This window comes from Homalodisca vitripennis, chromosome 1 (genome assembly GCF_021130785.1).
Source record: "Homalodisca vitripennis isolate AUS2020 chromosome 1, UT_GWSS_2.1, whole genome shotgun sequence".
Classification (NCBI taxonomy): Eukaryota; Metazoa; Arthropoda; class Insecta; order Hemiptera; family Cicadellidae; genus Homalodisca; species Homalodisca vitripennis.
Window position 1 is genome coordinate 128,484,697 of NC_060207.1, and position 72,089 is coordinate 128,556,785.

At 32.2% G+C, this 72,089-nt stretch overlaps 1 protein-coding gene across 1 annotated transcript; it reads right to left on the minus strand.

Annotated features, from left to right (window-relative positions):
- Positions 1-29,487: 29,487 nt before the first annotated feature.
- Positions 29,488-30,120, minus strand: LOC124353109 (tigger transposable element-derived protein 6-like). The gene has a single exon (XM_046802941.1). It carries the CDS (start codon positions 30,118-30,120, stop codon positions 29,488-29,490), a length of 633 nt encoding a protein of 210 aa, XP_046658897.1.
- Positions 30,121-72,089: the final 41,969 nt, after the last annotated feature.

Consider the following 72,089-nt stretch of genomic DNA (forward strand, 5'->3'; position numbering starts at 1 on the left):
ATTTCGAAGGCCTTTCCATTGATTTTCCAAAAAACCAGAATTATTCATTAATTTATTAAAAATCTTTTTTAAAGTCACTTGTAGCTTTTAGTTCTCATATTTGTATTAAAAATCTATGTATTCTTTTATGAAAGGCTTTCTGATCAAATGCAATAACTCTGTTCACATGTTTTTAAAATCATTCCTTGTTCTAAATAATATTTTTTAATTTCTGGAAATGAATAACATATTTCAGTTTTATTAATAAGAGTAGTACATAATTTATTTTTATAATGTTCTGGAGCAAGAGGGCAAATCCTTATGATATTCATGTAAATACTCAGGATATTCCAGATTAAACTTCTAAAAATATATCCATAATCTTCTTCTCCTGTTAATTCTAAAATTGTTTCCTTCCATTCATTAGTTGACATTATGTTTTTGGATCCATACCATTTGATTTCATTATTAAGGTAATTTTTTAGATATGTGCCCAACCATATAAATTATTTGCATCAACATATAATAAGAAGTTTTCAGGTTTCGATTCATCAAAATTCTTTTAAATATTTGCTTTCACATATCTTTTAATACATTGAGAAATGCCTCCACGAATACCTTTTTCAATCATCAAATACATATCATATTCGTGGATTAATTTGAAGCTCTATTTTTGTTATTTTTAACATAGCATCCCAAGCAAGACTTGGAGCAGTTAGATAATGAGCAGGGTCTAACTTATAACAATTTAAGCATATTTTTCCGAAAGTTTTCAAATATATCAGCGAGTAATAAAACATCTTGAATATTATATAAATCTGAATAATTTCCGAGATTTTTAACTTTTAATTTATTCCAAACTTTTAAATAATGTTGATAATCTTTATCAGAAATGTTCTCATCTGTTAATAATGTATAAGAAATCTTGAATTTTTAATTCTTCTGTATAATCAAGTTTTTCAATATTATCAATGAATTCATATGGAAAATATAACCTTTTCCTGATAGAATTTCAAATATTTCGTCTTCATCATTTGAATGTCTTTCTAAAAATTTCATTCAATATTTTTACCATCTTTTATAAAATTATTAGTATGTTTGAAATCGTCTTTTTTAAGATTTTTTTGCTAATTTTTCAATAGAAGAAACCATAATCTAAATGTATCAAACAAATGAGAATTTTATGAATTTTCTAGGTTTATTATCATTGTCAAATTCAAATCCATACCAGAATTTACAGAATAATTTATATATTTTTCATCAGTATTTGTCAAATTAAATCTACATTCCCATATTGTTTTAGCTAATTCTTTTTATATAAATTAGTATTTTCTTAAATTAATCATATTATGACAGAAAACTGGAATATTTTGAGGAAATTTAAGATTTAGAGTTACAAGTACTATGAGCTGCTCCTCTATATTTTCCTGTTAAATGACAGTGTGATCTCTTACTTTTATTCTTTTTTTTTCATCATCAAAACCCTCAGTTTCCAAATATGACAAATGTTTTGTTGTTTGAAAAGAATTTTCTTCTTCTTCGGTTAAATTCATTTTGTTTTTGTTTTTTAGAATTTTATTTTTTAGCTATATATTTGAACAATTTATTAAGTTCTTCGAACAATTTCATAGGAACATTTACTAAATCATCGTCATTTTTGGCTCTATAACATATTGGGTTTATATTTTTTATTTGTTACATTTGAAACTAGATATAATGTGAATCCACATGGAATATATTTTTGAATCTTCGTAGTTGTTGATTTTAAAGGGACTATTTTTACATGTCGGAATTTGTTTTTCTAAAATTGACTCAAAAATCCATATAGATTACATAAGGATGTAAAATTTTTATTTTTTATGATTAAAGAATTTTGTAGTTTGACCTGGAAAAGGCATTGTGGTTTACATACTTCATGTTGTTTACAAATTTTTAAGTGATCTTTTAAATCTCCAGATTTGTAGAAATGGCTTAAACATCTCCTACACAAAAATGTCCTTTCTTTGTGTTTAGATAGATAACTGAGAGCATACTAATCTATTTTAAATATGTTATTAAAACATAATGAGATCTATCGTCATTCTTAACATACATAAATCAATATTTAATTCAGCATCATAAATTTCTGATATTTGTAACGCGAAACTATATTTATTTGTTCATCATAACTAAAGATATGTATTGACATTTTTGGATACCTGAACTTAGGATTTTTAAAACTTCTTTTTTCAAAAGCTTTTATATCTTTTAGTGACATTGGATAGTCCAAATCCATAAAAAATATTTCATCTCTTAAATAAATCTGATATTGTTTAATTCTTTCAGGGATGAGCTTTAGGTCTTTCTACAGCACATCTAATTGCATTTATAAATGATCATATTTATAAAAACAAAATTGATCATTATCATTTTTAAAATTAACACAAGCTCTTTTTTTATTTTGTATTTCTCTAGGTAACTCAATATAAGAACCAGCATTTAAAGAATTATTTAAAGATTGTTGAGTTGTGTTAGTGTTGTTATTAGTCTTAAAATAGTTTGTTTACATTTTTAAAGTCCATCCAGATCCTGCATTTGGTTGATTATTCTGTTCACACGTAATGTAATTTTTTCGAATTGCTTTGAAATAAAATCGTCATACATTAAGAATATCTTCTGTCTTTAATTGAAAATTACATTGATGGTGATTGATGGATTACCGTTCTACTAATTCTCTTTCATATTCACATTCTAAACATATTTGCCTTTAATATTTTTATTTTCTCTGCAACATATTTTCAATTAATCTCGTCAATTCGTCTCTTTGGGATTCTAAATATGGAGAAAGATCAACAATGTTTTCATCTGAATTAGAAAGAATAAATTCTTTAAAATGTCCTTTCTTAGATGATATTGTTTGAATATCAATAATATTTTTCTTTTGAATCTGGAAAATGTTTTTTGTAATTCAAAGTGTCATTTAATTCTTTAATTAATTCTCTTCTAGTTTTTGTACTAAATCATTAATCCATTCTTCCTTGCTAAATCATGAAGATATCTAGTATTTTCTTAAACCTAATCGATTTGGACGTTTTTGAACTTTTTTTAATATTATGTAATTAAAGTTTCTCGTGATAGATCATCAATCTTTTCTAAGAGATAATTTTATTGGGTATACCTTTTAATTTCTCAATATTAAAGAGATTTAGATTATCCTTATTTTCTTTATATGAATTCTTTTAATTCATTTTAATTTATCTGGAATTTAGTTTTTTCATAATTATAAATTTTATTATCTTTTGCCCATTCTTTCAAATAAATTAAATTCATTATCTTTTATATTTTTTTATTTTTTAAAGTGATTCTTAGAGTTATAATGTCTATCAAAATGTTTTTCTGAAAAGAGCTCTTTGTTGCAATTATGGACAGTTAATCTTTTCGTTAGCCCAATTTAATACTAAAAAAAATTTCTAAGTCAAATTTTTACTATTTAGTAAAACACCTTTTTTATTTTAGTTAAATAAGAATTTGCTAAATTCATATTATTCTCTTTCATTCCTTCTAATACTTCATAAAAATATACTCTTTTGAAATTGGAAAAATCTCGATTTCTTACATAATAAAACTTTATAATCATAAACATAATATCCTAAAAAAATTATACAATAATATAAATTTTCTATAATCATGAAACATCGGGCATTGGGTTTTTGGTTATCATCAGGGTTGTTTGAAATATAAACAAACACATTAATGCCAAAGTACATTTCTTGGAATAAATAATTCTTTAAATAAACTCCCCATTTAAATGGAAGGAATAATTATTTCAAATGTTATCAAATGTGGTAATAGAGGAGAAATTCTTGATAAAATATTTCTAGTTTGTAAATATTGTAACTTAATAGTATATGAGAAAAAGATTAAGAAATGTCAAAATAAATTAACACGTTTGAATAAATCTGCTTAGAACATTGCAATATGGATATAAAAAAGAAACAAAATTTATTAAGGACTTTAGATCTATGAATAAATCTTTTACATTATCTTATGTAAGAAAATGAGAATATCAATGCATTATTTAAAGAAATATGTTAGGTTTTGTTAGGTAGTAAATAAACATATTTTATTATGATAAGATATTACCATTACTCCTTCATTACTTGGGTATTGAATTTGGATTTTAGTTTTAAACCTGAAACTTTTGATGACTTTTATTACATTTGGGAGAAAAGAAATAATGAAATTGGTGTTAAAAAAAATTATCTGTTCCCTTTAAATTAAATTCTCAAGATAAATTTTGTAAATTTTCATTTTTTTTCTTTTTCATTTAATTAAAATATGATATTAATTCTTACATAAAATCATAATTATACATAATACATTATGTATAAATCATGATTTTTACGTTTTTAGGTTTTACTTTATATTATTTTTCCTGAATTAGTTTTGTTAGTTTAAAATTTGTTCTTATTAAATGGAGTACTTGAAAGATTTAAATGAATATTGGAGAATGTTAATATTTAAAGAGTATAAGAAGTTAATTGAATTGAAAGAAAATAAGAAATATAGAATTTTGAATTTGGAAAGAATGAAAAGATAAAATATGGTTGGATTATTATTGCAGATTTAGAAGATTATAAAGTACATTTGCCTAATAGATTTTTAAATGTTTTCGATGATAAAAAGATAAAATAAAATGAAATAAAAGAGATAATATATATTTAATGGTTATTGGTAAAAAAATTATAAAAGATAAAGAATGTGTTATGATTAAATTTGTTGAATAAGTTAAGAAATAATATTACAAAAGATTAAACATATTCACATATTTTCTTCTTTTTTTTTTCTTACAAATTAAGAATTTTATTCCATCCATGGAAGTTATACTATAATGATATTATTCCATCATGGAAGTTTATATTTAATGATTCTAAAATTTGCATTTAGAAATGTATATTTTCATTTGATTTGTAAAAGTCCCCAAACTGATTTTCTGTTTATTTTTCATAGATTTTATTTGAAAATTGTATTGTCCGAAAAAAAGTGTTCTAGGAGGATTATTATCTACTTATATCACATATCAGAAAATCCTACTCGTATCAAAAGACAAGTAAGATGCGTTTTATGGCAGTAAAGTAAGATAGTTACTTTACCTTTACCTTTATGTCTAATATTTAATATTTTCTAAAAATGGTCGTGTTTATTCCTTTATAAACTTAAAAAGATTGCTAATGTTTCAAAACATTCAGATCTGGAATAGGGACTTTAGTTAAAAAGTACAGCCCAGCATACCTTCATCCAGCATAGTTCTTGCCGACTGCTTCAAAAAAAGCAGTCTTTGGAATCAAATTCTAACCATCTTATGTTTTAGGACATTTTCTAAAGTAGATGAGTAGTTAGTTACCTAATCTTTGAAATCAAATAACGGCGCAAGAACTAATGGTTACTCCTTAGATAATTTACACACTTTAAATGTAAACAAACTGAAAACATTGGTTAAATTAATGAAACAAATGGTTGTGTGTCTTAAAACAACGTTTACACACATTTGATTACAGGCTCAAATAATATTTCATCACTTTTAGATCAATATGGGATTTTTTTCGCTACTTTAAAGACCAGTGGGATGTAGTCCAGAGGGATTTTCGAACTAAAAATAAGTCTATATATGAATATTGATGATCCAGGAACGATCCAGAAATCATAAAAATGTCCATGTAAAATGTCTGTGCAAAATTAATTGAATAGTTATACGCGTGACAGCAAAGCAAACAATAAAGGCCCTTCTAATTTATAATAATATTTAGGATGTATGCTATTATTAGCATAAATTTTTATTACTTTACATATCTTCAATTAATATTTCGAATAACACATTTTATTTTGTCAATGGTTTGTATATATAATTAACCAAATACAATTTGTAAAGTTAAAAATAAATACAAAAAAAATTTGCAAGTTCAACTATATAATATATGGTTTTAAATGAAAGGAACCGATGAAAACAGGCTTGTGATAATAAATAACGATTAGATTTACCTTGACACATGCAGTAACGATTAAATCTCAATGTGTCCCAAAAGCTGTTAAGCCACTGTGTCTTAAATTAATTAAAGTTTTGCACAAATAGTGGTAACGTAGTTAATATCTAGTAAAACCAATTTTTAACAACACAAAGAAACTTTTGCTAGGAATGGAATTGACTTTTATTATATTTCAAAATATAAAATCGGATATCAGACTTTAAATATGAAAAAATCTTGTAATTCGAAAGTAAGGAAATGCGTGAGCCGGAACTAACCGACGAATGTAACTATTTCTTAGCTGTAGTAACAACACTTATTTGTTTAATTTATATAATCTTTCTCCTTTTAAATAAACTAAGAAAAACAGCCATAGATACTTTTTGGTAAAATAAAATTTAAAAAAAAAATGGTTTTTATGTAAATAAAAAATATTTTATTAGTTGCATTTATTCTGAAATGAAAAAGATGTGATTTAACTTTAAGCCTGTATAAGCATTTGGTAACAAAACAAATTTTACTTACAACTCCAACTTACATTATTGAGAAAAACTGAGTCTAGAAATCACCTGCATGTTAAATAAATAATGTCTTTACTAATTTTGAAGTAGATAACCAAATGTTTCTCGAACTGATACCAACTCTAATTTATTATCATGATACTCTAGGATCTATAAGAGAGGACACAACATTGAATTATGAGGTCCAAGTATGAAAAACTATTCTTGCTCACTTCAGCCCTATGTTCCGAGTCTTTTTATGACAGAAAGATAATTTAATTCTCCTTTTGCATATTAGTAAAACCCTATGTTCATAACTGCCAATGGATGATCCTAAATGAGGAAAGTCTATGAATATTTACCATCTATAAGTGTTGTTGTTTAAAAAACACACATGATAAATGTCCGTAATCATGATATCATTCCAATAGTAAAATCATATTTCATGTATGAATAAGTCTTCATTCTAAGCTAATATTTGGCGAATAACATCAATATGTGATAGGAAATCCATTTTTTATTTACTCTTGATTTTACAAGAAATTCATTACAAGTCTGGTGTGATCTGGATATACAACATTTTTGTAAGTCACGTGTTTTTAAAACAACTTGTTTAAGGAAATATGATCATTTTATCAGAATAACCAATTATCTCCTTAGTTAACTGCTTTTGCATTGACCTTTCCCATGGTTTCTGAGTGTTTCCGAGGATCTACTTTTTATTAGGTTTGAAAATAAAATAACCAAGGTCAAACCACACACTCGGTGACTTGTCAGTGATTTCGAATATGTAAAATGAGTCATGGTGGCCTCGGGATGACCCAAGCCTTTGACGACGTAGCGTCTTGTGTAGAACGCGTAATAACGTGAACGTTCTATGAATGTTTATATACACTTTTAGGGGGGTTGTCTTCAAAGAATGAAACCCTTCTTTAATTATATTGAATTAAATGTTCAGTTTTACAGAAATAAACTCTTAGTATGTAATTGTATACACTCTTTATTTTATAATATTTAAAAACACAAAATAGCCACCATTCTTCAGGATTGGTGAAATTACGTTTTCATGATTGTTTTTATTCACATGAACTTATCAAATTTTGTTATAACATAACCCTTTGTTTACATGATAGTTCACGAGTTTCTCATTCATTTCCCTTTAGAGAGGCAAAAAATCCCCTATACTGAAAGCCTTACTGAAACCTTTAATTCCATAAAATATGTTCGATATTTTGAAAAGATGTCATGTTAAAAGTATTACGTTATATCGGCATAGGAGTTGGATTATAGTTTATTTTAAATTAACTAACGTGTCTGAAATACGTTTTAAATGTAGTAACTCTGTTGGAATAACTGAGATATATAGTGTTGACGGTACTAAGAGCAACCATCTGGAAACTATGTATGATACTAGTAGTAGCCTATTCATGCTGGTTAACGAACTCGCCCAAGGCATGTTTATTTGCTTTTGTAATCAAGTTTTTTTAGCGTCAGTTATAAATTACATAAGTGATCGCATCTTCTGTATTATTGCTCATGTATTATTCTCATTAGTATACTTCTTTAAGTAGAACTAGATTTTCATCTTAAAACCATACGGAATATAAAAAAACTCATAAAAACAAAAACTTTTGTAAATTTGACCAGTGAACTATAATTTTTTAAAACTTTTATTCCTTTAAAGTACGCATGATAACCGAGATAAGAGTTATCCTGCGTAATTTTAAACAACTCAAATCTTTAAACAACTACCATCTTCAAAAGATAAAATGCATTGAAAAATGTGGAACAGCAATATTATTAACTGTTCACAGTTTCACAATATTTTTTATTTTTGAATCTAATTTTCCAGTAACCAAAAACAGATGTTCTTCAATTCGAGTGACCATTATCTTAAAACATTTCTTAGACCAGACTAATAAATTTATCAATGTATGGATACCATTACCACATGAAGTTCGTCCACATCGCATCGGTAAGAGATTAAGACAGTTATTCGTGCTAAACAAGAATAGAGTAGAATAGAAACACTTCTTTATTGAGGCGAAATTAGGACCAAACACATTTTGAAAGGCAACAACACTGATAATAGCAGTTTGGTTGTAGCTATTATATTTTTCTACTATTTTTAAAAGCTATTTTTACTTCATTGACTGACGATAACTTACTTACGTATCTAATGGTTGGTTTTAAATATATAAAGCTAAAATAATATGATCTTTGAAAACTACGTATGTCTACCAACCCCTTTTACTACTCATCCTATTCCACTAAGAGTTTGGAGTTTTGAAACCTTGAACGACCACCATCTTGAAATCATGTGGGACGTCTAGTTAGATGCAAAAGCTATAATTTTGAGATACTCTTGCTGTTTAATACGTTTTTTTTTTTTTAAGTAAACTAAATAATTTTCATTTCATTAAGAACTTTAAATGCTCATGTCTGATATTGTCTGAATGCTATGGTAAATTACATAAGACTAGACGTTCACGGTGAACGTTTAAATTCTTTCTATAAAAAGAAATATCTTAAAACTATCACAGTGTTTTGGTGTATATTATTTAGTTGTTTCAAATTTAACATTAGAAGTGTAAAGGCATACTCTATCAGACTAACTTAGTGCTAAAACTGCCTTCAATATTTAACATGGAGACCAAAGATAACACACCAAACCACTAATATTGTTGCTTACACTTAACGGCAACACATCCATCCCGATGTTAAACTGAAAATTCCAGTGGTTATATATCCACTTTCTCATCTGAGCTGAAGGGTATGTATAAAGAATAAACGTATTAATTAATTATTGCAGTTTCGGTGTAACAGCTGTTGACTAAAAATGGCTCTCTATAAAGGAGCCGAATATTCTAAATATTAATTCTTTCAAAATGTTTCTACGCATGGTGAAGCAGAAAACCTTGGTTATATTTATGGCACAGGCCGCTTAATTTGAAAATGGTGACCCTATCGTATGGAAGCCACGATTCCTTTAACATTTAATAACAATTTTCTTTATGGCTATTTCATAAATTATAAATACTCTTCAGCGTTTAAACATGTATTGGTTTTCTTTAAATGCAGATAAAAGACACATTTTAAAACTCTAAAATCGAAAACTTTTCTTGCAGACCTCAATATCTCTTTATTAACCACTAAGTACTGAATGAACTTATATAAACTGAGTCAGAATGTAAGTTGGCACATAATCTGTCCTGATGAGGTCTCGCAGGTCGCTAATTTGAGAATTGTATGAAGATAAACAATAGATTCAGACTGATAAACTACTTTTACTTTTTACCGTTATTTGTTTGAGTTTAACTCAAGAACTCGTATATTGCTAAAGTCATTATATGCTATCTTGTATAATGCATGCTACTTTTGGATTCAAACGACAATTGATCTAATTTTCCTTCCTCCGTCAAACTATAAAAAATACGTTATTTTAATTCGACTAATATTTTTATGTATAGTGATACTTCAGATACCATACATAATTGTGCATACCTTATTTTCAATAAATGTATTATTTAAAAGTTTAAGGGGTTTTAATTGATAAGCATTATACGACCTATTCAAAATAAAATAATTTAAAGTAAAAACCTATATATTGAAATGAATTCAAGAGAGCTTGAAATACAAATATATTATACAGAACTGAAAAAATCAATAGCTCTGAGCATGCTGGAACCTGCCCGATTACTCAACAATTATGTCATTCATCACGACGCCACAGTAGTCAAAGTGTCGTAATGAGCATCACCTTAACATTGAATGATAGGTACAAGGCAAACCGCTTCAGACCGTAGATGCAAGTGAAAACTCTCCTGAGCGTTGTTGTAACTTGGTCAGTCCATGAGACTTGTCTTCATAGTGAGTTCGAGATTTTTCAGTTTGTTTTGGTAATTCAGGTTAAGCTTAGGTTTCGGTGCGGTGTGAAGGTTAATTTGGTTTATAACTCTCCAGTTACCTATTATCATTTTTTGCCTTTTGATTTAATTTATTTTCAGATCTTATTGTATTACCTAAAAGTAAATGGCTTCAATATAAACCAAAAAACTATACAAGGTTCAACGTCATTATATTCATAAGATATGCATGGCGAGATATTTAGTGGCCTCAGGCATAAGGAACGACGAAATCTCCTCATGTATCCAGCACTCACCGATCTTCCCACCATTGTGTGTGACGCGTCCCTCTCGCGTTCTCTCCCTCTGTTCATCGTCTTTAGACTCGTAATATATGCAGAGCGAGATTATAGTGGCATCACGTCTAAAGGACGACGATATCTTCTCATGTACCCAGCACTCACCGACCTTCCCGCCATTGTGTGTGACGCGTCCCTCTCGCGTTCTCTCCCTCTGTTCATCGTCTTTAGACTCGTTATATATGCAGAGCGAGCGAGATTATAGTGGCATCACGTCTAAAGGACGACGATATCTTCTCATGTACCCAGCACTCACCGACCTTCCCGCCATTGTGTGTGACGCGTCCCTCTCGCGTTCTCTCCCTCTGTTCATCGTCTTTAGACTCGTAATATATGCAGAGCGAGATTATAGTGGCATCACGTCTAAAGGACGACGATATCTCCTCATGTTCCCAGCACTCATCGACCATCCCGCCATTTTGTGAGACGTGTCCGTCTCGCGTTCTTTCCCTCAATTCAAACGAGGCGTTTATGGTGTGTAATAAAGTTAAAGATTGCTTTGGCGCGATTCTGGTTGTAATAAACCTGCGGAACGACCCATCCTATACCGGACGTACACAAACCCGACCAAGGTCAATATACAGAGGTGCTAAAGTGTGGTTCCGCGCAGAGCGTGAAGGCACAGTAAACACACTGAAAGGCCACGTTCTCCGTAAATTCATTATTTTTAATGACTGATCCTCGAAATAATGGATTCCTAGAATTGAAGTAATTTATATTTGCGAGAAAGAATTATTAAACTTTAAAATCATGCTAACATTAATGAATCTTCATTTGGATGTCTCCCTAGGTAAACAATAAACAATACTGATGTTCTGGGTGTTTTACTTTCAGCTCTGAATGTGGTTGGGAAGAGGCTCTGATGTAATTTGCATTATCCCAGTATTCATCTGGCTAACTCCCTTGAAGTGGAACCTATGTACGTCCTTCAACCTTGCTTCGTTTGGCGTTTGTGTATTTGTATTTTACTTCGAAGTTCACAAAATCATAAATGTCTTGATATATAGATACTGATAATTTGCATGATCATTTTATTTATTTGTGCTTACCATTATTGGTAATAATAAAAACATAATATCGATTTTGTTAATATTCGCATCATGAAATAAATATTGTTACATCAACTTCAAAAAGCATCCACCAAAGAACAATGATACAACTAAAACAATTTAGAAATTAGCTAAAATATTACCAGGAAGTAATAAAATTAACTTATACACCTAATCTTATATTACCCTATTAAAAGAGTTTATATTCTAGTTATTGAACATATATATTACCTCTGCTGTATGATGGGTTTCGTCCTTTTGCAGTTTTACATTTGACTTTACATTAACTTAGTATTAAACAATACTACCCGGACTGTTTAACTGAAAGCATATTTGTTTAATCTTTGTTCAACCCCAAAATATTAAGACTTAAACGCTCCGTATATTAAACACCAACATAACTAACGTTAACCTCCATATAAATTTGAAAATCGGGTGACCCGTTTAATTCACAAGCTACTTGACATGAAATCATTGTGATTTGTTAGTCGTTTAATAACTTCGTGTATTATTAGTTGAATTGACCATTTATCAAACTCGTTATCCAGTTTGAGCATTTATTAAACTCGTTATCTAGTTTGAGCATTTATCAAAGTTGTTATCTAGTTTGAACATTTATCAAACTAGTTCTGATAACATTTTCCTCAATCGTGAGGCGTTCAGCTTTAATGGTAAGCTCCATCGCTTGCTGTAGATTCTAGATCCACCTCCTGAATCAAAATAGAGGCATGGTAGACTAAAATGACTCGTCAAACCATATTTGTATTATATCTTGTTTTTGTTGGACATTTGTCTTTGGAATAAATCTAACTGTACCATACCGGCTATACCCTAGACTCGTGTTATACGATTGAGAAAACTTACCAAGGCCATGGTTGTTTCCATCCTGAATTGATCGATGATCTTATAGGTTATTGCTCTGCGTCTGCATAGCTGCGTCGCTTGAACAACTTCAATGTTTTAAAACTGCGCGCTTTCAGCTTTCAGATCTTTTATGCGAATCCCTGATAGACGAGTAATTTCTCTTTTATAGATTTGTAAAAATAAAGCCTAATTGTGAAATGTCTTCTTTTTTTGTTGAGAAATATTTATCAAACTTTGACACAACTTAGTCAAAATACGTGTTCTAGTCATTTCTTCGCAATACAGTACATCCTCGCTTCTTGGCTTATACAGTACAACAAACCCATCTTGAAACGTATAATCAATTTGTCTATGTGGCTGGATCTTGAAAACAAACAGGTTTGACCTGAAATGCGGGCTCTTACCTCTATTGAGTTTCTTGGGCATTTGTTTCTTTAATTCAAAATTCAAAATGTCTTTAAGCAATCCAGTTGTTAATTCCATTATATTCATTGTATATAGTTCCATTATATTGTATAGAAATCTTCCAGTAGTTTATTTTAATTCCGTTGACTCAAATATACAAACCTGCAAAATATCAAATCATATGGCATATATTTCCTTGACAAGTTTATATTACATACTTATGTGTTATTTGATTCTGATAATCGAAAATACTCTGCACGGCTTTGTGTTTTGCAGGAAGTGAGTGACGATAAATCAGTGTGAAAGATTTAATTCGGCCTCATCTTTTATTTTATAATTGATACCAGATACCAGATCGACAGCCAAATTACAGTTTAAATCCGTCCACTATTACGATTGCTTGAGGCCTAAACCAGATTATAACAGAATGGCTGTTATAACGGCAAATGGCATAATTCATTGGTAGCCCACGTTCAAGGTTCTCGCTGCCCATTAGGTTTCAATGCCACACTATAGTCGAATCAAGCTTCCATGTTTAAATGTGCATTACAAAATTTAGTACTGTTTGTGGTTATTAAGTAACGGCTCTAATTACACTTAACGCATTCAAACATTTATTTTATTTTATTCAATCCTACTATTGACCTCAACAAAAATTATTCAATTCAGTAAGACTGATTAAAAATATCATTGTAAAAAGAGGGCAAGTAAAAACTTGTTTAGTTTATTTGTGTTTGCAATATGCCAATTTTACGTTTTTATGTTGAACATATTATAGATCGCTACCGTATTCTCTGTTATACATATATTTGAATAGTTTTTCTATAACATTTATTTTAGTAATGCTGTAGATGGAGCTTATACTGGTTACTGTTAACTTACATTAAAAACATAAAACGTGTGATGTGTCTGAAGAAGATAGCCTCGCTATCGAAAGGCCTTACAAAACAATAAAAGTCTTAAATATTGGTTTTATATTTTTAATGTAAGTTATTGGTTTTAGAGTTTGAAAATTATTGTTTTGGATCTGGAAGTATTTTGGAAAATCTAGAAAAAATTCCTATCAATTATATCGCGTTTGAATGTTGACTCTATGAATTTGCAATCATGGATTTTACAGAATTGTATTATTCTGTAAATGTATATATCCATAAGGCATTTAACATAGTACCATAGTGTATTTAACATTGAACATAATCGCATTACAAAAGTTTTACAATGTTTCTTTTTTGTTCAATTCTAGATACAATTCTATGTTTGAAGGTTATTTTTGACGATGGAAGGATTGTGAAGGAAACAGGATTTTTTCCGGACATTTGCCATCGTTCAGTGAAACCAGAAATCAGTAACACAATTTCTTGTTTCACTGAACGATGGCAAATGTCCGGAAAAATCCTGTTTCCTTATACAATTCTAGTTACAAAAACACACATACGGATGAAAAATTAAACATTTTGTACATACTACTAGTAAACTATGATCTATATTTAAAGACAAAAACATAATCCTCTAAAATTTATTAAACGAAATTTCCAAAATATCATTTATATGTGTAAACAAATCGATATAAATTCGTGCTTCAAAGTAGTATTACACTGTACGCTACGTGATTGATTAAAACATTCCAGATAATTTTCTAGATTGATTACATTAATAGTTATAAATAGTTATAATTGTCAAACTGGTATTATTACTACGCCTGTATATTTTATATCCTCCTTCGCTATTACGCTGTAAGGTCAATGTTCTCAAGTCTGCTAATTGTATTACCTCCAACAGGTTTAACCGCTCTCCGATCGGACCTGCTCACTTTAATGACTGAAGCCGTGACCTTCGAAGAACACACGAACATCTGGTTTCCTTATTCATATCAGTTGTAACTATCATTCCGTTCTCCAGGGCCCCAAACTACGCAGCTAGTGAATGAATCACAGTTTGGCACATCCTGCTACACATAAGGGGAGTATTTGCACATGCAGAAAAATATTTCAATATTTCTGTTTCAGAGAACCTGTAAATACTAGAGACTCCGTATTTTCTGTCCGTTTTTGTCTACAATTGGCACACACTTTTCATTTGTATATACAGCACTTTTAATTTCCTTATCTATCCCAATTGAACTCAGGTAAGCAGAGCTCCAGGATAAAAAAATATGTTCAGCTACTATTATGCCAGAAGCCTAATCAGTATATTAATTAAACTTGTCCAATGCGATTTTATGAGCTAAAGGGTTGATTTTAATCAAATATGGATAGACGGGCCAAAGCCAAGGTTGGCGGCAGTCAATCCAGAGACAGTTCTGAGTTTCTTCTTAATATTGGAAATATGCCACTCAAACATTGAATAGGTATTTTATAGCTTATGTCTTAATCCAAGTTTAACACTGAACACAGATTCAATAGCAGGGTGAACAACATTGAGAGCTGTATAGTGAGGCGATACCTTATAAAACTTAACAGTCCGTTTTTCGTAAAGATACTTCTTTCTTACGTCTCAAGCTTTAATTTGTACAAACCTCTTTTGAAGCACCTCAGTTACAACACGCTTTTTGTCTGTTTAGAAGGTATACCTAATCTATAAGTGATTAGATCTTGACGTGGTGATTCCAAATGAAGTTATTCCAATATCAAGATTTAGTTTTTTAAATTGTTATCAAAGTGGTAAATCGTACACAGTTTTAGAAATTATTACTAGGTAAACAACCTACAATATAAATATTCCAGTGGTATTTATAAACTTAATGTGAACTAAATTCGAGCATTAATGTACAATAGTATGATAAAGCTTTAGGGTCCGTTAACAAATGCGTGAAGAATAAGGAACGTGGGGGGGGGATCGGATCATTTCGCTCTCGAACCATTTCTGTGTCACTGCTACGATTTATATTTCTAAGGAGTGCAGCCTATCACCTGCGCCTTGAAGTGGCGAGGTGTTGATGGACATTCAGGCCCTGGTGCACGTCGAGGCCGGCAGCAAGAGTCAAGGCCCTACGTACTATGTGTTCATATCGTCTGGTGTGTTCATACAAGTATATATTTCCAATACAAATCTCTACGTCTATTTACTTAAAGCAGTCGCGGGACTTGTGGTTGGTTTTGCTTTATACTAAATGTAACATGTAATAAGAATACTCTGATTGTATTTTTACACAACCCTACAAAGCACATCACCGAGACTAACCTGATTCAGGGAACTGAACCTGATTGGATGAATGTAAATGATTTTAAAATTTTTTTTAAGACAATTGTTTTTTCACAATAAAAAACGGAACTAGTCAATAAAATTTGGGTTTCTTTGACATTCAATAGCATTAACGTTTTATTAAATATTCCATCCAGGTTTTGTTATAGATTTCAAGCAACTCCCGTTCCAAAACAGTATCACACGTGTTGTTTTAAGTTTAAAATAATTTTTAAACAGCTAAGCTGATCACTTCAATGATTTACTCTACAAAAAATAACTATTGCTCGAAAAAGAGTCCATTATAAAGCTTACCTCGTGTTGAAATTCTCTGTTTACGTTCCTTACAAAATTGAAATCTCACTTTCGTTAATCCAATCAACATAAATATAGTAGCTATAGATGGTCCTTTCATTAAAAAAATTTGAATGTTAAAATTAACCTGCAAATAAGTCAAATCATATTTATTTTCTACAGGAAAATTAATAAATACAGCAGTAATTTACGAGTAAATAAAAGAAAACAATTTATCATTAGACTTCAAAACATTTACATAGTGATTATGTACAAAGTAAAGAAATTAAACCGCTTATCACATAAAACCTCATTATATCATAACAATAAATAACCAACAAGCTTCAAAGAGAAACTTTTTATCTCTCCTTTAATCCACCTCCAGGCTAAGAAATTACATTTTTTAGAGTATGATGAGTATGATAACTTATAAACTACATCAAGGTAATCAATTAATTTATAAAATGCTACAGCTCAGGCAACTTCAGGGCCTGATACTAGGCCCTGAGACAACTCAGCCTGGTTTTCAATATACGGAATAAACTTACATTATTGTTAAATGGACTTGATTTACTAATACTACTTTTGAGTGCGGAACACGAAACAAGAAAACGTGAACTCTTTAGAGTAAAAACTGCCAAGCTACTAGACGGCATACCATTCGCACCACTCAAAAACCAATGTTTTGTCACTAATTCATTTATTTTTATAGTTATAATTAAGTTCTACAGTTCTTATTACTATACATTAATTATTATTATTTTTACTGCATAATCCAAACTGCTATGAGTATGTTCGTTCACATGTTTAATATTAACTATGCAGAAACATGTACATGCCTTATCATAATACAAACGAATACAATTACTTAACTTTAATAATACAGAACTTGTTTACAGAAATAGTAGATGTAATTTTTGTACATACTCCTTGATATTTTTTCAATTGTTTTTCTTAATTTTATTTGACGTTCAAACTCGAACAATGGCTATTGTGCTCACATGTTTCGGAAATGTTCCGTTAACAAGCAGCGTAGTAATGCAATGTGTAAATGTTATTGTTGAGGAAAATTAGCATCGAGTTTATTACTTGAATTCATATTTTTCAATTACACGGCTGCTAGGATTATCTCTGGGGTGTTCTCATAGTTAAATGTAAACAAATTTCAAAATTTCAAACAGTCTAATTGCCCTTCGCATGTGAAACAAACTGGAGTGCTCAATTACTAGCAGTAATTAAATATTAATTGCTACCAAGCCCACCTAAATATAATTACCCTCTCATGGCTCACTTTGCTACACGCGTTTATAATATTCATGCTAGTACACTACATACGTGACTCAAATTCTTTTCTGGTTTATTCTGAAATCAAGGTCACTGCGATTATGTTCAAACCTATAATCAGCTGTTTTTCTGGTGTTATCAGGGCGCTCAGGGTGTCGTAATAGCACTTAAAATTCCATCTAATACGTCATAGAATCGTCATCCGGGTGAAGCGAACAATCAATGAGGCAGAGGGGTCTTTAGGCAGGTTCAAGAGCGGACGTGTTGGTGTAGCAGTGCTAACGTAATCGCCTTCCCACGCTACAGCCGCAGGCTATTTAAAATTCTTATAGGTCCGGTTTATTGTCTGATACGGGTTAGGCTGATATTTGGTTAATTAACTTCTTTCTGAGTCGATTGAGGAAAATGAACACCAAAATTTCGTTCAGTTAAGGACCGGTTAAGGATATCCGGTATATTCGGTTTATAGATTCTCAAGGTCACATGGTCCCACGTAAGATCCCTTAATAATCTTTTTTAATGTCTTTTGTAAAACTGGATTAAAAGTAGTGTTTAACTTACAAAAAATATACAACACACAGATCTCTGTGAAAATCTGCATAATATCTTATGCCCATTTTACAGAGATCTGTGCGTTGTGATATTTTTTATAAGTTAAACACTACTTTTAATCCAGTCTTAAAAAAGATGCAAGTAGTTATACAAAACAAGGCAATTGGTACACTGGTCACAGGACCAAAGTAGATTTATGACATAGTTCATGAGAAACGTGGTGTTTTTAATATTTCTGGTAACTATAAATCATCCCGTAGTATCTGGGCTCTGAGAATACAATACATCACTAGGTCATCATAATTAATAGAAAAAAATACTTACGTTCTGGTTACCCAGCTATCAATTCTAAAAGCCGATGAAGCCTATCACCCAGGCTTTGTATTTATTCCCCAGTCTCTGAGAGCTATTAATCTCGGGCTCTCGGATTCTGAGAGCTCAAAACCTCTGAAAATTAATAATACATAGAAGCTTTCAGCCTTTAGAAGTTCCAGTGAATTCCAATTTGGTTTAAAAGACATGACTACTTGTCCGTTGTAACTATTCTTTGGGCTCAAATCCCTTGACTCCAAAGGTGATTACAGAGACTACATTAACTTTTGTTACACTGAGTTAAAATGTGTTACATATAACGTATGTGCTACTTTTTACTGAAGTTAGTGCGGCCAAAATGTGTAAAGGAATTTAACTACAGTGTAAGAAAAACTGGCCACTCTAGAAATGATAAACAAACCTCCCACCAAGGCAGAATTTAAACCTACACTAACTCACTATCCTACGCTTTAGAACATGCAACAGCGCGCAGCGTTAATATACCTACATCTTGGGTATATATAACTCGGGTGTGCCCACTGAACAGTAACATGTAACATGTAAACACATTTGTCATCCCCTCCAGCTTCTTGATCTTGGTAGTGTTTTAGTGATAGTGCAATATATAGCCTACTCATGGTTTAATGTATTTTCTTTACATGATGAACATAAAATTCTGTTAAACATCAGCTGCGATCCAATTCTAATCTACTGATGAAACATCTATACAAACAGTATTGATGTTACAAGAGTCGTTGTTTGTCTAAACAGGAAAACTTGTGGAGGCGAATATTCGTGAGATATTGTGACTTGAACGCGGTGACGTACTAGCTGTGTTACATACTATCTGTCAATATATTACCGTCCTTGCTCTCGTCCTCACTGGACAGTCAACTGTATACTACTGACACTGATAATCTTGACGCTATCCCAACCTTACACAAACAGAAACCAAACAATTTACAGAAAAACTCGCTTCTTCAGGTTGGGAATCTGTTATGAAACGTCTATACTTAATCAATGATATTCAAGTTTCAGTAGAATTGTTTAAAAAAAGACTATAGAACTTTCCAGAAAACTAGTCAATATACGCTCAAACCGACAAATTCCAATTAAGTCGACTTTAATTGTGAGTGCACGAAGTAAATGAATTATGAGCGTTGGGAAAAGTGTTGTCTATGTGTGCGTGGGCATTACACAGAGTAAAGTTATATATATAACTGTAACAAAAACCTGGCCATGGTCACCGTATGTTAAGTTAACTAGACCTGCTTTGCAAAGTCACTTTACTGCTACTTGCAGTCTAGCCCTGACAATAATTTGGTCGATGACAATAATTTGGTTGTGTCAAATAAACATTACAAAGATCTTCAAATTTGTTATAGTTATACGTTAGAAAAAAATGAACATTTAACGGTGGGTTATATCCGAAATCCTACTACCATCAATCGTCAATAACAAACTTTGAAGAATGAATCTTCAAGATCGATTAAGGCCACTTAAATGTTAGCAGCAATTATTTATTTTACAGCAATAAAAACCAACTTATGGACTTCATGAGACATGCAAGACATGACTTGACTTGAGTCTGTATTCTGAGTGAAACAAGTCGTCTACAATTTTCTTGCTCGAACATATTGTGACATGAGTAGACTTATTTAATGCTTCCCTTATGTAGGCTCAGCTCGACTTATTTCGTAGCAAAACAGTGTTATCATCATTTAATTAAGAACAATACTCAAATCCGTTATTATGTATATGCAGACTCGCAACTTATAATATGGTCTGGTATTCGTGAAATATCGTTCAACTCAACATTTTTTCTAATAGGTAAAAACCAAAGTAAAGTAGAACTTTTTAATTCTTAATCTATATATTAAAATAATTTATGAAACTCTAATGGCAGTCAGCACAATAGTTCTATCCGGCCAATTTCCTCTATTTTTGTTTTAAACTATGTATATTTGTTTACAGATCAGCCAAAGATTATTAAAAATCACTTAACTTTGGCATTTTATACGTTTTACTCAAAAATGCTTTCCTCATATACATTTCTTATGGAGATCTTAAACGTGCCGTTGCCATTTCTTTTTAAATTTTTCCTGTGTGTTTCCAACGTACTTCGTTTTTATTTAAGAACACTCGTAGAAATGTGTCGTGAAATAATTGTCAGCTGTACATTAGGCATCTCAGGGGAGATTTGTTTACATTTAGTGCCAGCTGTAGAATTTTTACATTCAGATTACTGCTCATGCAAGTTTAATGTGGCTGTTAGTCTCGCCACTTTATACATTTTTTAGTTGCTTTATAAGCTTTGTGATTATTTTGTACTTTGAATTATGGGTCTTGGAAAGAAAACAAAATACGCACGCAGAAATAGTGAAAAACGGAAATTGCAGAGTGAAGGAACTAATTTAATGACATGTGGTTCTTTAACTGCAAGAAAAAGGCAAGTCCCTGATGATGCTGATTTGATGACATTTGATCTTTCTTCCTCTAAAAGAAGACGACTGGTACCTCCACCAGCTAATCCGAATTTAATGACGTGTGGTTCTTCAACCATCAACAATTTTGAAGTGATTCCCATTATGGGTGATAGTAACTGTTTATTTTAAAATCTGATAACGAATGAGCTCGTGTGAATGAGCTATTTCCAAGTTGCTTGTTTAGAGTATACGGGGAAAGATGACATAATTGCTAATTATGGTTCTGGAGCGACTATTCATGACTCACTCTTTTCTGGAAACCGAGATAATGGGCATTATAGTGTCCTGAAGGATAGTTCTAGAACACCTATAAGGGATACATTTGATATAAGTTCTGTAGTTGTTGATCCTGACATTAAGAGGACTAAAGTCAAGGCCACTCTGACTAGCCGCTGTGAGGCAAAGGCTAAAGCCCAAAAAGAGCGAGTATTTAGGAGTAGTAAGAAGTTTAAATTTACTTCAAGGTGTGCGGTTTCTGACGCTACTCCAGATACACACACAGAGTAAGTCTTTACTCTGTATGTGGTCTTGAGGGGGTTTGTCAGTATTGCTCAGCATTGTTTAGAGAAGGTTTGTATTACATCAGGAAGGTTCACTCTCTGTTGCTATGATTGAAAATCAAACTTCCACCTCCTACTACAAGAAATGAAAGAGTTTTTTTCTGGTAATAATGAAAGATCTAAAAATTTCATACACTATATTCGCTAATGCAATGTCATTTGTTTTAATTAGTCCAAAAGTTGATTTACCACCTAACTATGGTAATTATTCTTTTATAATTGATGTCATGGTTTTTCACCGAATTTCTCCATTACATCCTGAGGATTCCTAAAGTAATTCATATGGTCAGTTATATATTCTGATTTTGTCAAAGCTGATTAAAAAGTGTCACAAGATTCTAACAAAGGGTTGGCCAAACAGACACAAACTTGAGTGATATGCTTAGTGGATTTAATTCTTATAACCCTTCATACAAACCCATACATCAGAAACTTTTTTTATTATTATCTAAATGCCTTACGGCTGACTTGGAATTACACCATGAAGTCAGTTTTCACTTAAAAAAATGTTTGCACTGATTTCATCAGCGATTGGCTTCGATAATTATTCCTCGATTAGGCTATATGATTCTTTTTATGGTTGTCAGAAATCAGCTTATTTCCTTGTGTAATGTTGCGTCAAAACTGGATAATTTTTTTTAAGTTTTTCTGGGGTTTCATCATCTGGTATTCTTCTAATTTGTTGGAAACGTGAGTTCCTTGCATATTCAAATTGTGGACATTTCATTAGTAGATGATCCGCAGTCTCACCCACTCCTGCAGTGCAATTTAAGCACAGAGGAGTGAAATAAAGTTTCATTAGATGAAGAGTCTTGTGACATGTCCTAATCTTAGTCTGATTATATTTACTATTTCCCTTCTGCTAAGTCTCATATCTTGGTACCATGGCAGTAAAGGACTGATAGGTATACCACCTGGCCTTTGTTGTATTTAGCAACAAGTTTTTTTTTCTTTAAACGGCGTTGTAATGATCCTACTATTAAATTGCTGTAGTGTTTGAAACAGCTGATGAAGCACCCCCTTCTCATAGACATAAAACTTTATGAAGGAGCAGCTGCTTAACAAAAGATAGATTATTATAGTATACATTGTGATCCTATGTGCTACACTTTGATTTGGCCATGTGATGAAACTGATTGGCACATATATATATATATATATATATATATATATATATATATATATATATATATATATATATATATATATATATATACCAATTCAAGGTGCACGTCAAACTAAAATACGAAGTACTGTTACTATGCGAGAATAAGTTTTATATGGAATTGCAGTATGAGAAAATGACCCTGCAGGTGAGTTCAATGCAGTAATAAATGCTGGAAAACTTACTCAGCAAGTTTTTTGTGTACTATTACTGGCGTATTGAAGGAGATAGCTTGAAGGATATCCGAGTGAAACAAACTAAATAGCGTGTAGAAAAATACACAGGCTTAACAGATGGTTTACGCGTGAGATCTGGGCATGAAAAAATGAGAGTTTGTTAATGTTACTTATCAGTTTATTGTACCTTATAATCAATTCCTCTTGCTATATTTCCTTGTTTGTATCAATGTAGAGATCTGTTCGAGTGTTCGCTCTATAAAGTATATCCACAAGTTATGACCGATTGTTGTAATATAGAATTATCTCCTGAAAATGATATGCTCAATCATGATGAAATTAGTGTTTTCTTAAACACTCTATATGTTGGACCAAGTGAAGCTGCTTGGAGAATCTTTGCATATGGCATGCATGATCAATCACATACTGTAGCTACGATAATGTTTATTTTAAAAAATAATGCTACTGAGGAAGCATTAATCCAAGCATAGTTACGTAATACGCAGTTAATGGCATGGTTCAAACTGAAAAGCGGCCATAAGTACTTACATTTAGCCCTATATTTTTACAAGGTACTCTATCAGTTAGCTTTGCAAAACATTTCAGGAACGCTAAAATTACATGGTTGCGAGAGCAACAGAGATGTCAGCCTTTGATTTACCAACTATTGACAATTTACCTAAAACCTCAAACTATGGGGGAAACTATAGAGGACACTCGACTTGATGAACTAATGCAAATTATGGCTTCTGCAAATGAAAAATGAAGAACAACAATTTGTTACAGACAAAATTCTCAACTTAATCCACAACAGAGACCGTTGTACAAGTGTTTGAAGGGCATGTTTTATAGATGGGCCAGGTGGTACTGGAAAAACATTTGTGTATAGATGTTTAATCCAGAATTGTATCAATTTAGGTATGCAAGTTATATCTGTAGCATTGAATGGAATTGCTGTTATGTTACTTTTAAATGGCCGTACAGTCCACAGCCTATTCAAATTACCACTCAACTTACATGAACATTCTACACCCTATTTAAAAGTGAGTAGTAAAAAAGCCACCATAATTCGTTCTGCAAAGTTAATCATCTTAAATTAGGCACCTATGGCTAAAAAACATTCCTTAATGTGTATTAATCGACTATTGAAGGATATAATTATGTACCATTTGGTGGGAAATAACCATCTTAGAAGGAGATTTCCGTCAATTATTGCCAGTTGTACCTCAAGCATCTAGAACTGCTACAGTATAGAACTCAATTAAATTTTCACCTCTATGATCTTTGTTGAAAGTTTTCAATCTCGCCAAAAAAATATGGGCTAACGCCGACGAATGTGAATTTTCTAGCTTCCTGCTCGAAAATAGTAATGGTCAATACGTTACCAATTATGACAGTTCAGTTGATTTGCTTTTGTCCTTGATTTCAGACTCAGACATTTTCAGTCAAAACCCATCATTCTCTCTTGGTGTGTCCTCTTGACCTTTCGAGCCATGCAATACTGGCACCTAAGAATGAGCACTGCGATGAGATTAATAAAAGGGTTTTATAACTCCTTCCAGGTTCATTCAGAACTTACATGAGTGTAAATACTTAAGATGAGAGTGAACTGCTATAATGTTTTATTGAATTCATAAACAGGCTTGAATTTACTGGCTTACCACCCTATGAGTTAACTTTGAATGAAGGTGCAGTTACAATTCTGTTGAGAAACCTTAATTCAATGAAAGGGTTACAAAATGGCACGAGACTTGTCAAAGAATGTTTGAGAACTGTTTGGATTTGGAAATCATTATTGGTAGAGAGATTGGACAACAGGTATTATTACATCGCGTGGACTTATCACCATGTGACACTACTGTTCTATTTTCATTAAATCGAACTCCATATCAAAGTGGCACTCTGTTTGACAACTAACAAGGCACAGGGACAATCGACCGAGTCGGAGTATACTTACTTGAACAAGTGTTCAGTCATGGTTAGTTGTGTGGCCCTATCGCGCGGGGAATCGTTCCAAAATGTTAGGGTAGAAATTAAACCTCAAAGTCAGCTCACGTCCAATGTGGTTTGAAAAGAAGTAATACGAAATTAGATAGTCTTTTATGTGAGTTGGAACAACATGTCAACTAATTATATTGGAACAACATTTTGTTATGATAATTTTATGTTTTACATGCGACATAAAAAATATGAGAAATAATTTCTTGAGTAAGTATATTACTCGTCATATACTATTTTCTTCTTTGACTAGGTAAACAATATTACTAACGCACTCCGTATCTAGTAACACTGCGGAGCAGCACGGGCCATCTAGTAATTATTAACAGCACACTTAAAATTCCATATCATTTATCAAGTGTATTACAATCAATTAATGTTTTTTAATGGGTGACTGTTAAAAAACTGTGTTGTGTATTACATTAGTTTTTATTGAAATATTTTAAGAAGTTGTAGTTTAGAAAGATGTCTTAGATTTTACATTTTTTCATTCAAATCGTGTTATTTTAAAATAAGTACTAGGCAATTGTCATAATGAGAGGTACTGAGACGCCGCAAGGCGAGTTAAACTTGACAGTGAGTATGTAGTTACGTCTAATGATACCGCACACTGGCAGACAGTGAACTTCGGCTTGAGAAGTGTGACGCTGGCGGCCAACTCCACTGGGCGGCCTTCAGACCACAACATTCAGACTCGCTCTTCCAGTTTCCTGGTAACATTACATCGATTGTTGGAACTAAATAGTATCCAGCGTGGTTCTTCTTTGTGTAATTCATAAAACGTTTACTCCGAGGAACCTGTGCAGACGGTCTGCACAGATATTTGTTATTTACAAGGGATTGTCTTGTATCGACTCGGACTCTTGTTCCGCCGGAGATTGAGACAAGTATTTTGTTTTTCTTTATTGCCAGCACCTAAACCGGTCTGGACCACTTTTGCTTGAGGAAATATTGACAGCAGAATAGTAAAAAATGGCAGACAATTTAAGCTTTAGTATATAATTTCAAACCAAACTTTTCGTTCTCCTTAGATATTGTTTTCAAATAAATAGCGTACGATACTTCTTCTAGTAGACTTAGTTCTAGTAACTTCCCAATTAAAACTAAAAACACGGTAATGAACATGAAACTGTAGAATATTTTTATTCACAAAACATGTAAATACTATGGTTTTGTCTTTAATACAAATTAAAGATGGCAATTAGAATACGGGCTTATTTTTAAGAATAATTTTAGAGTACAGGGTGACGCATATATCAGTTTTCCCAGAAGAGAAATTTAAAGGTGTTTATAGGTTAGTTGAATAAAACACATTTAGGCAAGAAAACAAATTTATTATATGAAATTACTCACATATAATCATACAATGTTATAGCAGTTGTTCTAAATGTCCACCTTTATTTTGTATACACTTCATACAACGACTGAGAACAGAATCACAAATTTTTATCAATAAAGGTTTATCGTTATTAACAAGTTCTAATGCATTTCTAATTAGGTTTCTGAGTTCATCAAGGTATTGCGTTTGAAGTATACACAGTCACCTTTATAATACCCCACAGTGAAAAATCACATGGGGTCAGGTCTGTCGAGCGCGCAGGGCAAACGATTGTACCATAGCGGATTCTAATCCATTCATTAAATGTGTTATTTAAAAAATCTCGAATTTAAAATGTGCTGGGACACCATCTTGTTGCCAGATGAGCGAATGAATATTGAAAACAGGATTGTTTCTAAGCTCGAGAACTACTACTTGCAGCAACCGTAAGTAACTTTCTGAATGAACATTTCCTTGAAGAAAATCAGGACCAATCAGTGCAGTCTCACAGAATTCCAATCGCCTATCGGAATCATCTTCGTGAAGCGCTTGTAGTAAAGATAGACTGTATGAATTAAATTTTAATTACTTTAACATTCTTTGCACGCTTCTTCTTGGTATTTATAGTTCAGCAGATACCTTACGAGTCGATTTACCAGGACTGGCTACAGAAGCTTGAGCAACTGTCTGCAGGTTTTTTTTTATCTCATTTAAGCCTTAGCGTCAGCTATGCAGGCTTCGAATTCCCCTGTTTTTTTATTATTATTACATTATTGGACCTCCCCAGGATTTGAACCCGTGATCTCTCGGTTAGAGAGCCGAGACTATAACCATTAGTCTACGGAGGACAACCTCTGCAGGTTTTCTTTAATACAAATACAGATGCAAAGATCTTATCTTTGCACTAGTCACTGGAAAAGACAACAATGAACTTACTCCGTGTTGCTGCCAACTTAACATTGTTACCAACCTATCGAAACAAAATATACCAATTTATGGGGAAAGTGACATATGCGTCACCCTGCATATTGCCAAGGTTACACAGGGAAGAACTCAGTGATTAGGTTCCCTTGGTAACTGAACATAATACCCCTCGAAGCTGAAAATCGATATACAATATTATATCCAAAAACTAATGGCCCTAAATGCACGGTGCATAATTATCTGCACAGGATGTTTCTAATTATTGTAAAAATGATTTTTGTAAAATTACAGCAATATGAAGCAAATATTTTTTGTACAGGACGAATATGTTCACGTAATCATATTATTTCTTGACGGAAACTGTCATTTTGGGAGGACGGGATTGAGAATAGAAAACGTCTATCGGTTAATAATTTTCTGTTATTTCTTGTTATTTTATAAATGTCTTATTTCGTAAAAGAGAATGTGAAAAGAAATTAAAACACAAACTCTTAACATTTTTCTCAAATTAGTAAATATTTTATAAGGTACAGCAGAAGTACACCATCATACTTCGCGTAATAGATTTTGCTAAGCCTCAAAGTCATGGGTATTATCTCAATCGTCTCTAGTCCTAGTGGGATACGGTTTATTCCTTGTCCGAAAAGCTGCCTTTACCATTCTAGCAAAAGTACTAACTGTAGTACTACTATTCCCTGGAACGCCTCCCCCTCCCCCCAACACCAACACTGAAGGCAACCGTCGTATCCTTGATGGCATCCTGACCAGATGAGAGACAGCCAATGGAGAGGCATGTATCAAACCATCGAATTTAACCTTATCTATGTAGACATGAAGTTTTATCAATATTTAACATTGTTAAATCAATTGGTTCAGGAGATATATCCCTGAGTGATAGTCTTCAATGCTCAGCCAAATCCCTCGGACTGATATGCACAATCATCAAACCCGATCATCCCTATATGTTAAGACACCGTGACAAACTATAAACTTTACACTTACGTATTTAAATTTGTACCTTGAGAAATAATGCATTCATAATAACGACATCTTCATGCACCCCCCCCCCCCCCCACCCCCCCCCCCCCCCACCCCCCCCCCCCCCCACCCCCCCCCCCCCCCACCCCCCCCCCCCCCCACCCCCCCCCCCCCCCACCATTTTTATAACCTTTAGTAAAAATGTTTCAAAAATGAGATAAATGATTACTTAGGTTTGAAATATTTGGTTATTTAAATAACAGTAAGTGAATTATTAGATTGCTACATTTTGCAAGGTATTGTTCATATTGCAAGATTGCTTGGTTAAAAGAACGCGTTAAAGTGCAATTTAACAAGCTATGAACCATTTTCGGAAAAAATACCGGATAAATCAAACCTGGACATCAAAAGCATTTGTGATGCAAACGTAATTAAAAGTGAAACGTAGGAAATCCGATACGAGCTCTTCCAATTTACCGCTTTGATTATAAACATACACGGGACGTTTGTTCTTTCCTCTTAATATTATATTTATTAATTCCGCGTAATCCCGGTAGTAATCAAATTAAAAGTTCATCACTTTGGTAATCTCAGTTTGATCTGTTCTGATCTAAATTTGTATTTCAATAAATAGCGTAAACATAATACAGTCGACTCTCGATAATTCGAAATTGGCGGGACATGCAAAAAAATTCGAATTAGTGAGAGTTTTGAATTACCGAGAGTTTCGATTTATTGAGAGGAAAAGAAAACTATTCGAATTACCAAGAGTTTTTTTATTAAACACACAATGTCATACGGCAAACTAACAAAACTTAAAGAACATTAATTTTCTAATAATTAATTGAAAATCTGTTATCTTTGATTGCTTTTTCTTGTTGATTCGTGCCTCATCGACGACCTTGTTTAACACAAATAGTGCGTCGAACACTTCCGGCCCAACTTCTGTCTGCAAAGAAAAGAAAGAAAACAACTGTCACACAGAGCGTATTTCGTAACAAATGCAGAAAATTTACGTAATTTGTTGGTTGTATTATAACTTATGACATACAGTATTTACATTGAAGTTTTAAAAACTAAACAAACAGCTGATTTTACAGCCCTAAGACCCTAAGGTTAAAAAAAGTCTACGCTAATTTCGGACATCAAATTCAGTAAAAAAATGATGGATAAATTGCAGTGTGGAGAATATGGCATTTTTAAATCAGTTTAACAAATTGATAGGCTAACTACAGTAGTTTATTGCGATGCTTTTACCTAGAGAGAAACATGGCGCAGCTTTTCTAAGGATGTGCTGGCTTCCTTCAGAGTGACAGGCGGGAACTCCTGGTCTTCCTCATCGTTATCAACATCAGGTTGTTCTTCATCTTTAGCGGCCAAGATGTCAGGATCAGTAAGGGTTCCCCATACTGCAACTTCGTCATCAACTTGCACAAAATCTTCAAATGGAACATCTCCTATTACAGGGTGAGATTCCCAAGGTGTTGGCTGCACAACTTGAAGTTCTTCATCGGGTGTGTTAACACAGAATCCAGACTTACGAAAACAGTTAAATATTGTCGTTTGACTCACACTTTTCCACGCTTTTTCAACAATCAACATGGCTGTGAGAATAGAGATGTTTGGAGTTTCATTACTGTCAATTCCATCCAGTACAATCTTGACTATTTCATGTCTGTAAAATGCTTTGAAGTTTTGAATTATGCCTTGGTCTAGAGGCTGCAACTTGGATGTTGTATTTGGTGGAAAAAAGTGAAGTTTCACATTCGAGAGATTTGGAGGGTTGTTATGAACTGAACAGTTATCAAGGAATAAGAGGATTTCACGATTTTGTTTTTTCATGTCGCTGTTCAATGAATTTAACCACTCGTTAAACAGCTCCGTTGTCATCTACGCCTTTTTGTTCGAGCGGTAGGTTACGGGAAAATGACTGGATACCTTTAAAACACCTAGGTTTTGCTGCTTTCCCGATGAGGAGGGGTTTCAATTTTTCGGAACCATCCATGTTAACAGTCAACAGAAGAGTTAACCTTTCCTTACTATGTTTCCCTCCGTGGCATTTCTCGTCTTTAAATGTAAATGTCTTGTCCGGCATGCATTTTAAAGAATAAGCCGGTCTCGTCGGTGTTAAAAATGTTGTGTGGTTCATAACTTTCTGTTAAGCTGGACAACTCTGCACGCCAATCGGAACACACACTGTCGCTAACGCTAGCGCTTTCCCCACAAACCTTTTTAAAAAATATACCATTACGTTTTTTGAAATTAGTCAACCAGTCTTCGCTTGCTGCAAAGCTGGGGATGCCAAGCTCTTTAGCATATGCCTTTGCCTTTTCTTTTTAAAAGCGAACCTCCAACAGGAACATTTTTATCTCTACACTGTCTAAGCCATGTGACTAAACACTCTTCTAATCTAGGATATTCACCTTTTTGTCGTTCTTTTTCTTCCTGCTACGGAACTCACTTCAACTATTTTTTGTTTATTTTTTAGAATGGTAAACAAGGTACTCGCAGGGATTTGAAATGTTTTTGCAACTTCCGACTTCGCTTTACCACTTTCTACCGCCGCGATCACTTCTTTCTTTTCCGAAAGAGAAAGACATTTATATTTTTGCTTAGTAGCCATCACGACAAACACTTCTTACACACAACAAACACGACTTCCACACAACACGGCGCAAACATAACCAACACTGCAAAGAGTATGCTCTGGGACACAGGATGCAAAGTTTCTTGTTATGACAGGAATAATTTGAAATGCGTGTTTTCCACCGGCCGACTCTCAATTCGAATTACAAAGAGTTCTGTCGAGTGAACTTCGAATTACTGCGTGTTCTGTATCGGCCTAACCTCAATTCGTTTACGTCATTTCGAATTATAGAGAGTTCCGCCGACAAGACTTCGAATTACTGCGTGTTCAAAATTAGTCTGTCCTCTGTGGTAAGTTCGAAATACCGAGTGTATCAAAATGCATTGAAAAATTTCGAAATAGCGAGAGTTTTTTCAAGGGACCGGCCTTTTCGTTCGAATTACCAAGAGTTTCGAATTATCGAATGTTTGAATTATCGAGAGTCGGCTGTATTTGTAAATTATAATGACCATACGGCACTTGTATTTATAATAGTTATTATAATATTTTTATTTAAATGTTAGTATAGAATGGTTTGTGCGGAGTAAATATAACAGTAGTGCCTTAACTCTTTCTGAAGTACAAAAACGAATGTTCGAAATGCTACGAATTTCGGATTAATGAATCAGAAATGATTATGTGAGTATTCATCTAGATACTAGGGGTGGTCTTTCTCACTATTGCCTGTACTTGTTTAAAGTGAGTATAATTGTTAAATATTATATGAGAACAAAAACTTTGAGAATATACTGATAAATATTAAAAATACAAATCAAATAACTACAGAGAAATTGACAGAGAAATCTGTGGAATATACGTTACATTTACTTAGTTTTCCATTGTGTTGGTAAGGGCACAATTTATTGTAGTGAAACAGCGACATTCTTCACAGGTGACAGCACTGCCGCATTTGTTCGGACCATAACAAGAATAGAGTGATCGAATAGCACTAAACTGTATTATAAGACGTTTTCAAGGAAATATATTGGTGAATCATAGTTCAATTAATACTTGCCAAAAGGAATTTCAGACTTCTATCTATGAGAGGAACTGTACATTTAAGTTATAGTTCTAAGCTTAAACTACGAGGAACGTAATTCCTAAATTTTAATATTTTGCAAGAGTAAGAGATTTAATATTAAAATCTATTTACTGTGTATATGGTATATAATAATTCTCAATGCTTTCCAATTTCAACAAACTAGAAAAGTTATAAGACATGCCATTTCTGACGTGACTCTTTCATTAATACACTTTATATAACGTTTGCTCAATATCACATACATAATTTAAATACTTTAAATCATGAAAGTGCTTAAGAGAATCCAACAAAAATATGTTAATATGAGTAAAGTAAACATAATAAATCTTCCAATAATACTAATGCATAAAAAATCCTTTCGTATTTAAATGTATTCTAATTTGCCTTATTTCCAAGTCACTAATCTCGATGCCATTGTTCTCACCCTAGGTAGTCGTTAAGTTATGAATATATGCAAACCTGATACAGTATAGTATACGAGGGGGTACCCAAAAAGAAACCGGAATTATTTTATAAAAGTTATGTATTATCAATAATTTTTTACAATACGACCTTATCTCCTTCAAAATAATCTCCATTACAACTAATACACTTGTCCCAACGGTATTTCCATTGATCAAAACATTTTTTGTAGTCATCTTTAGAAATGGCTGCAAGCTCGAGCTTCGTTTTTTTTCTTAACCTCTTCAACGCTGTCAAATCGTTGACCTTTCAAGCCTCTTTTCATGTGTGGAAGTAAAAAAAAGTCGCATGGAGCGAGGTCAGGCGAGTCAGGTGCGTGGGGCAGCGGAACCATGCCGTTTTTGGCTAAAAACTGCCTAACTGAGATGGCTGTGTGTGTGCCGGTGCGTTGTCGTGGTGGAAGAACCAGTCTCCAGTCTGCCACAAATCGGGTCTTTTCTGGCGAACACTGTTGCGCAATCTTCTTAAAATCTCCAAATAAAATGTTTGGTTGACAGTCTGACCTGGAGGAAACAAACTCAGAATGAACAATGCCTTTAGCATCAAAAAAGCAAATCAACATGGTTTTGATGTTTGATTTGACTTGCCGAAATTTTTTTGGACGAGGTGAAGATGGCGACTTCCATTGGCTTGACTGTTGCTATGGGTCATAACCATAGCACCATGACTCATCACCAGTAATTACCTTTGCCAGAAAATCGGGATCATTTTCGAGATGTTCTTTCAGAAGGCGGCAAGTTTCAACTCGATGTGCCTTTTGATGGTCAGTCAGAAGTCGAGGAACAAATTTGGCAGCAACCCTTTTCAGTCCTAAATCTCCTGTTAAAATTCGCTGAACCGAGCTCCAAGTTAACCCACTACTCTCTGATAGTTCCTCAACTGTCTTTCGACGGTCGGTGAGCAGAAGTTCACGAATTTTCTCAACATTTTCGTCCATTCGAGAGGTTGATGGACGTCCAGAACGAGGTTTGTCTTCAATCGACAAGTCGCCATTTTTAAATCGAGCGAACCACTCGTAGACCTGAGTTTTCCCCATAGCATCATCTTTGTAAGCTGTATTCAACATTAAAATAGTTTCTGCAGCGTTTTTACCAAGTAAAAAACAAAATTTCACAGCTGCACGTTGTTCACTTAAACTTGCCATGACAAAAAACGAAACAAGAACAAAACAGGGTTAGTGAAAACAGTCACTACGAACGAACAGAATGCACTAGGACAACGGAACTGGGGTCACAATGGGTTGCGCGACACACGCCTAGCGGCAGGAATGTGTACTACACGCTGTCGGCTGCCAGCAATAAAATTCCGGTTACTTTTGGGTACCCCCTCGTATAATCTCGCTTTGAAATTCCTTATGCTATATCAACCTATTTCCTCGGTTTAGTCAAGACGTTATGTAATGTTTATATACCTAATCAATATCGTATGCATCATCAATGAAAAACGAACGCAGATCATTCATCAGAATATAGTTTTGTTATTTACTTATTCAAGTATAGTAAGTGAAGCAAAAAGGGTGAATAAATACTCAAAGTTGATAAAGTATATTTTGAAAACGTTACAACTGTACAACATACGAATATATTAGTTACATCCACGTCCTTTAGTCGGTCGAATAAATGTGGCTGCAAGTGTGACAATGTCAGACGGTGTTTTCTTTCACTATATACTTGTAATGATACGTTATATCTATAATAAGAATTGTCTTATCGTATTTCTTAAGCTATATTAGTGTGTTTGAATTATTTGTATTATATTGTGTGACATAGATCTAAATGCATCAATAGAGTATGAGTCTTATGAAAAAGTTCTCGTCGGGTACATATTGTAGACGTATTATTGTTTGTATGAAGAAGTAGTACATCTGAACACCCCTACGCATCACAATGAGGTTATATATTGTTCATTACATTAGATTAACTTGCAATGTTATCTAAGAGGGGTTGAAGCGACGACAATGATTTGACAGTTACTTAATGTGAGGATCACAGGATGATCGATATCGTTTACTATAATCTGTTATACCAGATTTGTTCGATCCATTAGGTTCAGACTGGAAAACGGAAATGTCACATTTACTGTCCCCCTTTAGATTGTGTTGGGACGACCCTATTATTGCATCGCAGTTTCCATCGATATATCATCTAAACGCATACATAGTTTAACCTATGGCAGTGCATTTTCATTTTGCTACCATTGCTTTTATTACAGTTTTATTTTCACTAACTAAATTAAATGTCCATCTCTATACAGTTGATTTAACAGCCATGTACGTTAAATAATTGTTCAGTTTGAAAACTTTCAGTTAGACTTAAAAGCAGTAGTTACGAATAAATATAGGTAATTTGTCACGAAAACGAAAACGAACAACTCACCAATATGGGGTTAATCTCTTAATATTTATCTCTTAAAATTCAAATGGTTACTTACGTCAAACTTAATCAACAACAACTTCTAAGGCGGGTTACATTATTGTTAATACGATTGGTGTACGTGTTTCCATGGGGAAAAACTGTAGAGCGTAAAGTAAAGAAGATAGAGGAATTTGAAATAAAACTTAATAATTGAAATGTCTACACCAATACGTACAGTAGTGATACACAAATATAAAGTATGGAGAAACCATTTGTAGTAAAACACAGTTAAAAATATAAACATGCAAAATGTCCAACAAAAACATTTATTGTAAAAGTCCCATTTAACTCAATGACTCTAGATTCAAGATTACGTAGAAATAACTTACAGAACATTTGATCACTGTGATATGAAACTAATAAATCTGGAAAAGCAGATGTTGGATCGGTTAGACAGAAAATGGTAGGTAATGCAACACAATGGATAAATCTCCTGAAAGATACAAAAAATAGCTCTTTTTGTAACTTTGGCTATTGATGCAGGCACCATTCATCGATAATATGTAGATACGGTGACACAAACTATCTACACTTACACTTTTGTACGATTTTGTATTCAAAGTATAAGTACTCATAAACTTTATTAAGTTTAATATTACAATAAATGTTCACCAGTTTTGAATGAAATTTTTCAAAAATTTCAAAAACTCTATTAAGTATGAAAATGTCTTAAACATAATTATGATGTTTTACTGCACCTCCTAATACAACATAATTTAATCTATACCTGAATGATATATTAGTCGTAAGCAAGTAACTGTATTTTGAAGTGTGGAGAGTACATTGCCATTTCCTAGAAAATACAATTAAAAGCTATTGATATAAACCACCAACTCATCGAAAAAAGGAACTACTTATATAAACCAGGGAGTGTGTATTGAATTTTTTTAAATTATTTTTCCAATGCTGTGTTACTATTTTATAAATGTTTTCCTAATTTATATCGTATAAGAGTTATAAGCATCAACTAAAAGTTCAGTTAAGTGAGATTTAAAAGCTAAAACGATACGCCAATACTATTTTTTTTTAAATTTTTTTAAAGGAGAGGCCGATCTCCTTTTAAGCCTTATTCTGTCCGTCCTCATGAGCCACAGGCCTGTGCGAGAATCTTATCAAATAGAATAAAGGGGAGAGTCGATACAGTACGAGGTTGATTGTACTGATAAAAAGTGCAACGGTCACAGACAGGATTTGACCCTGCGCTATCTCTAACTCAGACCCAAAGTCCAACGACATAGACCGCTCGGCCATCGGCACTGTAGGTAGACAAATGTGCAACTGGTTACTTGATTTCTGATTACGTTATACATCAACTGAGAGAGAAATGTGCGTTGGTGTACATGAATGGATGTCATTTATACCGGCTATAGGGTCACTCTATCATACAGTTCTGATTACCGTACTTCAGCATTGGATTTCCTTTCATATTCATGGAGTGAAGTGCCATTCAGTCACCTTTTTTGTTGTATTTTGCTCTAAAGTAACTTTCTATGGAATGTTTGTATTTATTTCCTTTCACTTATGCGCTGTGCACATCGAACGTCATCGACCTAGTCTTCTGTCAATACCACTGATATAAAATAATTTTAACTTATGTAATACAAACAGGAAAAGTAATTGAAAAATCTATTGTTTTTGTATATTTCCTTGGTATGTTTTTAAAAACCACAAATATAATACTTATATTAATAAAACCTTTAGTTACTGCACCACATTCTGTTTACAATAATTCCATTCTGTTTTTACTTTCAATAACCTAATTAAATTTCAAAATAATTAAAATAGTTTTAATTCATCACGTTGTGCTCCATTTAATTTTTTTCATCCAACTTACTTTAAATGTAAAATGTACATAAATAGTAATAAATAAAAACGTGTACAATAAAGCCACGCTTTAAGCCTTAAAGTAATAAAAAAAATCAATCACATATAACACGGTTTTAAATTTATTATACCTGTAAAACTTATAAAAAGATATCGATATTGCATCGGTGAAATATACGAGTATACCTTACCTTTGTAAGGACATGTTTCTACTTCATCATGCCTTTAAAACGATGGTTAGTACCTTTTTACTTTATTCAGTTAGTTATGAGTCATATAAAAAAGTAGAAAAGTTTGTAAGAAATAATATTATAGCTCAGAGGTTTAAATATCTGTATAAAATATCAAGTTTGAATCACTTATGGTGGAATTTCATTCCACGTTAAACATGTATAGTAATGCATCGAGAGGCATACGTGGGCAGTCACTTACTGTAATATTATAAATATCTACAATGATTAGGTGAACTGTGTTACCAAAACTTTTCGCAAATCTTTTATTTAAACTGTTTTGATCGATTAAACGCAATATTCGAAAAAGTAATCTTTATATATATTAAATCACTACCAGATCATCTGCCATTAACAAATTTTAACCTCACCAATCAGAATCACAAACACATTTATAAATTTATAAAAATAAACATAAGTGCCCTAATTACTATTAGGGCATACTTACTATACAGGGCGTACTTACTATACTATTAGGGCGTACTTACTATACAGTAAGTATAGTTATGTGATTGTGAGGTTCGATACAACATTTCACGTCTAAAGCTCAATGTATTATTGACAGATAGAACGGCAAAGAGTATTGCAAATCACTGTTTACAGTACAAAACATTTTGTCAGCCTACTGTGTGATAGATCTCAACTTAGCTCAGCCAAATTTTAAGGTTTCAAATGTGTCATCATAGAACTCATTCTTGCCTATGCAGACATGAAATGTCATATGAAGTTTAAAATATACAAATCACGTCTTTCTCAAAATATCTTTCCTGATGATACAAATTTCCATTGTTGTTCAATTAATTGGGTTTCATATCACAGTTTAAAATTAAAGTCTACATACCAAATCACTTACACAATGACCACCACTGATATTATTGGTATATTGAGAGTACATATTTCATATCTCTTGTGATGTGTTTGTTAACAAACTTATTCATTCCGATATTTATTCGTTGCCATTATAAACCTATATATAAGACTAAAGTAAAAATATTCGCTAACGCTCAGCCAAATCTCTTGGAGTAATATGCACCATAAACAATGTTTTGATTGAATAATGTTGCTGATAATGCAGATAGAGTAGAGGTTCTATTCTATAAAACGAATTTTAAAAATACAGATTGGTGCGCTCAATACCATTTTAATAGGTCTTTCCAAAATCCATGCATTATATCAATAATCTTTTATTTCTTAACACTTTCACTGCCGCCTCCTAATTTTGACAACTTTCTTACACTGCCGCCCATTTTTAACGATTTTTAAATATATATAATTTTTTAACTAATTATAAGAAAACCATAGGACTTACATTTTTTTAAAGCTAAGTTCTTCCTCTTTCTACACAGATGCTCATGCATAAATATTTTCAAACAGAAAGTCTTGGTTGAAAACTTAAAAACATAACGTTTTTTGTAAAAAATAAAAAGTTGACCAAAAAACATCACCATGTACTAGTCTGTAGCATAATATATTTTTTATTATTTTTTTCTGTATTTAGAATTGTCATTACTAACACTATAGCTACACATGTTTACAATTAAAATTTACTTATGCTGAAATATTTTTTTTAGTGTGGAAAGTCTTGAATAATAAAAAATAAAAAATAAAAAATAAATAAAATAAAATAAACAATAAACTGTAAAATTCTGTAATAAACCAATTATTTACAAAACACAAGAATAAATGTTTTTATTACTAATTTGCTTATATTTGTTATTTGAGTAAAAATACAATGTCAAACAAACTTACTTGCATCTCCAAGAAGTCCATCAGTAGTAAAATCGGGATCATTATCTGTGTCATCTTGGAATAAATCATCACTTTCACTGTCACTTGAACATCTGAGTAACTCTTCTAGAACTTGATTGTCTTCAATACTGTTACGATTCATTGTATTTACTCACAAAACAATCATAAACAAACGTAATAGCAAGCAAAACAATAACGACGCAGACGACGAACTACGGTAGCAGAACGACAACAAATAGCCGACGCCCGACGCGAAGCGGTAAACAAACCACTTTTTTTCCGATGTTACAGATGACTGCCAACAACATTTCATAGATTATAATACATAGAGTAAGAAACAAAAACATCGAATTAGCGAATGACTATCAATGCCGAATTTCATAGTCGTTTAAATGAGTTTTTATTACTGTAAAAGTCGGCGCCGTCAAATGACGTTGTCGGCAGTCTATAGAACTCCTTGCGCGACGTCAAATTACGTTGTCGGCAGTGAAAGTGTTAAATATAAACTAAATAAAAGGTTTCTACAAGCATACTCCGAATTTAGTGCCGGTATGATACTCCTTTATGTCTAACTACCGATTGAAGACCACAGAGCGTTTCTCACCATACATATAGCTTGATTTTTTATTAATATATGAAAAACTAATATGAAAAAACGTTGATTTTTAGAGGAACTATTCAATGACGTTTCAATTGTCTTTAATAAATTAAATTATCTGGGCGCAAATCTAAACTTTGCTGTCAGAGCAGATTAATTCAAGAAGCACACATCGCTCCTCAGTGATAAGTTGTCATCGGTGAGTTTGTCTGTTGTTGTTGTTGTTGTTGTCTGTTTCTTCCAAAGCTTAAGAAATTAAACGCAAACGCGGAAAGTTTTCAAGTCGTATTCAAACTTGAACTGTATTGTATAAATCGCAGAAAATTCTTGTTTTTAGGAAAAGATTGATAATTTGAGGGGACCTGTCAGTGAAAAAACAAATTTAAAACAAAAAATTCTTTTTTACTTATTTTAATTCAGTAGCTCTTCCTGAATACATTGATACCAAAAACATGTTATTCTGTTGCACTTATTCACATTAAAAATTAGTTTTATTACTAAGAGTACACGAAGCCGAAAATGACATATGTTGGCCACTTCATATAGTATACAGTGTTATGGATGAAATCTACATAAAGCATTTTTTGGATCATTGCAATCAGCTGTTTTTATTTCAGCTATAATCCAGTTAGCAAACATAACCTCAAAATTGTAAGTCAAATTGTTGTTTTGAATAATATTTACTGTTTATTGTCTTAGTGTTTTTGAGAGATGGCTAGACTAAAAAAAGTTTGGAAAAAGGCGTAATATTTCAAAAACTAAAACAAATAGTAGTGTGGTAAATAATAGTGTAAATAGTAGTGTTGTAAATAATAGTGTAAATAGTTGTTCTTCTTCAAATAATGTAAAGTAGCTCTACTAGCAGTGAATCTTTTTTCATAGCAATAGGCCTATGCCTGTCAATGAAGGTAGGCCTAGTATACCAAGTTCTTCAGCAAAGAAGCTCAAGAATATAAAACTATGTGCAGAAGAGCCTGAGTATTATGGACATAATGTCAAGGATGGTAATGTTTTTAGTAAATATTTCAATACTAAACAAACAACTGTCAAAATTTGCGGTTTGTAATCAGTGTTTCTCTGAACTTTCATTAGAACTGTTTGAATATCCAGAAAAACGGAAAGGAAATAGTGTCTAGATTATCACTCATATGCAATAACTGTGATGCTAATGTAGATTTTATGACTTCTGAAAAAACTGAAAAGTGGTTTGTTTTTGAAAACAACATTAGGTTAGTGTATGCGATGAGAAGTATCGGCAAAGGACGTTCAGCGGCACAGACATTTTGTTCGGTAATGAACTTACCCCAACCCCCCTTGAGATTGATAGTTACAATAAAGAACTGAGTAAATGTATTTCTGAAGTAGCTAAAGAAAGCATGCAAATTGCAAAAAGAGAAGCTGTAAATGAAAATGACGATAACAGTGATCTTAGCGTAATATTCGACGGAACCTGGCAGAAGAGAGGTCACTCATCATTGAATGGTGTGGTCACCGTGACAAGTGTAGATACGAGTAAGGTACTTGATGTTGAGTGTATGTCTAAGTATTGCAATACTTGTAAGGGTAAGCAAGTTCTTAGCCATGAAGGATGTCTTGCTAATTATAGAGGAACCAGTGGAGGGATGGAAATAAAAATGGTGTTGTCAAAATATATGAGCGCTCTGACAAAGGTAATATTCCTACACGTTATGTGAATTACTTAGGCGACGGAGACAGTAAAGCCTTTGAGGTTGTAAACAATAGTAAACCGTATGGACCTGATATTACAATACAGAAACTTGAATGTATTGGACATATCCAGAAACGTATGGGTGGTAGGCTCCGAAGACTGAAGGAAAAGTACAAGGTGTAACATTACCCGATGGCAAGCCTTTATCAGGGAAAAGGAAGGTTGACTGATAATATAATAACAGAGCTACAAACTTATTATGGAACAGCCATTAGACAGAACTGTGATGATGTAGATAAGATGAAACAAGCAGTATGGGCTACTTTTTTTCATAAGTTGTCTACTGCAGACAAACCTCAGCACGGCCTATGCCCAGCAGGCACAACTTCGTGTGTAAGTATAATCGAAGTAAAGAATTGAATGTTGAACCACCATTACCAAAGAACAATATACCATCTACAATCATGGAAGTAATCAAGCCCATCTATCAAGACTTAGCTAATCCTACCTTGCTAAAAAAATGTGTCCATGGAAAAACACAAAATCAGAATGAAATCATTCAATAATATGATTTTGGACGCGAGTTTTCAAAAAATAATTTTGTTGGATTAGAAACATTGAAAAATGGAGTGTATGATTCTGTTATATGTATATAATGAGGGAGTTTTAGGAAAGGCAAAAGTTATGGAAAAGGTAATGTGGAAAATCTGGTGCAAACTGTATTGTGGGGACTAAAACGTCAAGATTTGAAACGGGTCTACGAAGCTGAACAGGCTATGAAAGAAATTGAAAAAAGGGCTCGTGCGGCAAGACTAAATGTAAAAAGAAGACTTCAAGACAATGAACAAGTATCCGATGATCCAGACTATGGATATCGTGCTCATTAGTGGATATAAGTGCGATTATTGTGAGTTATAATCAATAATTTTTTTTATTTTTGAATTTCCGAAAGTTGTGTATTTTATTACTTAGGTACCAATATTTCCTAAAGTATTTATTGGTTTTTTATGAAACTTTCACAAGTTATTTATAGTATTATTAGCAACAATAATAAGCTTTTTCTAGAAGATTTGAATAAAATATGAAGTTTTTATAAGAGTTTTCAATTTAATTGTATTGATTTATTTATTTGATATAAAATACATGACATTAAAAAAAACCCATGCTACCAAAACTATTTATATTCCTTATTATTATTTTTAAAGAACTATACGACATCAGGTTAAAATTTTCATGAGGTTTTATGCATTAGTTTTGCTGAGAAAAGTGTACCACAATATGTGTAATTTAACATGGGCGAGATAGGCACTGACAGGTCCCCTTGAGTCTTAACACATCTAAAGATTTTTTATTTAATTCTTTGTCTCCTAGTTTGATAGTTGAAATAAAATTTACTTTGAAAATTAAGATAAAATCCGAAATAAACGGCATGATGATTGAAATTAATTACTGTGAACATTCTTTACTTACTTAAAAATTATTTAATGTAAGTATAGCTTTTGTAATTTTATTTATAGAATAAAATACTTTGTATAACAAAGTAAGATGATATTTATTTACTTATATTCCATTATGTATGAAGTAATTGAGTAAATCAATAATTAATTAACATTGAAGGCTGGGCTACATCAGCGCATGGATTGGGACTCGGTGCAAATCAGCTGGCTCAAACAGGTAATGCTACAGTTATAAACAACACATTTAAAGCCGTGTTCCCGACCCATTTGGTAAATAATCATACATTTATCTCTTTGAAACGTGGGGTGATACCCATATTCAAAGAGACTAAGCTGTCAAGGGTTGTTGTACTGATAAAGTGCCATCGATCGCCAGGTTCTAACGGGATATTACTCCAATAGTGACACGATACTACACGAGCCTATCAATAAATGTGTTTGACCCAGCTAGAATAACTTGTTCACAGGTACAAATATACATGACCAAATGCGACATTATCTAAAAATTTAGTTCAACGGTTCGTTAAGAAAAGGAGGTAAGATATTACTGATAGTGTATTTGGATACGGTCGGGACACTTTTTAGGGTTTTGTATACACAAGGTTCGCTAAAGACGCCTTTCAGATCTATAAGGTAGTCCAGTTGGCCAGTACACATTTAGTATGACAACGCAAGTGACGGATGACCTCGAAAGGCCCAGAAAGGAAACCATAGCTCGTGCTAGCCGACTATTCTACTAGCCATGATATACAGCATATCCTGTTAAATTCGGCCAACTGGCTGACATACCACATTAATTGCCCACTATCACTCCTAATACTTCACACAAACTTCAGTAATAAAGGAACAATTAGCAAAAAGCCAACTGGATGGGCCGTAAGTTAATTATGAGCCGTAGCAGTGTTTGAAGCTGGACAGGCAAATTTAACGGAATTATCTACGTCTGATAAATAGCAACCTATTGAAGTTTCAATTTGCCTAAAAGAGAAGTGTTTCGTAATTTGTTTGTGGTGAATGTGATGGTTATTTCTAATACGGTAGATAATAGTAGTTGTATAGTTCACTAGCTAATAACTAAAACCAGAATTAGAAGTATACATAGGATAAGACTATCCTGCTGGTTGGACATTAAACGGTAATAGTCTGGTGGTATTCGAGAAGTAGCCAGGCTAGATCATTTAGGTCGGTCTAAAATTTACGAGATTTTCTCTACTACACGCGGGTAAGCCTGAAGTTGACATATTCAAAAAGGGTTTGAAAGGATATAGTGGATTAAAGATATTTACCATAGTTATTTGTTACAAAACGAATAACACAACGTTTCAAGGATAGAAATCTAGTTACAGCTATGCACTCTATGTAACTATATTAAACTAGAGGATAAATTGTACCGTCAAGATCAGGGAATGGCGATGGGATCCCCTATATTTCTCATATTAAGCAATGTATTTATGGAATAATTTGATAATGGCTTCAGTTCAAACCGGGGATCTGATGGATACTTGGATGATACTTTCATGGTCTTCCCATTTGTAGACACTAAACTTAACGAACTTTTATTCACATAAACAGCATTAATTCTCCCTCCATTCGCTTTACCATAAAGGTTCAAGGCCAATAAACTCGTGTATCGGAATATGTGTGTAGTAAAAGTCGTGCCTAGGAAAACAGTTTATCCTAAGAAAATAAACCGGGTTAGTATTTAAATTTTTAATTAAACTATTAAAAATCTGTCAAAGAAGGCTTCAACTCATTGTTTGACATAGCATAGAGCTAATCCTTAAACTTGGGTTAAACGAAGAAATCAGGTAGGATGAACCGGGTGATTTAAAAACAGAGACCCTTGGTCTGTGATAAATAAGTTCAAAAGAAAAAAATAGGAAAATCCATGAGCCAGAGAATGATAACAATGAAAAAATATGTACTTACATTTCGATCCCTTATGTGCTGGGACTATCGGAGAAAATAAAAAGAGTAAGCAGAATGAAAATATTAGAAACGCTTTTAGAACACAAAACATTCTTAGACAAAGTTTAAGAATCAACAAAAAAATTCACACACAGGAACCAAAAACTGTGCTTAGTGTATAACATGTCTTTGTAATACCAAATAAATAGATTACAACAATAGAACACTTAATATGAAAATTAAAGAACATAACGAAAATAAAAAACAGTATACTAGTGAAATGTCTGAAAGTGATCAATATGGCTAGCCTGAATATCAAAACACGAAATGGGATGAAGCCAAAATATCAGACATAGTAGTTTAAATAAATACCGCATTGGGGATTACTTTAAATGCAAACTTGTTGAAGATACATACATCAAATTAGCTGACAAACCAATAAGTCAACATTCGGTTAAAGTTAGGGCAATTTGGGTACCAATATTAAATATAGAACTAACTAGGAAACATACAAATCTTAACAAAAAAACGAACCTCAACAATCAAAATTCATACACAAACCACGAAAGTAAGGTCATGGACTAAAACAATATGGATGGTACCTACTTTTCTTTACTCTTATCCTCTCCTGACAATTGCCTTCTTGTCCCATTGCTTCAAATGATACGCTCAAAAGAAAGTGCCGGCACAGATTTTCTTGTTCGTATCCCACTTTTGTCTGTGCTGGCGTGACATGTGATTGTGCTCAGGAGTTGCATCCTGTGCATTGACAACGCCTGGATTGGACATAAGCAGTTTTAGGTTATGTTGAAATCCTTTTTTTTCTCTTAGTTTCTTATATTTGCTCTTCTTATTTCTGTTGATCCTCCACCACCTAACAATGTAGATATATTTCAACCCTCAAAATTTTGTGATGTGTGAAGTCCGAATGTAACAAACATGGGTAAGCCAACTATTTACATATAGTGCACACCAACTGGTAATTCAAGCAAAATATCCAAGGGGTCGTAATGTAAGATAAATGAAATTTTTCAACTTTTAACTTAAGGAATAATGAATTTCTTTCATGATATTATCTCAATCAAAACCCTGTATCTAATCAGGCGTTTAAAAACAATATAATTTTTATAGGAAACAGGCAGCGTTAAAGACCAAATTTATACGACCAAAATCGGCTACAATCGAAGCATTATCACTTGGCGTTTAACAGTATCTTGTTGTAAATTCCTCAAGACTCAACAAGAAATGTTTCTCAAAAATTTGGTATATCTCGAACATCAGTTTGTAAAATGTATGGCAGTGGCTATAAAGCATACAACATTAATTTAGTTTATTAGCTAACCGTGGACAATTTTGGTCGTCGAGTAGAATTTGGTGAAATATTGATGCATAGCATTGATAATAATACAATTAGATTAATCAACATTGCTTTCTCAGATGAAGCCACTTACATGTTAAACGGTAACGTTAAAATAAATGTTCATTATCCGCCTGATGATAACCCACAATGGATGAAAAATAATCATTTCCAGCATCCTGAAAAAGTAAACGTAAGGTAAAAAGTAAACGGCTTTGCATTGTGAGCGATTAGTTTGTTGTGCCCTATTTTATTTACGAGAACCATAATGTATAGGTTTACCAGGAAATGTTAAAAAATCAGGCTTATCCCGATATCCAAGTAGCAACCAACAACTGTAATAAAGTTTGGTTCAGCAGGATGGAGCACCTCTCAAATCTTTCAACATCGCTGGATAGGTAGTAGAGAGAGTACCGAGTGGCCACCAAGAAAGCCAGATTTATCTCCACTTGAGTACTTTGTGTAGGGTTACATTAAAAAGAACGTCTATAAAAGGAAACTTCAGTGCATTAATGACCTTAGGGAGAGAATAATAGCGGAATTTCAAAAATCCCGCGTAAATCTATCCAGCTTGTATGTATTACATGTATACTGGTTAAAAGATAAAATTACTTCTACCCCGGACTAGAAACTGACTATATTTACTATTAAGATATATCCTAAGATTGTGGTAACAGTGTGATAACCTTAAAAACGATTTAGTTTCCAAGTTTCTAAATTATATACTTAATTTAAATCTCCAAATATTTATATTTTGTACATAAAGATTCTCATTGTTTTACACTAATTGGAATACTATATTTAATTTTGGAATATTATATAAATGTTTGGTATTCACACAGTAATAATTACACTAGTTACTCTAACCTTAATCTGGATAATTTTATTATATAATTTGCTTGAATGTGTTGATTTAATTAAATAACGTCTCTAATCAAAACTTGATTTATAAAGTGGATTATTCATGAGACTAAGCCTAGCTTCTGAGTGTTAAGTTTTGGCGAAAGATTTGGTTCCATTCGTAAGGAACTTTACGAGATTAAATCTGCTCCCTAATACAGTAATTCCAAATTGAAACAACTCTAAACCCTCATTATTATATTGAGTGTCTGCAAACTTTACTTTGCACTCTGGAAAATAAACATCTGTGAGAATGAGTTTTGTTTTATGAGCTTTGCGTGTTTCCTATTTAAAATGAAAACCTCTTTCTTTCTCACTTTGCCCGAAAACGTGTTATGTTTATTTGAAATTTAATGCAATAAATTGCTCATTATTGACAACATACAAAAATACATGTCATTTAACCCCATACAAATTATTTTTAAAATATACTTAAAACTAACATAATATGTTATCGCCAAATTCCAGCACGAAACGGTTATACCATCCTATCCCTGAATATCAAAACTGTCTACGTCCAATTTCTTTCAGTTAATTTGGAGTCTCAATGACTATTCTAATAGATAATCTAGTGCTACGATTACGTTTTTTCAATTCATAATTTATAAAATGTTATTATATATACTGTATTGTGCTCAATATATATAGCTAAGAAAAAGTAAAAAAATTCTCCTGCTGAAATAAAACTTATACGGTACAAATTTCTCACTGCAAATCGCAAATGTAACAACATTATCACCTGCCTTAAAATTGAGTCATAAGCTCCCTCATAGTGTACAATGCCTTACTTTACAACCAAGACAAATATAGTTTCCTAAAGGAGTAAGATTTTAGACATTATCTTATATGGTATAAAGCTTAATTTATTTGTCTAAGCTTTCCTACTAGATATTTCGTGTAGAAGTCGCATTATAAAGTTCTATATATTATAATGCCTTCATTTATATATATATATATATATAATATATATATATATATATATATATATATACACACACAAATTTATTTATTTATATATAGTAATCCCTATTATGACTCTTGTATTATATACATATTATGATATTTTAACACAGCTATTCGCATAAAATGCTAGAAAACGTGTAACAAATAAGCATACAATAAATTACTAAGCATATCATAATGTACAACTTTATAAAACTTTACTTTATTCCTTAATTCTAAATTAAAGTTAAAAACATTTCATTCCAAAGCAAAATGGATCAGTTATGTACGTTATAAAAAATAAATTTCAAATTTTAATGCACCAGTATTTATAATTAAAATATGATTAATGCATGATTCACCTATTCCAAATATTTGAGTTGGTTCCGTGATATCAATTTCAACGCCATAATAATGTGTGTAAGTTTATATAATTTGGACCACAGCAATTATATTTTAATGTAAAAATATGTATATCCCCTATAACAATCATAAGGTCATTATTTTATTTTTAAATATTTTCTCTAGACTTAGAATAACTTGATTTACACGCTCCATAGATTGCTAAAATGGATAACTTGTATATATTTTTTTGTTGCAACAGACAGTTCCTCTTGAATAATTTCGGCCCCGGATATAGATAGAAACCGATGCTCAAATTCCAAATGGCTATATAAATATATAGCACACCTCCAGCTTGATTGGCCTTTCTTGACTGCATGATTATGTTGTACCCTGGGATCTAGTAGTCCTGCTTCTCATCTGACTTTATCCATATCTTAATCAAAATAATCAAGCCGCATTTCGTGTTATTCACTTCTAGATAAATGAATAATTCATTAAAGTGTTTTCTAACACTTCTAATATTAATGTGAAATTTTTTATATTTTTTTTCGATAATTTTCAAAACACATAAACAAAATAAAACAAATAAAAAATACCTGTTTTTGTCTTTACCAAAAATAATCAGTCCATACAGTTATCGCTTTTCATGTTTTTGTAGTATCTTTCTCACAACGGATTTGTATAACTTTCTCCTTGATTCCACTTCTATCGCATACTTTTCCATCATTTACCTATAGATATTGATAACCAATGTCTCTTAGTATTTTGGCATTAAACAACAGACTATTGTTGAATGCAGTTAGATGGTCATTGTAATGTACACTTTACTTTCTGGCACATTATAGAATAATTATTCTAGTCGTTAATAGATTATTCTTTTTATCTTTACTTTTAAGCAGTACCTAATAGAAAGAGAACTTTTACCTGTTCGAAAACTGCAGGATTACAGGTTTAACACCAGGTTTACTCATTGTAGGTACTCTGTGCTCTGCCTGTATACCCCTAGAGTAATCAAATTGCACCTGAATGATCTATCTAAGATCGGTGAAGATTTGATTTAACTTTTCTCCATCAGCTTCAGGAATACCAAGAATCTGGATGTTATGGTTGCGATTATATTTATACAATTCAAATTCAGTCAAACAAATGAAGATTTACATACACTATCAGCTTATTTTTCGTGACCCCAAGCAGTAGATACGTTGCTTTGTAAGAGAACGTGCCAAATCTATGTGGGTCACTCAATTAATCAATGTAATGAACCTGGTCTTGATGAACGACTCTATCGGGCTGTTTTATTTAGATAAATCAATTCATTGAGCTGTGACCTAACTCGATGTTATAGATTAGATTCCATATTGACTTCCAGAGAGATATAACTCTGAGCAATAATATATACGATGTCATATTCCCTAGCATCTGTAAGGTAAATTATCGTCATTGGAAAGAACCAACTATGCAACGTTTGCCGTGTCTTTGCTCTTTATCATACAAGGAATCCCATTGTTAAGAACTTGGCAGATTTATTATGTCCCGTTACTCCATGTAATGCAAACATGAAAAGCGATATATAATAGTATTTCTTAGGTAATATTCAGTAATTTTGCGTTACCCAGATCTCAAAAATTACTTTGGCTTCTCCGTATGGATTTTTGTATAACATTTACAAATTGATATCCTGATGAATTACTGATCAAGTCCTTAAACACGTAATTTGGGACCTCTCTAGCGTATCCCTCTTTCACAAAAAAAAAACATCAATCTAAATTGTTTGTACTAATAGTTTCGGAAAAAATGACAAAAAATGCATAAAACATATATATATATATATATATACAGACAGTCTAGTCGAATTTTTAAGCTTCGTATATTTGAGTAACACAGTAGAAATATTTGTTTCTCCTCTGTTTTATTTGTAATATAAATACAATAAATCACACAATTATGAGAAATTATATATTGTAAATTAAAAGTGCCAAAACATCAATAGGATACTTCATTTTTATAGGGCCACGTTTAGACAAAAAGTTTTTTGAAATAAAATAGCATAGTGAAAGAAAAGCATTTTCGTAATTTTTAATACCTTTTATATATCACTATTCTTCTACATGTCCTGATATGATTGTCTTTTTTAAGCAGCGATACAGGTTTTACTGTTTAAACTGAACATAAACTGACTTCGATTTAAGTCACAAAGCCTACATAGCGGTTTTCGACATAAATATAGGTTCATCAATATGCACACATTCAAATTAGAAGGTACCACTTTTTTGTTTTATAATTATAATCTCAAAAGTATAAGCTAAGGTTCAACTTATCCTTAAGATTTCGAGGACCGTATAATATACGGTCAAACCAGGGAGGTGAGTCCGCTACCCTACCTGTTACAGTGCCCATTTGCTAATTGTTGACTCTGAGCTGGGTCACACAGAGACCAGAGATCGTGTTTTGGAATCATAAATTACAATAAATACTATATTTTACAAGCTAACTTTCAGGAGCTAACAATCTAAAATTATTACCAAGCTGTAGTTCTCTTACATTTTAAATCAAGTGTTATCCGTATATGCTTACTTTAAATTTAGTTAAATATTTACTCTTAAAATACTTTCCGTATATAAATTTTCAGACCAAACCACCCTTTTTGTCACTTTTGCTAGAATAATTCGATCTAGTATTTTGTATTCTGATGTGGTAATAGTCACTGGAGAGAGTGCAGGTCTTGCCACTGCGCAACACATAAATTGCCCTAATAACCGCCACTTTTGAATTGTATTCGTAATATAATGGTCTAAGAGACTTCTAATTCATGGTGACCCTGGTTGGATCGCGGGTGGATCGTCTACACTTTTTGCGTCCTTACTCATCGCTACCACGATGCGCCAAGGTTGTTGTAGTCACGCTTCTCTTCAATAAGAACCGCCACTGTCGCCATGACGTTCTTCGCCATGACACTATCTGACATCCCTTTCTGTGCAGGAGAGAAGTGCTCCACACTGGTTGAGGGGAATATATGTGGCTGAGTGAGAAATTTGGTCGGGAGAGATAGGGGGAGTTGCAGGGGAGGCAGAAAACATGTTCAAGACGCCATTGGTGTTCCGAAATAACACCATTAGAGGGATGATGACGCAGAATCACTTTTCCCAAACTACTTATAGCCTTAAATTTTACCAAACTACAACAATCTCGTAAACTTTTAATATGTTTGAGAATTTAAGTTGTTGAAACCGTCATGTTTCAATTATTTTTTATTAGCATTGATTTCCAAAACAATAATGCTTCCTGAATTTGATATCTCGTGATGAAAAGACCATATTGAATCTATCTTACTTTCAACTGCAGTGGCGGACGTGATATTTGGTATAATGCCTATTTATAGTGGAGTCTTTATATTTATATTCCAAATAAACTGTTCTGAATCAGTAAAAAATTAATAAAGACAGTGAGATAGATAATTTCCATTTTAACATAGTATGAGCAATAAAAGCAACACGTGAAAGATGAAATTTAGCAGAGTTCCTTCTCTGTTAACCTTACATTCTTGTTAAAATATAAAAAATAAAAATATAAAGCACATTTACTTTTTTACAGGTTATTTAAAAACGTGCCTTAATGGGAATTATGTAATAGCTAATTCATAATATCAAAGTTTAAATTGAAATTGAAATTTTCTTGCTAACTTTTCTCTTTAGAAAAACGGAGAGAGAAAAAATAACGATAACAACAAGACATATTCATTACAGTCACACCAATGTCTCCAAATAAACAAACAAACAAAGCCATCATGAAATACAGGGTTTGTCCGGAAAGTAATAGGACTGATTTTCTTTTGCCGAGACTGTACTTCGGAGCGTGCGCGCAACGACTGGATTCGGTAGAGGGTGTTCCTAGCTAACGAACAAGCGGCTGGTCAGTTGTCTCCGAGCACCTGAAGAGTCAGAACAGGCATTTTCAAGTGACGTGTTTTTTGTGAGTGGTGCAAGCTGAAAATGCAGCGTTCGTTAGAGAAGAGGTACACGATTAGATTCAGTGTGAAACTCGGTAAATCTGCGGCAGAGACATTTGATATAATCAAGCAGGCTTACCCAGATGTTGCTTTAGCAAGAAGTGGTGTGTTTCGGTGGCATCAGGCCTTTTTGGAGGGCCGGGAAGAGGTCGCTGATGAAGACCTTGCTGGAAGACCTTCGACTTCGACAAACACCGACAATGTGACTCGTGTGTGCGCAAAGTTTTGAACTCAAGACTGTCGACTAAGTATTCATTTAATTGCCCAGATGTTACATTTACCGAAATCTGTCGTTCATGAAATTGTGACGGAGCATTTGAACATGCGCAAAGTGTGTGCGAAGATGGTCCCAAAAGTGCTCACTGGCGACCAGAAATTGTGGCTCACACCGTCTTTCTTGTGAATAGCTACCTGACCAAGGCCGGCAACCCAACTCTTCCACAGCCGCCCTACAGCCCAGATGTGGGCCCCCCCCCAGACTTTTTTTGTTTTCCTCGCCTAAAAAGGCAAGCATTTTGAGACGACAGAGGAGATATAAGCAGCTTGTACCGCGGCTCTCAAGGCTATTCCGGAGAATGGCTTCTGTGACGCCTTCAATGCTTGGAAATCGCGCTGGCAGCGCTGCATCGACGCAGAAGGAGCCTATCTTGAAAGTTTTTTAAAGAATTGTAACGATTTGCTCAATACATTTTTTTTAATTTACTCAGTCCTATTACTTTCCGGACAAACCCTGTATTTCATTGGTTCGGAAGATTCTCATAGCTATAATAGTTCAAATATAACATTTATTTATACTATTTGTTATTCTTCGAAAGGAATGAAACGTTCTAAAAATATGTAAACTTTATGGGAGATATTATTGCTCCTTCCATGACCATATGCATTGAACTATTATTTTATACGAGTTCTCATTTATGCGTGTTTGTGTAAACAGATCTATAAAATTTGCTATTACATATCCATTCCTATTTTATATAGTCATATTTCATTAAGACCACAACTTGCACACCAAAGTACTAGTATTTTTGCAGCATACGTACGTGCACAATTGACTTATAATTTATTACAGTTAAGAATGTAATATTTGAAACAGCTAAAGTTGACTTCGATACAGCTTCGATTAATAAGGCACGTATTGTTCGTAACTAGCTCAGAAGTTAGTTTCAAAGTTTAGAACGGTTAATTGTACTACAGAGGAATTATGCTTCAACTACGATTCGTATTTCAACTATTATATCATACTCAATAGATGTATTGAATTTAGAGTCGTAATTAGCCCTACTAGTACAGAATGTCACTAGTTGTTGATAAATTAATTCTATTATGCATTTAAATTTAAATTATGTTTTAACACAGAAAAATTGTTGAATCTTTTATAAACATTAAAGAAGCGATTTACATATCGGATAGCTATAAATAATTAATGCAGTTTTAATTGTATTATTGTGTTTTATTATTATTGTAAGTTTAGCCACGGAAGAGGCTTATATCTTTACTATCGTCATAGTTTACAACTTGTACAACAGCTAAAACCAAATAAAAATCCACACCACTTGGGATGTGAAACAGACATTTTAAACGCATACAAGAGAGCTCTAATTTTTGTTACACTTGTTAATTAATAATTAGGCTAATTTTCATACTTCTATAAAAGTAAACATTTACAGTTTTAAATGTCATTCACAGATCACCACCATGTAGTCCTTTAAAACGAGTTATACTCTCTGAAAAATCAATTTTATGTGGAATATGTTCAAAGGAGCTGTGGAGCAATTTGTATTTGTTGAAAACAGGAACATCACAGGAACACATTTCTAAGACGCTCACTTCAGGACATTCCAAAGCTGATATTTTCGGCTTCATTATGTAACTACCCATTGGTCATAGGGTGTTAGGATGATAGTTATGATCATTCTTGATTTAACATGTTCAATCAAGAATTTCCCACAATGTATGATTGGAAGAGCGGGAACAATACAATGACCACCTTGATCTCTTTATATCACATCTCGTGAATTTTTTCTCATAAGGCTTCACAAAAAATTTCACAAACAGATTTCACAAAAAAATTTGAAGAATTATTGAAATCTACCATCGTCTTGAAGTTACCTGTGCTACATCATAGGTGTCTGAACATTTAGATATCTAATAGGTAGTTTGATAAAAAACATTTTGCTAGTACCTCATATAAAAACAACAAATTAAAACTTAACTATTACATGCATATATATTATTATAACAAAAACTTTACCATTTCTTTGTAGACATCTAGTAAAATATAATTGTGTAATTACAGGTTTCTACATTAGTCATTTACGAGAAATGCCTGTAGTGAACTATTGGAGATTATTACGACATAAATTATAAAAAGTGTTAGACTTTCAAATTAAATTTAAAAAAATCAATACATGTACTATTGTTTCATACAAATGTAAAAATTTAAATCCTGAATACAACAATGGTAGAAGGATGTTACACCAAGCGTTCCGTAACATGCATGAAAGTTGCATTGCAAGTTTATTCTCGAGATAGAGTCCTTTCTCCAGCTAGTCGCTAACACTGAGTTAATAAGTTATAAGCTTCTATTATATCACCTAAGATTATTTCCTTGTTATATTATTGTGACACGTTAAAATACTTTACAGTTTATGTGTGTAATGCTTTCATGGTATTTTAATGTAATACACAGAATGATGTTAAAATATGAATTTACATTTATATTACTGACAAATCTCTGTGTAACACATTACTACTACGTCAAGCATAGCTGCTGCGTGATAGGTGACCGCTGAGCGATCCTGTCCTGCCAAGATCTTAAGCCGTTCGTCCCCAGGTTGAGTGTAAGAAAGGGTTTATTATTTACGTCTTATTACTTTTCCCGGTAAAGTAAGACTTTCTTTGACTTTGAATGCTTCTGTCTATTTGTAACAAATATACGTTAATCCGTTTTAGTTGCTGTGTATTAGGATAAGAAAGAGAGTCATTGAGTTTATTTATTTTATAAATTAATTAGTTTATTAATCTAATTTAGTTTTATTTATTAGTTTATTTTACATAAATAATAAATTATTAATTTATTTCTATTATGTAATTCTGGTTGCTAGATACATATCTAGATTAGCCCAGAAACACGCCGATGTTACATGCAGCAATCTTGGTAATGCGTCTTGGAGAAATGGATTCCACAATATATCTGTCAGCATTATCTTAGAGTACGGAACAGTAACTGTGATTTCCTCTGAGCTTCCGGATACAACCAGAGTGGTAGATAACATTTTTGTTTATAACAGTACATTAAATGAAAATAATCTCATTTGCACTTTTATATTATTATTGATGTACTGATTGTGAGCCTCAAAATCACGAACTTACATGTCCAATTAAATCTGCATTGAATCGTATTAACACATTATAAACTGCGTGTTATTGGTATACAACACATTTCATACGTATATAAATAGAAAATACAGAAAGATATAAACATTTTTCATAGTCTCGAGTGATAGGCTTCGCTAAACCTTGGTCACATAAAGTATCTTACACTTTACTAGTGTTATATTTTAATATTTATTCTCAATAAATGTTTTAAAAATGTATGAGAATTTTAATATTAATTTAATGATTTTTTAGAAGGTTTTGTACACTATAATGTTTACACGGAAATAAGAGTACATCGTGTCTATCAATAAGCATTGGTTTCCAACAAAAAAGACTTCATTCTGTATAGAACAAAATTAAATTGAATTTGTTGTTGTGGAGTTTTGGAGGCATAGTTTACAAATAAACGCAGATTCCACAGTCACCGTCATTTTCGCGTCCGGCACTACGTCAGATATTGTCTATATTTCTTCATGTTTGGGTCTAGAACTGCTGAGTCTTGCAGTAATATTTGAGACGTCTTATTTCCTGCTGTACAAATATCCGGCTAACTAACTGATTCATCTTAACTGCCACGATCAACACATTATAGGAACAACATTTTCCTTTACACAGATAGTTTTGCTTAAAATATTAATACTACCATTGTAAATTAAAAAGCAATCTTCTAAATAAATTAATTGAAAATTTCTGAAAATCAAATATTATTTTTAAAACTTTATAATTTTTAATGATACAAAGTTATAAACTGAATGAAGTAAAACACGTCACTGAATATCCTCTAACGTATCTCTTTTCCTACTATTGCCTTACATTAAACTTCCTGAACACATATTAAATAAAAGTTAAAACTTTAATAATTTCTAAAACTATTAGGCTCTATGTACATTATGAATTATATCGTTGATAGGCTATATTACTCTCAATCTTCCATTGTTTATACATAAGTACATGTAAATATTTAAATATATATATATATATATATATATAAGACATAAATTTCAGTACTTCCATCAAGACCAAGATTACAAATCTATTCTATAGAATAAAAAGCCATTTAAAATTTAAATTATTAAAATAAGTATTAAGTTCAAATTGATAAGTTTGCATAAATTATTTTAACGGAATCTGTGATTTGGACGTAAACAGACTTGGTTTATATACATAATATGTTAAGTTTTGTAAGTGTAAGGAGCATTGTAATGTTTAAAAATTATATAATAAGTATAGTAAGTAAGGAATATAATAAGTATATATTCCTTCTTGTTGAAGGCATAACCTAAGTTGCACTCAAGTAATGACATGATAATTCTTTTCTTAAAATCTATAGAAGAATTTTAAGTTTCTTACGTAATATATATATATATATATATATATATATATTAACCCACTCAATCTGTGGTATAGTTCGAAATGGGGCGATACCTATCTAGATATAAGTTACAGTTACGAAACAGTTAAAAAATATAAAACAATAGTTTTATTTCAGATCATATTTGTTACAGTTTAATACACTTAAACCCAAGTTTCAGACAAATAAACAAAATGCTCATGATGATGAAATCCATTATTTTTAAATATAGCCTATATAGCCCAACTATTTGGTGCAAATTTGCGATTTCAGTCACAATATCTACTTGTCTTAAGATATTTAAGGAATAAAAAAGATGACCAAGAAATGGTTTTTGCCCCTCCTTAAAATTCAAATTTATACCTAAAATATTTCAGATGTCAGCCTATATCATAAAAATGTATTTATCACATAGCAAACATAAAGCATGGATCGTTTAAACTAAAAAAAAGAATACAATTGAAGAGAACCCTTTACGACAAAATAAGTATGAAAGCTTTTAAAAATTATTCCCTAATCATTATTATCTGATATATAGGTGTACAGTTATATAGGTTATAACTAGAGTGTAATAATCTATCCTAATCTATAAAAAAACTAATTTCTCCTGTTTGTAGGTGTTTTATTTTATTATGTAACAAAGTAAATTATGTTCTCTCTCTCTCTTGGCCTACCACCCACTGCTCTATAATAAATTTCTTGACACTTTTTTATACGTTATAATTTAACAATTATGAACTCCACTCAGTCAGCAGACAGTAAAGTCATCGATCTTAGATCCTTTCCGTATATCATATATCCCAGCGGCCCCTCATGAACTCAACACAGAATAAAATGCTTTGACAAGAACCAGCGTTTAGGACGAGTTTTAAATTTATTTAGGTTGTTGCAGTAATAATACACGAATTCATTCAGGTATATTTTGAGACAACGTCAATCTAAATTGCTGAATTCTACATTTTTCCCTGCTTCTTGTTTTATATTGTTAAACGTTCCCCCCAAGTATCAGGGCACACCTTGATCTCCAGTAGACGATCACCTTATACATATGGAGGCAAAGCAAAGTCAGCAATGCCAAGTTTCCAAAGGTTTTCCTACGCGAGTCTCTGCAGTTTAGCTTCCCAATCGTGTTTACTGTTTTTATTGTCCAAAGACATGATTTATTTAGATTTTGGCGCAAATATCCCATAATTGAACTTCATACGCAAAATGAGAGTGGGTGAGGTCATAGTAAGCAGTTTTACAAAACTGTTAGGAACATAATTTTGCTATGTGGCGCAGAGCATATACATATGTGGAAGGTACAGCACATATGCTGTCAACATGATTTTTTTAGTTCAATATTCTAGAAGCAACATCTCCTGGAACTTTGTGAGCTGGTTAAAATGTTGTTGGATTTAATATAATTAATTTCAATAAAATTATGAATGCAAAAGCTCAGTTCCATGAATGCAGTGATTTCCAAATCTTGACATAATGATTTTTAAACTGAGTGTAATTTCTTCAGTAAATAGAATAATTTCTCAATGTCGTATAACCAAATTAAATTTACATAAATAACTCAGGAATAAGACAGGGCCAAGAATAGAGCTGTAGGGGTCACCACGAGCTATTGCATTTTTGTTTCGTAGATAAGGGATCCCTCAGGGATCAATTCTGGGACCACGGTTATTCCTGGTATATGTAAATGATTTAAATTCTCTCATAGCTAACAACAAAATTTTAGATAACATATTCGAAGAGACTAATCTTTATATATATATATATATATATATATATATATATATATATATTTCTTGTGTGCGTGTGTATGGGGCTGAACTCCTCCTAAACGGGTGGACCGATTTTAATGAAACTTTTTCTGTATCTTCAGGTGGATCCAAGAGTGGTTTAGATTCACAATTCGGTCCTATTTAAATAGTTTATTTAATTAATTTGTTAATAATAAATTTTTATTGATGTTGGAGTGTTTTACATTGGATCCGCCAGACTGCGCTACGACACGTAAGTGAACTGTTACTTAACAGCTGTTAATACTTTCATTTATAATTTTGAAAAATGTTATTGTAAAGTGCTTGACCAGTAGTGTAATGCAGATTGCAAAGATGAGGTTTCGCCAATTGTTCTATGTAAACATTGTAATATTACAACACAGTTATAATGTTTTTCTATTTTAATTCCAGGTTGTCCCGACAGTTTGTGCTCCTATTAAATTTGTGTGTTGTTTTGTAACATCGTGTAATTATTGTGCTAAGTGCTAAATGTAATAATACATTAATAGAGATTGAAGATGTTTGAAGTGCATAACAAACTATAGTTATTTATTGAAGTTATTGAACTCATGTTGCAAATTTAATGAAGTGAGTATATTGGTCGCATAACCTCAAATAACCTAAGTAGCATACAAATCAAAAGGTTGTGTTTCTATGTGTGAATAACTATTGTTAACAGTTTAGATAATCAAGTTTTAAACTAATTGGATTTAAAATAATTTGTTGTAATTTAAATTTTTAATCTGCAGTCAAAATCGGTCACATAAGTTCAAATTAAGTAGAGCATACAAATCACATGTGTGAATAACTATTGTTAATAGTGTAGGAATTGGTTTTAAATTAAATTCTGTGGGCCAGTTCCGATACTAGGCTATACTATAATTTTAAATAACTACTTTTATAACGTATATTTTTCAATTTACAACAATTTATCATAATGCCATTGAATGTACAATATTTTTTGTTAATCCTTCAGGAGTATACACAAACAAATTAGATGGTTTTCTGATAGGGCTGAAGTATAATAAGTGGCCTCCATCACAATCGAATTATTGATATTTCTGAATAGCCTATCTAAACTACTATCCGAATTAGATTATAGTTATGTAAAGGCTGAAGTATAATAAGCGGCCACCATCACAGTCGAATTATTGATATTTTATATTACCCTATCTAAACTACCGAATTTCATTATAGTTATTTAAGATTACAGTATAGTATCGGAACTGGTTACGAATTAGGTTATAGTTATTTAAAGGCTGCTATCAAATATGTGTGTTGTTTTGTAACATCGTGTAATTATTGTGTGAGTGCTAATTGTAATATTACATTAATAGAGATTGAAGATGTTTGAAGTACATAAAAAACTATAGTTATTTATTGAAGTTATTGAACTAATTTTGAACATTTATTGAACGAAGTGAGTATATTGGTCGCATAACCTAAGTATCATACAAATCAAAAGGTTGTGTTTCTATAAGTGAATTGTTAACATTGTTAACAGTTTGGTCACATAAGTTCAAATTAAGTAGCACACAAATCACATGAGTGAATAACTATTGTTAATAGTGTAGGAATTGGTTTTAAATTAAATTCTGTTGGCTAATCAGAAATATTAATAATTTGATTGTGATGGTGGCCGCTTATTATACTTCAGCCTTCAAATAACTATAATCTAATTCGGTTCGTCATTTTAGTAGTTTAGATAGGCTATTCAGAAATATCTATAATTCGATTGTGATGGTGGCCACTTATTATACTTCAGCCCTATCGGAAAACCATCTAATTTGTTTGTGTATACTCCTGAAGGATTACCAAAAAATATTGTACATTCAATGGCATTACAATAAATTAAGTTGTAAATTGAAAAAATATACCTGTTATAGAATGTTTATTTCAAAGTTTTTTACCTCCAGATTAAGTAAGTTTTCATTTAAAACATCCTCTACATTTCACATGACTCATGTTATACTCACACACTATCGGTTGGTCGAAGTGTGATTAAATGTACATGTAATGAAGTTAGATATTGTAATAACTTTTTAATAGAAATTTTTATTAAAACAGCCCTGATTGTTACAGATTAATCAAAGTTTAAAATTTTCGAATTAAAGACGTGTGTACAGGACAACGCCTGTCGGGTCTTCTAGTATATATATAATTTCAATAAACATTGAATCACAAAAAGTACTTGCTCCGCCAGGAGTCGAACCCGGATCTCTCACTTGCCGGGTGAATGTGCTACCATTACATATATATATATATATATATATATATATATATATATATATATATATGCAGAGCAATATATTGTAAGTGGTATAGTAAACGAATCGGTAATGGACCACTCCCATGTAACGAAGTTGTAAGTTATAAATCAAATTTAGAAGAAATTATTGGGTTTTGCTATAATTATGTGGATATGTATAGTCACGAAATTCCGTCTTAGAGACTCTTGGTTTACTAATATTCTATACAAAAATCAATTTCTTAAGAAAATAGGTATTTCAAAACATTTATTTCAGAGTTTGTTATCTATGCAACATTTTTCTAATAATGAGTATTCTCCAAAAGTAACAGACTTTATATATAATGGTTAATGAATCCTATAACTGAGTCCATGGTTCTTTTTTTAAGGCCACTTGTATTTAAAGCAATATATCCCCAGTAAACAAAAAAACGTAAGATAAAAATTTAAAAACTAGGAATTAAGTGAGGGTTTACCTCTAGAGTAAAGGTGTTTGCAGGAAAAGATTATATTTATTTTATTTAAAGAAAGCTGGAGTAGCTAGTGAAAATGATGCTCTTCAGTTAACCGAGGATCTTGTTAATGAAGGAAGAGAGCTCTATATAATTTCTACACTTCTGTAAATTTAGCAATAACTTTATTTAATAAACAATGCATCTCATTGGTATGCTAAAAAATAAACACAAACAATCCCTCCACCGTTGTAACAGGTAACATTAATAAAGGAGAGCTAAAACTAAAAAAATCAATACAAAGGGCATTGCTGGAAAATGGAAAGATAAGATGAATGTGTTATATTTGACCACCAAATATGTCCCTCAAATGACAACGGTTTTGAATGAAAGTGGAAAAGAAGAAACAAAACATACTGTAATTGTAGATTGCAAATCATCAAAGAGTTTTGTTATGTCACGGATAAAATGGCAGCCTATTCTACTCCTTTAAGAAGGTCCTTTTAAATTGTACAGGAAAATAACCATACAGCTTTTAGACAAAACCAGCAAATTTTACGCTGTAATACTCTACACAACTGTTGAAATAAGTGGATATCACTCAATTTAGAGAGCAAATAGTTTTATGCCTTATACGGATATCTAAGGATAAAAATATTTTAAAACTTAATTATCAAGTTTAAGAACAAAAACAAGTTGACCATTTAATCCAAACATCAACTAAAAGAAGCAGGTGTTTCACTTGCTACGACAAGATGTTTAAGGAATATAGTAGAGGACATGCAATTAAGCATGCAAAGCTAGTAAATACATTTTGTCCAGGATACAGCCCAACAGCATTAATGTGCATGAACTGTTTTTTCTAAAGCAGAAATTTGCACTAAAAAAATATTAAATATTGCTATATTGTTTTATTTGTGTTAGTGAACCATAAATAATTATTTTAACAAATTAATTCTTTTTTGTGTTATATAACATCTTTTATACAATTAACCACACATGATGAAATGTTACATCTAAATAGTTATTGATTTTAATGTTGAACAGTTACTTTTACTTAGATAATTTACATCCGTATATTCAACAATAAAAATATATTTGAAAATGTATAAATATTATTTACATTCCATATATTATCTGTGCATCACATATGAGCACATGGTATGTCCTGGACCTGACCGTTTGTGTCAAATGTGCGCACACTTTTAATCGGGTTATAAACATTTTTATAATTTGTTCGCATATGTCTTAAAAATATACAACGAACAGAACATCTATATACATTTTAAGCTATATGGTATAAGAAAAAGACTTTATGTATTTTCCATGGTCTGTTGAAATAAATGTCTAAGCAGCAAATTTGATGCACATAGGACTTAACATGTTAACCCGTTTTTAGCCTTTCCGGGATTGTTTTGTAATTGTAGTACAACCCTAACAGATTCATTACATATTATATCGCTAATACGAGTAAGTAATAAGCTAAAGTAAACTGGGTTAATGTAGATATTCACCAGTTAGGGAGGGATGTTTGTCCATTAGTCTGGTGCTGATGTCCCAGCACAAACACTGCGTGATTGACCAAACCTCTCATTGTGAGTTTATCACACCGCTCCAGTGTGGCTATCAGACATCGTACAAATGACTGATATAAAATTATCACTCTCTGAACTCTTTGGGAACTAATTGAACTCTTATGTAGAACTGTTTAATAATGTACTTAATAATCTACATTACCACCTTTATTCAAACATTAACTTTAAGACTTAGTATAAGTTTGAAACTATTCTGAAAAGGTCCTGTAACTTTACGAATGACATGGGCATGCATGATTAATGTTCGTATCCTCCAAAAATATTTATCAGAGAATTTTCTTTTATTTGATAGTCTTTATGCTAGCTGTCCAAGGTATTCACACAAATATTCAAAATGAAGGTTGCTTAGACTCCCTTAAGTATCATTGGTTAGAATATATCTAATTAAAAAATCTATCTACAATAATTAATTCAACCGAGAGATTTTAGGATATATTATATTTATAATAATGGTAAACATTTTAATAAGATTGTGCAAGGTTGAGTAAAACATCTTTTACTTGTAACGTTTTATTTTCGTTTGGCTTAAATCGTATTATAAATAGCACTGTTTATAATAAGGCTGTAATAGCAACTAATACCAAGTCCTCTAAGGCTGTAAAGGTAACTTGGAGGACAAAATATCAACAATACGAAGCGGAGATGCTAAAATGTGTTCATAATTATGTTATATAACAGATACCTACTCTAAATTAGAAGGCCGAATACATGAAAAGGATGAGCGCCCACATGAAAATATGAGGTTTGCAAAAGATTAACAATTTAAATGTTTATTGCACTGAATATAATTTTTCTGCAAAGAAAGACGTCGAAATTAAAAACATATACTATAACAGACTATATGGAAAAAGAGCCTAGTTTTTTAGGGAACCGAAAAAAAAACAAAATAGGCTATATAAATGTTTATAGGCTTCATCAAACTAAAGTTTAGAAAGACGAGATCTGATATTATAATAAGAGAAATTTCAATAATGCTGAACAATCAATTCCAAAATCCAATGTTTTCGAGATATTGCATATGCTATGTACCTATTTCTTTGTAGAAAATACACCTAAAAGAGAAGCAGAGACCTGAAGAATGCATTACGAGGGTCAAGAATTCTCTGAAGTAAATCAAGAGGGTATTTCTGAAATAACCATATTTTTGGAAAGCTATAGGACAGAAACTAAGTTAGCCACCACGAATATTTAAACCAACGAACACAACGACCAACAAAAAATAAAGTTGTTATACATACAGTTATATGTCACTCGTTAATGACTTATAAGGCGACACGTGTAAGATGTTCGAATTTTCCATGGGATATTCGAAGACATCTAAATTCAAACTATTTCAGCCTAATTTCGACATGGATGAACATATCCATTAGACAGTAAACTGAATATCATCTGACTCACACGTCAACATCTCTTTTTCGGTAACGATTAATGTTGCTAATTACCTAATCTATGAGGCCTGAAACTATATATAGCAATAGTGATTTTGTTCGTATCAAACGTATCATTATAGAGAAAACGTTTTGTGTGTAAAGTAAGCTATATGTACAATTAAAGTTTATATATGCTACTTGTGTTATTTTCCTACACTTTAAAATTACACATGATTGTACTCCATCCGTTTATAAATTCATTTAATGTGTGGTTGGATTTTGAAATGTTTAATTTCAATCATAATTGAAAATAAGCCGTTCGCAAATGGCTAGGTACATCTCGTACAGTGATTTACATAAACATATAATCATCAAAGCAGTGTTCCCACATCTCAATAAACCTTCATGAAGAGTTGCAAATCTACAGGTCAGTTGGTTCTTGATACATAGTGGGGTCAAGCATACACACAGAAAATAAACTGTTCCAACCTCTGGAGTAATGGGCTTTACTATCCCTCAGACATAGACAAATCTGTGAGTAATGAAGACGAAAAGTAGTTATGTCTCCCAGTTTCTTGAATGCTTTCATATAATAAATTGCCCTCTTTTACGACGTAATGTTGCTTAATAGCTGGTAGGAATCTAAAATATCTTTTAACAAAACAACAACAATGACTCTAACTTTCCATTTGATAATATATTTCCAAATAATATCCGTTTTAAAACTACAGTATTCAGGAAATAAAGTGATTGTCTTGATATAATTGGTAAAATCATGAAAGTTTAACATAGAATATAATCTTTTCAGTACAATTCTTAAGCACACAAACAGTTAGGCAGCAGCTGGATCTCATCAGTGAAATAGTATAGTAAATCATCACTTGTTTTACTGTTCGAACCTATACATTCTATAATGTAATGCTCCAAAGCTAAGAAAGTATCACGATTTAATCAGATGTTTAGTATTTCTTAATACCTGATCTAATATTTATCTAGTGTAACATGTAGTACAATAGTTTCAAACTATTATGAGATACAAAATTAATTATATTCATACGATTATTCAATATGCGTATTTAAATATCAATTAACAGTATCATTACCGTTGTACTCTACTGTCAATACCCATAAAAAAGTAACTATAGTAAACTTAAAGTACCTAAAATTCTGTATTAAAACTGTATTGATGTAAATCCTTTTAAATACTTTGAGTTCAATTATATGCTGTGTTAACATGAGGTTCTAGTGTGCAGTCAATAACGCTTAAAAACCAACAGTTTATAATTATTTATTAAATTATTCAAAGCAATATTTTATAATTTAAAGGGATAAGGTAAATAATTAGTTGTATTTTAAACAATACTACATAATGCATCAGTAATATATTACATAATAGTCAATGGAGTATAATTATATATTTAGAAAAATTTTTGAAAAACTCTTTTTAACTAGAATGCTTCAGTTTCTAAACAACCATAACCTGCTTTCTGAACACCAATTTGGTTTCAGGAAAGGGAAATCGACTACAGACGCCGTTGTGAGTCTTGTCGAAGTGGTTTATTTGTAGGGGGTTAGAAAGTCGAGACTCCACATTAAGTGTGTTTCTCGACTTATCTAAGGCATTTGACTGTGTTGACCACTCGAAATTGTTCGGTTGAATCTCAGGCATCAGTGTGTGGTGCGGCTCCAATGGATTAGCTCATTTTTAGGCCACAGAACACAAATCGTCCAAAATCTCAAATTCAAATTTGAGCTTGGTGCCTTTGTTTGGATCAATAATCAGTCCGTTTTTTTTCCTCATCTATGTCAATGACATGGAGTCATCACTACTGCATGGAAGACTTGTGCAGTACGCTGATGACACGACACTTTGTTTCACCAACAAACTATTCAAAAATTCTGGAACAGCAAATCTTTCTTGACACCAACAATTGGTTTGTTTTTTTTGTCCAACACTTCAGCCTCAACCTCAAAGCAAAATTCTTCAAAAAAATCAAATTTCTTGACTTTCGCGTTGTTTTCGATCAGGAAACTCCAATGACGGGCCAGCCTTTTTTTGTTTTTTGATGACTTTTTCCTGGAGGAGAGTCGACTGTTCAAAATTTCCTCGGAATATTCCTGGATCGGGGATTGACTGTGGAATTATCACATTGATCATGTTTGCTCAAAAACTGGCCTCGGGCATTTATGTATTGAGCTCTTTAGCCAAATACTGCCCCCATTCAGGTAACGATGACGGCTTATTATGGCTTGATCTACCCCACCACCTCACGGTTACATGGTGTCATCTGCTTGGGGGAGCCAGCCGCAAAACTATCATTTTTTCAGGGCATTCAAATTGCAGAAGCAAGCGATTCGCATAATCGCATAGTTTTCTTGACACATCAAGGTTAGGTTCAGAACAGAAACTGCAAAGCAAATTTTTCAAAATGCAAATTTCTTGACTCTCTCGCGTGTCTCTACAAACTCTCAATGGGACAAGAGGCAGGTTTTTTTGGATGACCTGGAGGAAGTACCGAACTGGAAGTCACAGGACGGGGTTTACGAACACATTGCCTTCGCAGCAGGAGTTCGTTTTTCTCAAGGTCTTTGCCAAATTCCAATCAAAAAACGCCCCCCAACGCCCAAGGTGTTTAAAAGCTCGTTTCAAATTGCAGAAGCAAGCGATTTTAGCGTTATCAGGAAGCATTTTATAGTGCTGACGAGTCATATGGATTCTCTCGTATGGGACAAGAGGCAGAGATACCTACCGAACTGGAAGTCACAGGACGGGGGTTTACGAACACTTGCCTTCGCAGGCAGGAGTTCGTTTTCTCAACAAGTTGCCAAATTCAATCAAAAACGCCCCAACGCCCAAGGTGTTAAAAGCTCGTTTTAAAAACGCTTTTTAGCGTCTCAAGCATTTTATAGTGCTGACGAGTTTATGGCATTCGACTGTGACCGCACAATTGGAACACTGACAACCAGCGTTGGAAAATGGGAAAATTAGCGAGCATGATGGCATTCGACTGGGTGACGCACAATTGGTGCGACTGAAATTTCTGTATGTTTGATTTTCTGACTGGTCTCAATGTGGAGTGATTGGTCCAAATTATAGAAAAATGACTATTGCTATACATTTTTGTAATGTTCTGGCAAAATAAAAATGATTTGATTTGATTTGATATAACAGTAATATCGTAGATATAGTTTTCGTTATAAACATTCTCACAATGTATCCGTTTCTAGAACAAGTATTTTGAAAACCATAAATAGTCCATGAAGTAACATTGCACTTGATTATCCTATCATTAAGAGATGTATTGACAATTATAAACAATTTACCCTTATAGGAACATTAAGAGAAAATATTATACTGCAAAAACTATTAGACTATGTAACCAACCACAAATACAATTTTAATAATGAGAAACCTAAAGTAAAAAGTTATAATAAATACCAAATTTCTAATCATAATCTTGCTGATTATTTTGTGTTGTATGGTGACAGATTATATTATCCAGATTTCTATGAAATCGACATAAACCAAAACAGTACTAACAAGCATTAGAATTCAGATAAACCCTGTATGGGAAGAATCATTATTATTCATTAGGATGAGATATTCTCATCATAATAATATAATACCAGAAGTAAGGCTTGAATTTTTACCCTTTTACCTTTTTAATACGTGTAATAAATAAATAATATTCATGTACAATGCATACTTACATTTGAAACTACTGTAGAGCATTATCATAGAAATATCAAATGAGATGAATATTACAAGGATTGAATGCATTGCAAAGCTTAGGGTGGAGCTTGCCACCCTAATTCATGGGATTTATTAGCAATGACTGAAATTGTAGAACACGTGCATTCAAATTCCACGTAATTCCTTAAAGCAATGCATTCTATAATATTGGTGTTCTTAGTAATTCTTTTCTGTTATACGTCTGGGCTCCAGCATATTGTATTATAAACTGTTCGATATTATTGATTTCTTCGAAAGTGGATTCGTATATGGTGCTATCTTCTAATATCAAAATGACCTATTACGCTTCTTTCTTTGAACCCCAGATATTGTTTCATATTTTCTAAAATCCCAGTAATATACTACAATGTTTGTTTAAAGATCCGTGTAATATTTCAAATAATTTATAGTTATTTTTCAATTAATGTTACATATTTTTTACAATTACCGGAAATATACGTTATAGTAATCAATTATATGATATTACAAAAAACCAAGTTGATTTCCTGGTATAAATATATATAATAACACTTGTAATGCTCGTATGTAAAGCAATCTTGAAATTCTGGCTTTTAGTTGTTCAAAATGAAAGCACCAGATGCAATAAGGACTTTGATGATAGTTAATATTTACATCAAATATCCATTAGGCCTACGTTTGATGCTGTTGCAACTTATATGCAATCACTTTGTAAATTAACTAACGGATTTCTCTCTCAAAATGTTTTATAAACTAAACATAAAGTGCCACATTTCTAATCTATGCAGCAGTAAAAGAATTATTTCACTGTATTTCACATAACTTATTGCCATATTACAGTTTACCATTAGATTATTATTGATTGCTAATTGAAAAATTAATTGTGGTAACTATAAAATTAACATAAATAAATATTCGCATTGCGAGGTTTATGGTGAACAAAAACACGTGAAGTGATAATTTTTATGGTGAGTTATGGCATACATGTACATTTGGGATAGGTGACGGTAATAATACATAACATACAATCACGGTACGTAAAGCAAATTTTAAAATGAATTATACGATATGCTCCCTGCATTACAAATAGAAATAGGAGCTTAGGTAGTGTACATTGGAGGAATGATTGGATGAAAATATAGGTCAGCCTTACGACTCATTTTACCAACCAACCCAACATGATTCATAGGTAGGGATCCTAATTTGCTTTCTTCCACGAGTGGAAGGACGATGGCTCTCAGTCTGGTTGGTTTGACATCCTCCAGAGACTGAGCTCCCAGCAGCCTCCTTCTATTATATGCCAGCGGACACAAAGAGAATATGTCAGTTTAGCAACGACAATTTTCAATAAACCCTACTTACATCGCACGGAATTACGAACAAAGTACTTTTTGATTTATTATAAACGGTAATCTTAGATATTTATTTACACGTTTTACTATAACATAAAATTTAATTAGAAGTAACAAAATAAAATATAATAAATCCTGATATGTAATTGAAATAATTTTCAAAAATTGGCTGGCAGCCGTGTTTAGTGATTTATATAAGCATTATTTGCTTAAAAAGCCTGGCTCATCCGTGTTTTAAGCTAAAATCTATGAAATAATTTCAGTTGCTTTAAGCAAGTAAGTAATATTCACTTCTCCATATTATTCTAGATAAGTTGGGAAAAAATTGGTCTCAATTTCTAAAAAAAGTGGATGTAAAAGTAAAACAAGAATTCCAGACAGCTGCTCCTGGTACACGCTCTAACTAAATTTCAGAGTTCACATTCCTTATTTGTTTGAACATTTACATACGTCAGTAACTCTCAGATGGGAATTAAAATAAATACTCTTTATCCTAATGTGAGTATTTTGGTATAGTAATCCTCATATGTTGCAGATTTTCACTTTGTTTCGTATACTCAAAACTTATTTAGCACTGTTATTAGGTACAGTAAAACTAAAAACCCTAGAGAAGAGAAATATTTTCGCTAGGGCTTCTAAATAATGGCTATATTGTTATAAGTAAAATGTTCACTTATTTCCCATTCGCCTTCACAGCAAGAGTCCAGGATTTCTTTTTACAAAACGTAATCTCACAAAGTACTTGCCAATCACAAAAACAAAGAGACAAAGGCTCAACTATAAATATAGATATTCTAATGAAATGCCTTTATTTTCTAAATGGTCACACAAATAACTCATCTTTAGAGGTTTTTGTTAACGTTTTCAGAGAAATATGATACTCATCCATGTATACACGTCCATCGATAAATATTCACATTTGTGACTTCTTTTAGTATATATCATTGGTAATAAACTAATATGAACTAATATGATTTATGTGAAATATAGACTTCTGGTGACACTAATAATACGATCTTATGGTTCTTGCCGAATAATTATTCGCTGTTATGGACCATGTAATCTCACGCAAGTACTTGTAACTTATCACGTACTTTTATCACCTACACGAAATTCTATACCATACACTTGTATATACCTGAAAAAATAAATAAATGCACATTGTTACAAACAATATATTTAAAATATTTCATCAGCTTCAAGGTATTGCTGGTTATTAAATAATGATCGGTTATTGTATTCAGTGTCGAAAGGATTTGTGAATAAGCCGCTTAAAATTCACCTTTATTAATCCTTTTTAAGAAGTGTGCTTTGGATTCAGAATATAAAAAAATACCATAATATATATTTATAACGATTTGGATTGTAGATATTAATAATCCAGAGTATTAATATTTAAACTATCAATGAGACATCCAAGACGATATAAAATATTTTTTGATTAGTAAGCCTCCTAGTGAACATTCAGTACAATTTATTACTAAATTGGTTAACTATTAAATATTAACTGGTTTGTCTAAAATAAAAATCACAGTTCTAAATAAAAACAATGGATTTATTTTAAACTGGCAAAATAATAAGTTCAACGTTTCAGAATTTTCATCACTCTATTTTTTACAAAGAATTGACAAACCGTTTAGTAAATTTAAAAGTTCCTTTGGCAAGAAATAAAAAATATTAATCAAATATATCAAACGAAAATCAGAGCTCCCTTCTAAAATAAAATAATAAGGTTTTAAAATAAAAATAAAATACCACTTGGAAATAACTAAAATAAAAATGTTCACTTCTAAGTACACTCACAATTCAAAAAATAAAAATTTAAAATTCTCTTTACACTAGTTGAACCTTAATTTTCAAGTCTCTGCAATTCAGATTACAACTCTCTCAAACAATTAAAGTTCAATTAATTTCCAATTAATAATTCACAATTAAACAGTTCCAATTAAATATCAATAAATTACTAAATTTCCAAGTTTCAATTATAGTTATTAACAAAGTTCAATTTTAATTCACTGTTCTTGCAAGCATGAACCAAATGTAACTTGTATGATTCTATTATGCTATATTGTTCCTCGAGAATAAGTTATTTAGATTGCTCTGTAGTTTTTATGAATTTAATTTTTTCCTATAAAAAGGACAACAAAATTAATTTAATATCAGATCAGGAAGACTTTTAATAAAACGTACAATAAATTTGGTGCTTATCTCAAAATACCTCGCGGAAAAAAATTTAGGAAACACGGCGCACTGTAATTAACTTGACTCACGAAATTAACCAAAAGAAGGACGAAAATTATGAGCGGGCGCTTAAATACTTCCCTTTACAATCAACTTTGCATGACATCCGCGGTGTTCTCTCATTGGACCAGCTGTATTAAACAAGGAGAACAATAGTCGCAACAAGACAAGTTCTAATCAATTTAAGCCAGTCAACCTGCCTTCCTAACAATTTAAAACTACCAGTACTAACTTGCCAAAGGATTACATGTTCGTTTTTACCATGACTTTTCACAATCTAATCTAAAATTAAATCCCAATATTTCGATCCCAAAATCCTCATTTAATTTCAGTTCTAATTAAACAAATAAATCAATGTAGCTTTAAAAACGCTACAATATTCTAATTAATATAATTCACCATCTATGAACAAGTCATCACAAGATATAAATAGTCTAGATATTTTGTTATATTACACAAAATTACATAAAGATCATACAGTGTGTGCCAGTCCATCATAGAATTATCTAGAGAGGATACCAAAATTATTCTAATATTCGGGCCTTATCAAAACAGACTATGTAGGCATAGGCAATTTCATGAGATTATCTTGTCTGCACGAAGGATACTATATTATTATAAAGTTTGTGTTTAACATTTTGGTTCGAAACAATCAGTTACTTGCGTTGAGTAATGGAATTTGTGTTATTTTCATGTTAAAAAAAACAGTAATTAGGTAGATAATTACATTAGTATGTACAATATAACAGTAAAGATAATGCAATAAATTGAAATGCCACTACACGATGGCGATATTTCAAGGATGATTTATATTTGTTTCAGACACGTTATGATATTTTACCGTTATTTAGTTGAATTA

Excerpts from the sequence above, each read along its gene's own strand:
- LOC124353109 (XM_046802941.1), bottom strand. The coding sequence starts at position 30,120 with ATGACAACGGAGCTGTTTAACGAGTGGTTAAATTCATTGAACAGCGAC.